The following is a 53,225-nucleotide window of genomic DNA, read 5'->3' as shown; positions in this document are numbered from 1 at the left end:
ATTTACACAAAGGAATCTTCCTCCAGCTCTTTAATGGACTAATGCAGGCTGGATTGTAATGGGGCTAATTTGCTCAACACCTACTTAAGGAGAAGATGCTGGGGTGCCTGATTTTTTCCCCTCTCTTGGGTCTGAAAAAGCAATATATTGCCTACGTGAAAGCATCTGTGACACTTTGATAGATGCAGTGAGCTGCAGCCAATGCATAATTGGATGATGCGAAGAGAAGTGTCTGAAATTGCCTCTCAGAAGCCAGGCTTTAAAAGTCTATCAAATTCAGCAAACAGAATGTGAAAAAAAGGCCAAAATTTGTTTCATCACTCATCTCACTGTCAGCTTTTCAAGCTGAAACTGGAGCTTTGAGTCTGTGGCAACAGGAACACTCAGCTCGACGGTCAAAGGGATTTTCTCCTGCTATGAAACATGTAATGTTCACATCACCTGCCACAAGTGTTTTTGTGTCAAAATAATATAAAAGCAGGAGGAAGCAATGATCTGAAATAACATCAGTGTCTCAGCTGTGTAAGTCATCCTAATATTTCTTGCAAGGTTTGAACTTCATTGCCCTACAGAGGAGAAAGTTCAAGGCTCCTGTTGTCAGTACCTGGTATAACATACTATGGATACATGAGCCTATTTATACCTATAAATGCCAAAACTGGATGTTTTCTTCCCAAATAAATCAAAGGTTGTGTAGTTGTGGGCACACTTTTATGTTATGAATATTTTTATTCTTATATACTTGCATTTTCTGAGTGCCAGACATGAAACACATTCAACAAAAGATTTGTAGAGGTTGGTTTGATTCTCATATCTTGTCCATTGGATTTTCACCATGCAATTTCTTGCAACACATAAAATATAAAGAAATTAAGGTTGGAAAAAGGGAAAAAGATGGAATAAGTTGAGAGGGAAAGGGAAAGGGAAGGAAATGCTTGTATTTATCTACAAGCTTTATACAACATCCCACTCAGTTACTGAGCCTACTCAGTTCTCTAAATTAAGTTTCTTTTTCTCTGGGTGTGAGATTGATTTTTGACATACAGGATCTTTTCCTTTCCAAAAAAATCATCAGTTCACAATACCAGAGCTGGTGCATCAGGGATTACTTTTTAAGTTAGTAAAATCTGGTGATGTTCACACACACACACAGAAAAGGGTCCATAGGAATCCTTACAGCAATGTTAGTACATTGTTAGTACATAAAAACCTTTATTTGTGAGATGTTGGGGCCATCAATAGTCTTTGGTTTAAAATTCAAGCACAAGCTAAAAATATGGTCATAATAGCTGGGTTTGATATCATTCAAAAGATCTCAAAATTATTGGGATTTATGGGACCATGCAAGCATGCTCCCACCTTTCACTTACAGTGCTGGGCAACTTTAGGACTCTATTCATTTTTGGGGGTACATTATATTACATTATATATAATTATGTGATTCCTAAGTGTTTGGGATTATACAAGATTCCTGGGGATTTACTCTTCTGCCTGGAGCCTGAGGTCAGGCAAAGCCTTTCCTCTCTGCTGGGGTAAAAGACTTGAAAATTCAGCTTCAAATTTAGCAGAACTGGCACCAGGAAAAGGCCACCAGCCTTATAAATCCAGTAAATTCCTCTGTGTTCTTCCACACCATAGAAAGATGGAATTAGAAGCCTTGCAAGCAGGATGGAATAACATTTGGTTATGCATAGAAGCACGTTTACTAAATCACCTTCAGAAAACCAGGAAGTGTTTGGTGAGAAAATGGTTTTTACTCCTCACTTACCATTTACAGAGATCCTCTGCTTTAATCCATGAGGGATGGACACTGTGGCCACAAAGCCAGGTTTGAAAATGTGCAGTTTCCAATGAGGAATGGCCCACTGAGCATTGAGATGAGTGGGGCACTGAGGTGGCACCTGGAAATGAAAGCCTCTGCCAACCCAGCCCGTTGTTTTCCCTTTACTACAGCTGAGTGTGGCATTCAAATCCATTAAATCTCATCATCAAACCTGGAAATATGGAGACAGATTTCAATTTACTTCTTATATATAATTCATGGTGTGCTATGAAATATTATGGAGTTAATTTAATTGCACTGCAATTAAAATACCTGTTTCTGTGTACATAGGTAAACATGCAAAATTTAAAACCTTAAATTAAGATGGTTGTTTTTCACTGTTTCTATTAGCATTGAGATGAGGAAATGGGTTCTAAAATAATAATTTTTGCTTTTACCATTGCTCTGTCTTTAACAAATAGAAAAGCTTTTCTCTAAATGTTTGCTCATTTGTACTCCTGACCCTGGATAATTTCAGAAAGAAGAACAGCCATGCCTGGTTCTCAGAGTCCAATCATCCACACAGATTCTTTCAGCTGTTCCAAGCTTGGAGCATGAGATGTTTAATGTCAAATTGATTTATTTCAATATATTTGATTTTACTTGGGATTTTGATTCAGCTGAATGATACATAATATGCTGGAATCTTTTCCCCTCCCACTCCCTCAGGCTGCACTGAGATCTCAGAAATGCTCGTTAGGGCTCAGCCTTGATGAAGAGCTCCTGGAACTCTGTTGGGTTCTCAGGAATTTGAGCTGCCTAATGAGCTCCTGCTTTTTAACCAACAGCCTTGGAAACTTATTTATCCTGCCTGGATAACAGCCCAAGTGGAACAACATGTTTGCTGTTGAACTTTCCAAGAAAGTTACCAACCCAAATTTTGTCCGGGACAGAAAATCATTATGACTGAAGGCAAAACTCTTGCTAGCCTCCAAGCAGTGTGGTATTTTCAGGGTTCCCCGTGGCAGGAAGGAAATTATGAATCTGACTCCATGTTCTTAGAAGGCTAATTTATTATTTTATGTTACTATACTAAAGAATAGAGAAAGGATACAGACAGAAGGCTTAACAAGATACGAATGAAAAACCTGTGACTCTTGCCAGAGTCCTGACACAGCTGGCTGTGATTGTTCATTAAGTTAAAACAATTCACAAATTCAATTGTTGGGTAAACAATCTCTAACCACATTCCAAAGCAGCAAAACACAGGAGAAGCAAATGTGATAATATTGTTTTCCTTTTCCCCTGAGGCTTCCGGCTTCCCAGGAGAGAAATCCTGGCAAAGGAATTTTTAGAAAATATGATGGTGACATAAGCAGCATCCAAAGTGACACCCTTTGAGCTCTCCTGGTCACAGAGGGCTGTGACCAGAATCTCCCCCTAGATCTTGTGGACTCTCAAGGTTGCTGTGCTCAGAGGATGACTGCTGAAAGCTGCTGATGGGATCTGGGCTGACACTCCTACTCCTCAAGGCTCAGCATTTCATCCTCTGAGAAGATGCAAAGGCATCTGCCCTGAGCACTTCACTGAACCACAGTGGGAATTTTCTCCTTGCACAGACTCCTTTAGGTTTGTGTGTGTGTGTGTGGGTCTGATGCAGAAATGTACCAGGAATGGTGCATAACTGAGTTACTGTTGTGCTTAGAGCAAATTCTATAGAATCTTTTGTTAAATTGTTTAAATTAGGTTATCAAATAAGTCCTGCTAAATTCAAATATTGTTGAAACCTTTAGGCCTGAACTGTTGGTCAAGTCCTGGGCTAAATTTGGCAGGATGAGCCACTGTGAACCTTGTGACCCAATAGGAGCATTTCCCTTATTCCTTTTTATCCTTGTGTTTTCCCAGGCTTACTCTTTTCCATCCCCAGCCTTCACACAGGTTCTTTTAGGTTTATTTTAGTTTTAGACTGATTGATTTGGGTTTTAGCCTGATTTTTCTCTGTGTGCTTTAACCACCTAATAAGTACTACAGAGAACCTTGCTAACAACTTCATCACATTTTCATATTGAACCTGATTTTGCCAGTGATTCTTTGAGCAGCCTAAAACACTCATTTATGGCAAAATCACAGCACAAACCTAAGGTTACGCTCAGCAAAATACAGCAACATAAGATTTCAATCACAAAACCTGTGTGAGCTCCATTGCCCTCTTGTTGGTGGATTCCCAGGTGTATTAGAAAGTGCAGCTTGCACTGATTTTACCCAGTCTTGTACATTAATTCTCTCTTTCCTATCTGGATTTTTGGAGTTCTGTATTATTGTCTGTTTGTTAAGGGCTGAGCCCCCCATTTAGGAAAGGAAGGGACATTAACTACTACCCATCATATTTGATGTTCTGGCAGTCATGGGATTTGTCTTGTGCAGAGCTGGCAGACAAAACATTTCATAGGAGGAAGCTGAAGATAAGTGCAATGGACATAATGGACATAAGCACAAGTGTTTTATTGAATGGGGTGTCAGAGCCTGATAAATGAGGGATCGGCACCATGTATGTTCAGGAAGGAAACGTCATTCTCTAAAGATGCTGTGGAGGAATCCCGGTGCCACTGTTTTCATTGAAGCTTACTATTATCTCAATGAAAGGGGGAGAAATTTTCTGTTGTTTCTGTTCAGGATGGGGTGGGGGGGAAAGAACAGCTGGAAATATTTTGGTGAATTTCTGTGCACAAATGTTGGAGAATCTGTCTTCTCATGCAAACACAGATTTCTGGCTGCAGCACTTACAGGCTTCACTGGTAGCAGCAGCAAAAAATATACCAAGTGAAGAACACAAGGATGGCCTTTTATTTGCCTCATCATATCTGTGTTGTTACTTCAGCCACAAGCACAAAAAATAGATAATTGGAGTTAGGGTATGAAATCTTTGCTGATGAATTCTGCAGAGACTGCTGAGACTGGTAGCATTACTAAAATACTACCTCCAGTTCTATCCTCTTCAAGAAAGATATGAATATATAAAAGAAAACTTTAAAAAGAGCTGTTCTTCCTGATGACCACTTTAAATTGTCCCTAAGGACAAATTCTACCAACGTTTGGGCAGCAAAGTAGGGTGGCTGTTGTCTGAAATCTAACCTAAGGCTAACCTAAGGAATGCTCCTGCACAAACCCAACTTCCCTGGAAACTGGAGAGAAAACTTCAAGTGCTGTCAGTCTGCCCAGAACTAGAACAGTTCTGCATTAAGGTAAGGACTGTCATTAATATTAGCTTGGCCTCTCTTACCTTAACTCCATGGAACCACAGAGCAGACAACTGCAACAGATTTGCCCAAACAGCTATTTTTTCCTGAGGAGTTGCCAAAACATCTCTATTGCTCTTTCAAAAGTCTCTGAAGATCAATAAAACCACTTACTAAGTTGATGCCTTCACACATTTTCCCTGGAACTGGCAGAGCAAAGAGTCACAACTTGTGCCACCACATTCAGCTCTGACACTGCTCAGTGCCTTCATCCAAATAGATTTAATGGATGAGGGTGCTGAAGAAACTTGCAGAAAGAAACCTGAAATGATGTTGTAGATGTCACAGAGGACTCGTAATTTCATTTCCAGTGATGGGCAGGTGAGAAATCTCTTGGTAATTTGCCCTAGACTAGAGAATAGAAGTGCATGTCCAAATAGTATCAATTGATAGACCCTGAGGTAGTTGATTAAAGCGTCTATTTAGCTCTTATATTTAAGTTTGAAAAGCATCTGGCTGCTGTCAGGCTTGCTTTTAGCTGGTGGTAGCTAATGAAAGTATTTAAGCACAGTTCCTGCATCTTTGAAACTTTTACCATAAACATTGAATAATTTGTTCTACTTGTTTCCAACACAACAAATCTCTTCTCTACTACTTCTAGCCATGACCCTGACCTCTGCCTAAAGCTGCTCAGGTTGTTTGGTGTGCTCTTCTTATGGGAATATTCACTCTAAACATGAATTATAAGAGCATATTTTGGGATGTCTTCCTGCACCACCAATGTTGTGAGGATTTCTTATGTTGGGAGAGAATGTTCAGCTCACTGATGGCTTTGGACAATGACACTGCAGATGACACACTTGTCAAGCACAACAATCTCTGCTAGGTTCAGGGATAAGATGAAATTATGAGATTCTCTTTCTGGTACCTTTCATAGAATGACAGAATGATTTGTGTTGAAAGGGACTTAAAAGATCATGAAGTTCCCACCTACCTGCCATGGGCAGGGAACCTTCCACTAGAGGATATTTCTTTTCAAATAACTTATTTATTTACATCTGGGGTTTCTTTTGAATCCCGAGGAAATAGTGGATAGTGCAAACATTGCAAGGTGAGCAGTAACTGAGGAACTACAGAAAGTAAAAGGACAATGTCACAGACATCTTTTATGGAAAATCCTTTCCTTAGGATTTTTCCTCCTGAGAAGCTGAGAGGCCTCAGGAACAAAATGTAAACAATGATTATCTGCTGCTGTGGAATGCAACAGGTGCATCTGTGATTGGCCCATGTTGGTTGTTTCTAATTAATGGCCAATCACAGTCAGCTGGCTTGGACTTTCTATAAGAATAATAAATCTATAAAAATAATAAATCTTTATATAAAAATAATAAATCAAGCCTTCTGAAACATGGAGTCAGATCCTCATCTCTTCCCTCCTCCTCAGACCCCTGTGAACACCGTCACAGGACAATTGCCACAAAACATTTGGGGAATCTGCTCCAAGTGGAAAAATGTCCGGTTTTCGGCTGTTTGGAGGGCCTGGAAGGGCCCGGAGTGGCCTTGGGGCAGCCCGCGTATCAAAGGACGAGACAAGGCTTCAGTTCTTCTTTCGGTCTTTATGTTTATTAATTGTTTATCTAAAAGATTTTCTTTCGGCCCGACAGAGGTCTGCTCAGCAGCCAGCCATGAGCACACTGTCCTGCCCTCCGGACAGTCACCTATCTTTATACCCATAGTTACGTGTACAAGATTTATCATTCTTCCCCAATACCTTTTATTCTTATTGTCCGGTGCACTTTCAGTAATGACCAATCCCAAAGTCCCACCATCACCACAGAAGATGGAGGAGAAGAAGAAGAAGAAGAAGGACAGGACACGCCCCAATTCCTCCATCTTACTTCTCTAAACCCCCCTGTACAGCAATCTTAAACCCTGTGTCTCACCCTCTAATTAACTAATCCCTTCACCATTCACCCCAGTGAAATCCTCCTATCCTCATACAGGTGTCGTCTCCCGTGTAGGATCAAAGTCCAGCCACCAGACACTTCTGGCAACATTCCAGGACTCCCGAGCCCCCCAAGGGTGGTCTCGGTGGCTCGGCACCTCAGTCCTGAGGTGCTGAGATCCCACAGAAAAACCTCTTATTTCCCAGGGGTCTGTTACATTCTATTTTGACACAGGATTAGTGACACATGGAAATGTAAAACAGAGAACTGCACCAGCACTAAGGAGGCAATGCTGGTTTGTACTGTACTGCTGACCCTCAGAAATTCCCTGGGAGCTCCACATTCAAAGTATTTCCTCACTGGAGGGATCCAATATTCCTTTGTTTCTGCTGTTCTCTGATTTAAGTATCAAATTACAGAAATCACAAACAGAAAGGAATATTCTTCCTCTGTGTTCCAAGCATTCCTGAATTTCTCACAGAGTTCACATAAATCCAGACAGTTTTACCTGGAGGAATTCACAGTTCCAGATTAACAGAATTGTCAAAAGCTCCCACCTCTTCACTGCTTTAAGTCATCACCATTTACAGACATATTAAAGAAATTGCTTCAGGAGCTGAACTGGCTTTTGGACAAATCCAGTAGGAAGAAGCTGCAGCAGCTGGATATCACCACTCTCCTAAGGCAATTTTAATGCTTAAGCAATGCTAAAGAATTAGTCAGACTTTTAAATTAGCCCCATAATGAATTCAGGTGGTTTTGATGTTGCTGAGGTGACATAATCACTAAGGATGTGTTCAGATGGGATTTTGCCAAAATTTCTGCCCCTGCAACAGAAATGAAGTGTTCATCTTTGAAGTATTTCTAGGTATGGACAGAGAACCCAGTGTTGCATTCAAACAAATATTTTTTAATTGCAAAGATCAGAGTGAATTATGTTTAAAATTCTCTTACATGGTATTTGCAATCTTCCCTTTTTTCCAACATGCAAGAACAAAGCAGTCTTACCTCTAAGAAACATTTCCTTTTACAGTGCTCTAGAGAAATGCTTGAACTACCCCTCTGGAAAGTCCAAGCACAGGAGAACACTTTTATTTTTTTTTCACAACAATTAAGGTCTATCAGATACCAGAACAGTTAGCAAATAAGCACTTAATGAGAGACCTGTGGCTATCCTGAAAGCCCAGGACAGGAAAAAAAGAGACTTGTGACACTTTTCTTCTGAACAATTTAGAATTACTTTAGTACTTCTATGCTGAAGTGTGCGAATTTCACCTGTTTCACTGAAGACTGGCCACAGTAAATGCTAAATCCTAAACCACAGTAAATGCTGCCATCTAATGGAGCCTGATCGCTGAACAAAAGCTGTTGGCTCATTCCAGAGCTTATTCCAGCTCACACTGAATAAAATTTATAGTTTCACCTGAGCAGCATCACTGTGCATGAAACAATCCAGGCTGGACAGGAGACAGACCCACCTGGTATCTCTGCATCTCCTGAGAGCTCTGTAGATCTTTTTTTATCCACAGGAGCTGGTTCTGAAAGCAATCATGGAATCATTAAGATTGGAAAAGACTCCCAAGATCATCAAGTCTATGTGTCAGCATTCAGGAACACATGATCACAGAATAAATATATGCAGGTGCTTTTATTGAAGAGCTCTGGGTGTCAGGGGTACAGACCCAAATCTGACTCCGACATGGGTTTGGGATGAACATGTTTTTATACACTTATCATTATATAACTTACAGATTAATTATTAAACTTATATTGTTCTATGGGATACATTGATTTCATCCAAGCATGGATTTTGTAATTTCCATCAAACCCCCCCAACATAATTTCTCATGATTCTTGTTGGGATTAAACAATAATTATATCCAATTACCAAACAATTATCACATTAACAATCATATCAGTTATCATAGTCATTAAATCCCTATACCATCACACCCTTTGATTGAGAACCTCCATGCCCACCAAGCCACAGCACCAAGTGCCACATCCACTCATTTTTTGAACTCTTCAGGGACAGGGATTCCACCACTTCCCTGGGGAGGCTGTTCCAATGCTTGACCAAAATAAATCTAGTTCAGACTATACTGTATCTGAGCTCCTTAACTCTTAGCTTGCTTGTGCCTTTATTTGTCCTGAAAATAGCTCAGTTTTTACTAAATCTGTCCTATTTTAATAGTCTTTAACAAGGGAAATGACAGTAAAAATTCATTATCTTATTGTTCTTTATATTCTTGGCCTGAAAATGCTAAATCTTTTCTGACTCCCTGTGAATAGCAAAATATTTTCAGTTTTCTTGTGCTGATAGATAGCTACTTTGGGAAAATTATATAATCTCAATAATAGATTGTCTTGTAATAAATGAAATTGAAGATACTTCTTAGAAAATAGACAAAAACATATTAAGCATCTGAAGTCTTTATTGAAGAATTTAAATTTAAACCAGTCATATTCCAGACTGCAAAATAAAAAAAAAATCTGTAAAATATTATTACACATTGTTCATATATTTTTTTTCAGAATCAATGAAATAAATGCTGTGTCTAAATTTAATAAATCCTACCTCACAAGATACACCAGGAACTTCTTTTCAGCTTAGTAAGCAGTGCTTTCTAGGGATAAAGTATAATGATGGCATTTTATGTACAATTATTCCTTTCTGGAAATAATATCTCCTGCACAACATTCTTTGATTCTAATTATGATTACAATAATTTTCATACACTGAAAGATACAAAGAACAAATTATGTACAACTTTCAGACAAAGGCAACTGAGGATGATCTGTTAAATCCCTTTAGGTGTTTGTATAAAGGCACCTCAAAAATTCTCAGACATAGACAAATCTATTCAAAGATATTAGGAGAAGGATTGTCCCAAAAACATTAAAATTAGAAGCTGATTATACTCAAGTGTCGTGAGTGAGCTCTTTTATAGAAGTGCAGTTATTACTTAATTTTGCTACAATAAAGCCTTTTTGAAAAATTGGTTCTCCCTAAAGACATATACCTTATTCTATATCCTTGTGTGTTTATAAATAAGTGCTTACAATTGATCTTTTATAGACTTCTTCTGTAAACACATGAAATAATATGAAAATGACGGCTGAAAAAATTAACTCACCAACTCCAGTAGCTGAGGAAAAAAATTCCATGGCTAGAGATTTTCCTGTAATATTTATGACATAGTTCTTCAATTAAAGGAGCATTTGCAAATCTGAACAATTACAATATTTGAAGGCTGCCAGTATTATTTTAAATGTAGAGTATTTGTGGGATCAAAATATGCTCTCCATCTGAAAATAAGTGACATTGGTTTAACTGGAAATGCTGCAGCCAGGGGTGACCTCATGTGTCAAGCTTATTGCTGTCTGTCTCAGCAAAGCCATCATAAAATAAAGGGAGGGATATGGAAGAAGCAGGACGTAGTTTATCTGCCTTCCTCCCATGGTTTTCATTAAGCAGTGATTCAAGAAGACTTTGCTTGTCCTGTATTTCTCGTCCAAAGACAGCACTGTTATGTTTACAATGGTATAAGGATGTATTTTCAAGAGAACGTTGTCTCAAATATCTCCTGAAGGCCTTTTGAATAACAAGAGCTGACACTTCCTCTTGTTTTCTTTTAAGGGTAGAAGAAATTGGGCTGTAAGAACTTTTAGATGGATTGCCAGCTGTAATCTTTTCTTCCATGTTTAATTCAAGACCCTCTATATCTCCAGCTTCTCCCAAGACCCTTTTGGTGAAAGCCAGCAAGATATCCAAGCAGTGGATCTTATCTCCACTAACTATGGGGATGTCCATGGCTATGAGCTGGATTTTGTTGGGCTTTGGGATGCGCAGGGGGTCTGCCAGAGCATCTGCAAAGTCTGAGAGAGCAGAATAATCTATAAACTGCGTAGCCAAAGGGTCAAACTTTGCCCATGTCTCATAAAACATATCAAAGTCATCCTCACAAAGAGGATCTGTGCTCTCCTCAGTGGCAACATTGAAGTTCTCTAAAATGACTGCTATGTACATATTCACAACAATGAGGAACGATATAATGACATAGCTTACAAAATATAAAATACCAAAGCCCTTATTTATACAATTATTTTTCTTTGTCCCTGTTGCATCTAATTGGAGAGCACATTTATCAGATTCCCTTAGCACAGGGGCCAGAAGATTATCCCAGCCAGCTGATGTGGTAATTTGGAAGAGGCAGAGAATGCTACCACAAAATGTTTTGAAGTTGAAAATGTCATCAATCCCACCATCCTCGGGGAGACAGGCAAAGTTTGCCATGCCCACGATGGCATAAATGAACATGATCAGGAAAAGCAAAAGGCCAATGTTGACCAGGGCAGGAAGGGACATCAGCAGTGCAAAAAGAAGAGTTCGAATCCCTCTGGCTTTGCGAACTATTCTGAGGACTCGGCCGACCCGCGCCAAACGAAGAGTTCTCAAAACCGTCGGGGAGAAGAAAGATTGAAACGCTTCAGAAACTCCAAGACCTTTGAAAGGAAAAGGAAAACAAAATGTTGCCAGGTCAATTTAGTCAAATTCATGTCTGTTTTGTTATATTCTGCGCTTTAGGTGTTGGCAGTAACACTCATCACTTTACACTGGTCTCAATAGAAACATCTTCAATTCTGAAACTGCTCAGATAAAAGCTAGGTAAAAAAAGAAAAATTGTAATAGCTTTCAATATAAAAGAGGCATAAAGATTTCTGCACAGTTTGGAAGCTGTGCTCTTCCCAGTTTCTCTAATTTGGGGAGTGAATTTATGCATTCATTGTTCAAGTACCTAAAAAAATCCTTTAAAATCCATTCAGGTCTTGCACCAGAAGCTCTGGGATTGTCTCTGAGCCACTGTCTGAGTGCTGCTTCTCCTTTAGGCCAAAGCCTAAATGTGAGACTTTGATAATGCTTGGCACTCAAATGAGATCAGAGAAGAGCAAGAAGAAAATAAAGGAAAGTTGTCTCTCAGTGTGTATCCCCCATAACACCTCATTCTATGACCCTGCTATCACAGTAATGACACAGTAGCCATGCAAATGATTACAAACAGAAGAGTTAAGAAGTCATAATTTTTCTGGGTTGTACAGGATGGCAAAAGACTATCATGCTTAGGCAGGAAGCAGAGAAATCAGAGCAGTTTTTCCTTCCCATCCTTTATTATATGATATGACCTGAGCTTGAGTAGGAATAACAAAATAAATTGTACAAGAAACTAGAGCTGTATATGACCCTTTGCAGAGTCAATGATCAGCATCTAGTCTTATTTAAAGAGCCAAAAAAATACAAGCTAGTTTTAATAATTTTTTCAGTCACAAATAGTGGCCCAGGTTTAGCATGGTGTTGAGCAACCAAATTTTCCTGAGCTTTCCAAATCTGCAACGGGACTCTGCCTTCTTAAAGGAAAGTCCTGGAAAATTAAATTAAACCCCTTTTTTGATGCAAATCTATTTTTAACCTGAATTTTTTTTTCCTGTGACAACGTGTAAATTGAAGGCACAAAACCAACAGTTTAGGTACAATAACTTTAAAAAGATGTTACTGAATCAAACTAATATTCTGTTAATGCCTTAATAAAAATCATACTTAAAAAAATTCAAAAACTCCATTTACCTTTTAGTACTCTGCAAAAATATAAGGGAAAACAAAAATGCATCCTTTTAGAAGGAATCACTTAGCAGATAGTTTGAAATAGTACAATGGATCTGGAACTTACTTATCAAACATATGTAGGTGGTTACTTCAAACTAGAATTTGCTTAATATTAGGCAGATACTTTACCTGACCTAGTGGTTGATACTTACTCACTATTGAAAGGATCACAACACTGAAATCAAACACGTTCCAGCCACTTCCAAAGTAGTAGTGCCTTAAGGCCAGTATTTTTAAGACACATTCTGCAGTGAATACAGCCACAAAAAAATAGTTGATTTTATTAAGAACCTCCTTGGTGCGTCTGTCAGTGTTTTCTGCCATCATAACAATCATATTTAGACAGATGAAAATCACAATGGTGACATCAAAAGCTTTGTGATTTACGATGTCAAACAGCAATCCTAGGAATGCATTCTGTGGAGAGAAGGAGAACTACTTAATGCCACTTCTGAGACCCAGCCTGCATTCAAATATTAACCAGTAATTTGTGCTTAGAAAAGGAATTTAAGATGACACAAATTAACAAGAAGCTGCTAGAAGCATTTTTTGGTGATTTCTTTAGACCCTCAAAGAAAACTGACCATACTTTCAGGCATCGTGCAAGCACACTGGTTAAGAAAATAATATATATAGCAGGAAAACATTCAGAGTACATTGTGATTGCTCTTTTAATAGAAATACTTATTGAAGCAGATATTTTAGGATAAGCAATTCTAATTAAAATGTCATAAACAGGAAAAACTCTGAGTAGTTACTGTGCAAACACAGGCCTGGAATTCAATTTAAGAAAATGTAAGAAATAAAGCATAAGATTATTTAAAAGCAAATAACAGCCATGGGGCATGTGCTGCTCTCTATTCATTCTAACCTGCAATAATCCAATCTAGTTGTAGAAGCAACATCATGCAAATTAAATAACCAAGATCATGTTATGAATATCAAATACTTAATATGAACTGGTTTAAAAAGTTTGTACATTTGAGTAGGTGATAAATAGGTTGCAAATTTCCTTAATTAATACCCTCAAGATGACTGTGTTGGATAGAATTTTTAAATAAAAGAGAGTAAAATCTAAATACAATATTGACTGAGGAAGATGAGGGGCAAGGTTTATTTCCCAATTCCTGGCTACTGAGTTTAAATTTCATCCTCTTTATATCCTCCGTCATATTCTTCTTAAGGTGGCCTCACCGCTGGTCTTGGGATGGGTTTTTGGGGTTTCTTGGATCCAAGTTTTTTTAGGGCACTATAGTACTTTTTCTGTTCCTCAGTCAAAAATAGATCTTTCCCACCTAAGTAAAGAGAAAAAACATTGTTGTTCAGATGAAGTCAAATAAATACCAACAAATTTATATTAAAGACAGTAAGTTACACTTGTATTGAGTGGGACCTAAGAGAGCATAGAGACCAAATGTGTCTTCACCATTTCTCCTTTTCCCCTTGATCTTTGATCTGATCTGGGTTGATCATGAAAGTCAAGTCCAGGCAGTGATCACAAGTCAGTTCCCTCAAGTGTGAGAGACTTTTCAAAGTTTTGCAAATCTATTTCCTATTTTTAAAATTACATAAGCTTAATCAAGAAGAAGAATATTTTATATTTTTGGGAAAGGCAGAAGCAGAAGTAGATTGCTGGACTAGCAAGTAAATAGACGATGATGAATAAGAATTTTGGGACCAAGTTCTATGGGAAGTTCCTGGCAGTGAATTTCTTATTAGCATCCACATCACCTGTATTACTGAGCAATCACTTGGACCCCAGTAATCAGAACTCACTCGTCATTAAAGCGTTGCGTGATCAGCACTTTTTACACCAAACACATAACAATGTTCAGCAGGGCACCTGCAATTGGAATCACTCCAGAAAAACCTCTGAAAATTCTGCTTAACTTCACTACATGGATTCTCAGTGAAAAGCCCAAAGAAGCAGAAAATAAATGAAAGAGAAAAATGAAAAATAAAAAATATCTGTTACAGCATGTACTAAGAAAAGAAAAAAAGTGTTACATTCACATAAACTTCTAGCAAATGTTCAAGCTTATCAACTACTTAACCTTTTTATCTATTGAGATTATTGTAACTGGGACTTTATTATAAAAGGAAATTCTTACAGTGAAGTTGGACTGCTGTTACTCAATCCCTACACAACTTTTCTCTGTCCAAATTTAGAGAACAGAAGAATTTCTTGTGGATTTTATTTCTATTTTTCTCTACCAAAGGCAGTAATGCTTTGACACTTGGTGTGTAAGTCAGTCTATGGAAAGAATAGATGATTCCAGTAGAAATTCTGCCTTCTAAATGGGAACCTTGAAGTTGTAAATATCCTGTTGGGGTCTGCTTTTCTGGTATTTTTTTCAATGAGAAAGATGCTTATTTATTGTAAGACTTCCAAGTGGATTAACTGACCCAATTTCTCCCGATATTCTGGACACCTTAAACCTTTAAATGAGTCAGGACTCAATTGATAAACAATCTTGGCACAAGGAAGGTGAAGTATTCCAGGCAGAGATGACTATTGCTTTTCTTTGCTGAATTTTCCATTCTAAGATTTTGCCCCCCTTTTCTTACTGAATAACAAGAACAGGGAATTTAACAACTATGAGGAGAAAAGTGGAAGCAGTCGTTGCTTCATGGGCTTTAAGCAGCATTTAAATTTCTACACAGCCTCCTCCTGGGGTCATGGCTTGGATCCCAATGAAGAATTTTTTTAAAACCTCACTAAATTAATCTGTAGGCTCATTTTGTAGATGAATGACTTTTTAAAGTAGCTAGTTTTAGAAGAAGTTCTATCGACAAGACCTTTTCAAGGTTCTTTACCAGGAAAGAAGAGGTTACTCCTTCCATGACTGCTTCTTCCATGACTGATTACCCTGCTCACATTTGTGAGGTGTTCACTCTCAGCAAAAAGGGGTTTCCTGTTCCCCAAAGCAAATCCTCAAAGCAGAAGAAAATAATTCCACTCTCCTGTAGCAAAGTCTAGGTAACTTTTTTGACTCACTCCTTCCTCGTCCTCTACTTAGAACAAACCCAGGACTTGGAGGGAAAATAGAATTCACAGGTAAAAACCATGAGGAAGAGGGGATTCCTGTTTTCAAAACTTGGTTTGAAACGTTATTATTTTAAATTTATCTAGTCAAACACTTATTTCACAATGTTAGACCTCTAGAAGTCAAGCAAGCATTCACTTAATCAAACTGAGATTACAGGAGACCATGGGTTAGACCATGTAGTACTTATCTTTTTCCTTTGCTGGTTAAAATTGCTGATAACCACTCCAATGAAAAGGTTCAGCATGAAGAAAGATCCAAAAATAATGAAAACCACAAAGAATGCATACATGTGTAAGCGTGCTTCAAACTGTGGCTGTTGACCAATCTGTTAAGGAAAAAAAAATCAAACCAGAAAAATAATATTGGTAAAAATGAGATAGATAATCTCAGCTTTAACATTTCCAATTTATTATAGCAGATTTTTTTTTTATTGTCATGAAGGATACATTATTTCTGCACATTTAAACCTTTATCTAGATGTGCAAGTAGAACTGTCTTGCTCTGTCTTGTTACTGTTTGTAGTGATAATGAAAAACAAAGACAAATCATGCTCGAACAATTTTTTTTAGTAATAAACAAACAGTTTCAATTAGAAGGGATCCTCTGAATGCCCTGATTAGAAAAATGGGATTAAATCTAATGGCAAATTCCCTCCTTTGGGACACCATCCCAGGCAAGAAGCAATTTAAACCAACCATATAAAGAACAATATTGTTATTTAGCAGCTATTTAACTACAGAGTTAAGAGTACTGTGATGGAATGAGCAAGAAAAAAGGCAAAGCCAACTAAATACAGAAAAGTTAAAATTCACTGTGCTAGTATGAGAGTAAGAAACAGGACATAGAAATGGGGAAGAAATAGAGAAGGTGTCAAATGTAGGGAAGAAAACCTCAAATAACTGATAAAGCTGCAGGCTATTTCAGTTCTACTGCACATGTTTAAAAAGGAAGAGAATTTGCTTCAGAGGCACACCCATATTCTGTTTCCAAATCAGATTGGTACAGAATTGTATATTATTTTGCCCTCTTTTTGTGTGGTATCACTCTATTGTGATCAGTTTCAGATACTTGGTACTCCAAGGATTATTGTTTCACTGTGTAGCTGGATAAACTCATCCACTTGTATTTTTGATCTGGTGTTGCAAACAGCTGAAAAATTGACTGCATGGATAGAAAAGGGAAGAAGGAAAGGGAAAAACCTAAAATTTCATTTCACTGACATACCTCACGTGAATCCACTGCTGCGTACATAATATCCATCCAACCTTTAAAAGTTGCCTGAAAGAAAATGCATTGTTTGTTACAACTAAGAAAATAAAGCTATTGCTAATACAAATGTGTTAATAGTTGTGGAAAAAATAAGAAGTGTGCTGCAAAAAATATGCATCAATTCTAAGACATGTTTGGAAGTATGATTCACTGGAGTTTGTTACAGAGAAAAAATTATCCTGAAAAGAAAACAAAAGTCATGATTCATGTCAAATGCTTTAATGCTAACTCCTGTTAAATTGAAATTTTGTAAAAAGTTTCAGCTTAACTAGCAAATATAACTTAAAAGGAAAAAAACAATTTCTAACAAAACAACAGATGGTTCCATCCTGCAATTTTTATCAAGCATAGAACATTTTGGAGGATCCAGAGCAAAGAACTCAATCTAGAAAAGAAACAGGGATAATGGAAACTTTTTAACAATGCCTTTCTCTCCTTGTTGGGTATTAGGGAGCTCAGTGAATTAGCACCCCAACACTTCAGGATTTTTTACAACAAAAGAAGACACAGAATTCTAAATAAATTGGTCCATGAGTTTTCTTTCTTATCCACTCTGAATTAGAGAAAACAAGAATAACTTTAAATACAGTAAGAAGCAGACTATTTCAGGCTTAGTTTGTTAATCAAAACTTAAACAGAAGTGAAATTTACAACAAAATTTAAAAGCTGTGAAAGAGTTATTGGTTTTAACATAAGGCTGCATGTGCCCAAATGTTCTTTAGGAGGAGGTGAGCAGCTCATAAATGAGAAAAATATTAATGGGAGCTAAAAAATCCACAGTTACAGTAAGATAAACAGAACCATAATGGCGTGCCTTGGTTGGCTGCTCAAACCATTCCTTGAGAAAAAATAAAATGAAAATGTTTTTATAGAACTTACCACTTGGAGAAGAGCCAAGTAACCCATGCCAACATTGTCAAAATTTACAACAGCATTTGTCCATGTCCAATTCAAGGCAAGACAATCATTTTTGCCATAAATGTGATCAGTACTTTCTACTTTGTGAGTGCATTTCCAAAATCTGCTTCCAAGCCATTTGACTCCTAGAACGTTAAAGAGGAGCCAAAAGACAACGCAGACAAGCAGAACGTTGAAGATGGAGGGGATGGCTCCAAAGAGTGCATTCACAACAACCTGAATGAAATTAATGAAAATAATTCATTAATTGAATTCAACAGATCAATTTTCCCAGAAAGCCACTGATTTTTTACTTCTTCAATATCTATTGAAAACTGTCATCCATATAAAAACCCAGACCTCCCCCTATATCTTTACCTTAATCCCTTCAAATCTTGACAAAGCTCGTAGAGGCCGCAGTGCTCTGAAAGTCCTGAGAGATTTCAGGCTGGTCCCAGAGGGACAAGGTGAGGAATCTTCAGAAACAGAATTTCGTCCCCAGGAAACAAAGGACAGCTGTGTTCATTGAATTGGAACTGGCATCATTAAATGGCATACAAAATTTTATTTTATCTATATTAGTAGACAGTCCTGAGATGAAAGTTACAGTATATTTCACCACTAAGTTAAATGAAGAAAATACAAAAATACACATTTTAAGTTTATACATATATATACATATACATATACATATATATATATATACTGATATGATATGATATGATATGATATATCATATCATATCATATCATATCATATCATATAATTTTACCTCATTCTTTTCTAACACATGAATAAAATGGAATTAATTCTAATTTGACTTTTTTAAAAACAGTTAGTATAATTTTGTTTAATACTAGTATAACAATCAAATTGGTAACTATGATATTGCCATACACTTCCAGACCAGAAAGGTTTATTCAGATAAAATACTCTCATTTTCTACATAGTTATTCTCAAAAGTGTATACAGGAATTTATTATTATAACAGAGGATGGGGATGTGGAAACAATTTTTTTCTAAAAAATATATCTGGTTCATTTTTGTTATTTCTAAGAGAGAAATTAAGACATTAAAATCATTTCAATAATTAGGTTTTTTCATTTTTCATGATTTGTCTCTTCCTTCTTATCTGAATTTGCTGTCTCAATGTTCACCCATTGGATATTTCCATGCTTATCCTCTGTTTTGGACTGCTATTTACTCTAAAACTGTAACTGCTCAAGTATTCTTTACAAATAGTCATAATATTAGATATTACTGTTGAAATTTCCTAGTACTTCACAACTTTCAATGCTGACTATCAAAAGCTACTCTGATGTCACAAGTTACCAGTTTAGACATTCATATTCTAACATATTTAAATTCAGACCAGTTCTACTGTGATGTTGACAAGAAAAATGTTTCATTTTTATACAGCAAGATTACAATATTTAACATTTTCTACATTCAGAGCAAATGTATTGAACACGGCACTTACCTCACTCTTGGTGATTCCAGCATTTGTCTTTGCAAAGCAAAAGATACTTCCTTATCTTTAATTCCCTGGTAAATTATTTTTCCAACCATGTTTTTCAACTGTCTTTGCCATCTAAATTTCTTCTCCTTCAAGGAAGGAACTCTTTCTTTTCTTCTCTTTCTAAATGCCAACATCCCAGATTTGGTTTGGGTTGGAAGGAACCTTTAAAATCATCTAGTCCTAAACTGTCAATAGCTTCACATTTTCTACTGTCCTCATCAATTTATTTTAATTTTATTTCTGATCCCTAATTGAACTCTCCCTCTACAATTGAAAAGGTTTTTAGAACCATCATGGTCCTCAATGATGGTGATACTGAATAAAATTTCCTTCAGCAACTTCTTGATTATTGCTGACAATTTCCATTTCAAGTCCTAAAACCTCTTTTGGATTGAAGGTTTTTTATGTTTTGGAAACTGTCTTTAAGACTTGTATTAATTAATAATCACAATTTAGAGGTAGTTCTCTAGATAGAAAATATCAAAAATTAAAATGCATGACAAGCTGAGTATAATACTTACACACACAATGATGAAGTCAAGCAAACACCAAGAATTTGTGAAATAACTGTGCAGACCAAAAGCCACCCATTTCAGAAGCATCTCCGTAAAAAAGGTGTAGGTAAATATGATATCAGCATAATCTAGGATTATTTTCACTTTTTTGTTTTTCTGCAGGTGAACATCTTCAAATGCCTGGAATTTCAGAACTCAGTTTTAAAACAGGTCAATAGTTTTATGAATGGAAGATTATTTTTGAATTGCACAAGAATAAATAGTTTGGCTTATTATAATCATTTCATATTAAATTATGGACAACCACCACTTATTTTTATACTTAAAAGTAAAAAGGTAAATTTTTAAATTACTACAATCTCATTTCCACAGTAATTGAAAAATCTCATACTTTCAAGTTTTTATGTTCAACACTTCAAAAAATGTCTAACAAGAGTCAGTTATCGCTAAAAAATTTTGACTTCCCAATGTAGTTGATAATTTTGAAGGGGTTGATCTAAAACTCTTCACAAAAAAGCCTGAATTGATTTCATTAACCAGTGAATAAAGAATTAACCAGTGTCTGTCAGACTCTGACCTTCCAAATGAGTCATCTTGAGTCATCCTGCAGAGTTGTAATACAGAAATGGAAAAATGTGATGAACACCTCATCTGGAACTGCTCATTCCTGAAGTTACAGGTTTTTTCACCTAAATCTTGACCTTGAGGTTTTAGGAAAATGTTTCACTGATTGCTGTCATTCACATCAGTGTTTGCTCAAGTTTAACGTATTTACTGTCTTGCTAATTTATTTTAGATTTTTTTTATGTTGCCAATCTATTCCCAATTGCTTTTAACACCATGCATTATTTCCTCACCAAGCCTTTAGCAATATCTGTACTTTTCCTTTCATCCACATCTCCCCTGCTTTTCTGAGCATTCTCCCATGATCACCGCCTAATTTATTTTCACTACAAGCCATGGACATGTGTGGTGGTCTGGTGCTCATTCATACTCATTCAGAAAATTTAATATCAGTAAACTTTATAAACAAGCAAAAAATTAACATGTCCCTTTCTGAAAGAGATCAAGTGTATCTTAGAAATGGGAAAGTTCTCAAGACTGCAAATCATCTTTGATGACAAGAAATTGTTATTGTTTTGTTATTTTGCACCTGGGTACCAACTAACTTTTTGTTCAACAGGACATTAAAAATAACTCAGTTTGCTTCCTTACTTCAGTTTGGTTTCCCATGAACACAGAGGAGCCCTCACTGGAATCCCAGGTGTCTTAGGTTAGAAGATGTGGCTGGGGATTTGTATTCTATCACCATCTGTCAGAGGTGGGGCAGTTATCTCTGTTCATGGGGCAGTTTTTTCTTTATCTCTCCCACAGCCAATCCTCCCTCCAGGAGATCTCTGCTGTCCATGGCCACTGAGTGTCCCTGCAGGGCTGATCCAATCCCAGCATCCCATGGGGAGATGCTCCGCCCAGGGGAGGAGCCAAGCATTCCTACCTGGATCCAATCTGAGCCTGGCACAGCACAGCAGCCTTTGCCCCCTGCATTGCCAGAGGAGCAGCTTTCTGCTGCCCTGCATGGCCAGAGGGAGCCCAGGCCCATCTGCAGCAGCCCTGAAGCTGCAGAGGAAAACTCCCCCCTTGTGCAGGATCCCTGCTGCAGCAGAGCCACAGCTGGCACTGCAGGAGGGCTGAGCCCCCATGGGCTGGGGCTGGGACACCACCCTGACACACAGGGGGCAGGGACTGTTCTCACTGGCAGTGTTGTTTTGTATCACTGCAGTTTTATTTTAATTTCCCTAATAAAGAACTGTTATTCCTATTCCCATATCTTTGGCTGAAAGCCTCTTAATTTCAAAATTATAATAGTACAGGGGGAGGATATTTACATTTTCTATTTCAGGGGAGGCTCCTTCCTTCCTTACCAAAAACCTGTCTTTTCAAACCAAGAAATCAGGGAGTTCCCCTGGAGGTTTTGTCAGGAGAATTTTAAATCAGACAGTTCAAATCTACAATTCAGGGAACAACCTCAATGTAATGTACACAGAACTGACTTTAATGGAAAATTCTGACATCTGCCACATAGATCACCCTCAGACTATTTGGTTATGTTCCTTCTGCATTATATAATATTTTATTTAACAAGTTACTCTCAGTAGACAGTGAATATACTTTCAAATAAAATAATTCTTCCCTTATTCTTCAGTAGAAATGGATATGATCTGGGTAGCAGTAAAACATTACCTCACCTGCCAATTTACAGTCCCCTTCACTTTTGGCTTCTGATCACAGTGTTTGGATGATTTTCAATCTACATTTTTTCTGAGTAGTTAGTCTGCTTTACAAATTTAGAAGGCCTATTATTTTTTTATAGCTTTCCCAAGTAATATCAGACTCTGGTTTAGCTTTGTAATTAACACAAAAGTGTGAAAAACGATGTTCAATGAAGAACTATGATTCCATATATTTAAATCTGTCTATTTAAATATCTTATCCAAGTGGAGGAAAGCATTATAACTTCTAAAGGTTATATTTATTACACTCTTGTCTCTCCTTGGGAAAAGGAATGTCAGAGTAGGAGAAATCAATTAAATACTATTCCTTTACTGATAACAATTAATTCCAAAATGGAGAAATTAAATGAAATTTACCAGTGCTGCGCTGCTCAACACAATCATAAAAACCATAAAATATTCAAACCCGCTGTGGTTCACGATTTTGTAGCAGGTTTTTCTAAAGTTCCACCAAGTTCTGCCTGGAAACTTGGTGGTGTCCACTACACAACATGGGGAACACTCAACACAACCTGAAAAGAGAGAGAAGAGCATATTGGGTCAATGGAAAATGTTGAGATACAGATTTAAAAAGTATAAAACATCTAAAAAAGGCTTTTTACATATTATAGGAAGAATGTCCTCTTTTATCTATGAGGTGATGCTGTTATTGAAATTATCTGAAGCTAAAGAAAAGGTTTTTATGCCAAAATAATTTCTTTTAATAAAGCAATAGAGACATGGAATAACAGACTTTTATAACTTATAAAAGATAACTATAATTTATAAAAGCTGGATTAACATCTTTTTGTGTCCTTCTTCAGAAAGGTTTGTGGGCACAAAAGAAGCCTTTACTTTTATCTAAAAATGTGTTTATTTTCTGCATTTTTCCCTTTCTTTTTATTTTGAAAAGAGATATTACCATACTAGCAGGTCAGTAAATTATTATTTTTACTAATTATTTCACTTTATTGCACTGCAGAGACATGACATCTGGACTCTGTTCACTGCTCTGTGGCAGAAACACTCTTCATTAATTTGGAAAGGCAGCAGGATTGAACCAACAGAGTCTAAGGAGAATTTCAGGTGATCAAAGGTAGATATCCACCCTGGGATGAGCAGACAAACAGTTCCTGCTATTCTGGACATGTTTTAAATGGATATTTCTGAACACTGGTTCATTTGGCATTAAAGAAAAAGAAAAAAAGGATTCCTACTCTCTACAAAGCAGTCCTTGGGCAGCTGGGAGTCTTTAGTATGGGAAAACATCTCCAGAAGAACAACTGGATCCACAGTGCTGGCTTCAGAAAAGCTGCGAACAGAATGATATTTCTGCAAAGGAGAAGAATTTAAGAATTAAAGAATTTAGGAATTTAAGAAAAGAATTTATTTGCTTTTCATTAATAAGGTTAACAAACCTAAAATAAATTAAAATTATCATCTCCTCTCCCTCCACAAAAGAAATTTGCAGTGTATAAATTATCTTTATGTTCCTGAACTACCAAAATAAATTATAAATAATAGGATAGAAATAGCCAATCCCTACTTTTTGTTTCCATCATTTTATTTTTTCAAGTTTCTTAGTTTCTTTTAGTTATCCGCAGTGGACTTGAAGGAAGGGAAATGTTTAGAAAATATTCTGTTATGCTACAGTTGTAGAGAAAATTCTGATTTCTTCAGGCCAGTCCATCTTTAGAGATACAAATTATGTCTCAAAAGGTTTGAAGAGGAGAGGGCCCAACATATTAATACAAAATGATAAAATTTATAATTACCTCTTTTTGATCTTTCTTTGGGTGTGTTACAGTGGAAGCGTTTGCCATTTCAGAAGTCCCAGAACTCTGATTGAAGCTGTTTGAATTCCTCCACTGTTCTCTTCTTCTTAATTTGTCTCCCTGCATGAAATGATGCAAATCAGTTGGTTTTCCACTTATTTTTTTCCTGACAGTCATTCTTGAAAGGCAAAATTTTTTCACAGAATGTAAAACATCCATGAAGTTTAGACTCATATAATCAAAGAATGATTTGGGTGTTTGGGCTGGAAGGGGCCTTAAAGATCATGTAGGTTCAATGAGAAGAGAATCTTTCATTAGCAAGTTTTTCTTTTTACAAATAATTAAATAGTTTTCCTAAAATGCTTGTAAAAGATTTATGCTTTCAGTTATAGGCAGAAGATCTAAGTGATCAGAATCAGACCTCAGTTCTTCTGACACTACAAATTCCAAGAAATACCAGATTCCACTGCAGCAGGGAATGAATTTCTGACATCAAATGCTTATGGGCAAGACATTTGAAACAGCCACAGATGATTCTAAGGTGATCAGTGATTTTTGCTTCTTTGAGAATTTGTCCAAAGAGACTGCACTGATAATGTTTCCTAATATTACCATACAAATCAATCCAAAAAAAGATCCATCCAACCCTAACAATTCTTTCATTCTGTGAAAGAGTTCCTGTATCTTCTGTTCCATATTTGACATTCCTGTATGGATGTGACAGACACCTGAAATGTCTCCAGTATTGCCTCTGCACAGCTGTCATGGAAGTAAAAATGTCTCACACATGCAGAAAGACTTGAGCTTTATCCTGCCCAACACAACAAAATCAAGAGATATAAAGGGGAGTCAAAAGTTCCATGGAGGTGAGCAGGTGATTAAAAATAACCCAAACAATAGTAAGAATTTATTTTTTAAGGTATAGCTTTTGTTTACATTCCCTTTGTATTCCATGAACATAGAAGGAACATACAATCAACACAAGGGGCCTGCCTTCAAAAAAATCCAGGTGCAAGGAAAAGGAGACAAAAAGAAAGAATGTCTTGATCGAGCTTTGTTTATCAATTGACAGAAATAAATGGAAATGAACCAGTCAGAAGCAGAATTTGGCTGTCATTGAGGAGAATGATAAAAAACTGAACATTCAACATATCAATGAATAACCAAGAATATTTGGTAGACCTTTTACTGTAAGAAGAAAGTAAAATTGCAGAAATGACTGAAAGGAAAATATTTACTGTTGACTATTTGAGATTGTATTTACAGATGGAAGTTGTGGCATTCACATTCTCTGATAAAATCCCTTCGCCCTGGATTTTTCTCCTGGGAAGCTGAGAAGCCTCAGAGAAAAGGAAAACAATTCTCATCTCATTTACTTCTCGTGTGTAGTGCTCATGTGGAATGTGTTTGGAGATTGTTTACCCACAAGTGATTGTTTCATTGGATTCTGGTGTGAGTTGTTTTGACTCTCTGGCCAATTGGGGCCAAGCTGTGTAGGGAGTTTTCATTATTATCTTTTTAGCCTTCCATAAATATCCTTTCTGTATTCTTTAGTATAGTTTTGTATAGTATTCTTTAATATAACATAGTATTATAAAAAAATAAATTAGCCTTCTGAGAACATGGAGTCAGATTCATCATTCCTTCCTTCGTCGGGGCATTCCCTGCAAATACAATAGAAAGTTCACAATAATTTTTCAAATACCAGTATTTCTTACCTGTTTCCTGTATTCTACAGCTGTGTGCAAAATGCGCCCCTCATCCCCTTCCTTGGGGTAAGCCTCTGCTTCTGTAATGGGAACACAGGTACTGGGGCTGATCAAAATTTCTTCATATTTCCTTGCTAGTGAGGAACTCTCTTCCATATGGCCACACTCTATATCAAAGGAGCTGTGGTCTATGTATTTCCTGACATCTGTCATGGGACAATTAGTAACCTCTATGCCCTTCCCAGAAATTTCTGCCAAAGTCTTCTTTTTGTTTGCTCTTCTGAGGCTTCCCCTCATTCTCCTGCAGCAGTGATCCCAGATTCTGTCCTTCACAGCCTTCAGGGTCTTGTGAATCTGTGCAATGGCAATCTGATATTTAGTCCCTTCTCCAGGCTCCTCTTGTGCCTCTGGGCCATCAATGTTGAATGAACTCAGCAGCAAAGCAATGAACAGGTTGAGCACCTTAAAATAAAGTAAGTTGGAGACACAATTGCTAACAGAAGAGACACTTCAGACTTGCTTTCATTAACCCCCAGTAAATAATGAAATTATTTACTATTACTCTAGAATATTGAAAAAGCATGATATGGCTCCTTCTTGAAGGACTGGCAGCAGAAAAAAGGAGGGAAGTGAGAGTTTGGGTATATCAAATATATTTTCACATGCTTTGATGTCCATAGTGTATGAGGAGGCAGTTGTAGAAAAACAGTATGCAAAGATTAATTTTAATTACATCGCCATCAAAAAGGATCTGATATAGACCAACAAACCAAGCAGATGAAAAAGATTTTCTCTGCCAGTAAATTTACAATAAATCTAGTAAAAACCCAAAAATCTGGTTTCTGTAAACTTTTGATAACATAGGGGCAATGTGTTAAGCATTAAAAGAACTCAACCAGCTCAGAACTCATAAAAAGAACTCAGTTTGGTGATTTGGTTCCATCAACACAAAAGATGAAGACATATGACACTGAATTATGATAAGCTCTGCACTTCTATACTGTGGCTAGAAGGAATAATTTTATTTTGCTTCTATGAATTGTGTGAGAAAGAGAAAGAAAGGGGAAAAGGAAAAAAAGAGACAGAACAAAACCATGTCAAGTGACACCCAGAAAAGAGAATAAAGTAAATACTTTTCAAAGAGTTAAGTTTTCCTCCAAAGAAAAAAGTAACTGGATGCATTCAGTAGGGACTGAAAATGGACTTGAAACTCACCACCAGGTTTCCTAGCACCAGGACGAGCAAGAAAATGGTGACACATTTCCTTTTTCCAGCCACTTCCATGCATTCCCACATAGTTTCAATCCATTCTCCACATAATATTCGGAATATAATGAGGATTGAATGACTAAAATCCTTCATATGCCAGCGTAATTTGCAATTGGAGCTTATATTACAGGCATTTTTGCTATAATCACTGCTCAAAATCTGAATTCCTACTATAGCAAAAATAAATATAGTGATTGCCAAAACCAGAGTGAGGTTACTCAGTGCACCAAATGAGTGTAGAATTATTTTCATAAGAGTGTTTAAGGCTGGCCAGGACTTTGCCAATTTGAAGATCCTGAGCTATAAATAAAACAGAGGGGAAAATAAAGTTAAAACAGCCCAGATAGCACAGCACACAAAAAAGCCAGACCCCACATTTACCATGATGTCTTTACTGCAGTAATATCACTATTTTTTCCCCAAAGAAAGCCTTTTAATTGTTTAGATGCAATTAAAATCACTCCACTTAAAAGCTCATGTTGTTTTACCAAAAAAGAAAACAGATTTAACATATTCATCAGTAAAATAATATGAGGGTATTTCACTATACAACACATGTACTTTTAAAAAAATAATTCTTTTAAAATAAATAATTACCAGCCTGAAAGGTGACAGTTTTGTTCCAAAGCTTGCTAGGCCAATCAAAACAACCAAGCTATCAAAAACATTCCACTTTTCCTGGAAATAGTAGTAAGGATCTAGAGCAATGATTTTCAAGATCATTTCTGCAGTAAAAATCAGGGTGAAGATCTGGAAAGACAAAAATGAATTTCAGAAAAAAAGTCACTGAACAAGTCTGTCTCTTCATGGGAGTGTCCCAGTATGAATACAGGGTTATAACTCAATTTTTAATCTAATATAGACTTAACTTACCTTGTCACTCAGAGTAATCAGTTTTTGGTTTTCATCTTTCATGCCAGGGTGCTCCATAGCCAGGAACAAGGTATTCAAGATAATGCAAACCACAATGAAGAGATCAGCAAATGGATTAAAAATTACCAATTTCATCTTCTCTTTGACTGCTCTCCAGAATGGACAACAATTCCAAATTAGATACTTTTGAGGGAAATTTTTCCAAAATGTAGGACAGTTCAGTTTTGACTCTGTCAGACAAAGAGGGAAAGTGACATATGAATAATCCTTTGTAGAATATCACAGAATGAAGAAAAAGACAATAATTCATTAAAAGGATTGAAAAGTCAATCTCACATGAGCAGAATGATATCATAGAAAAAAATTGTTTTGCTCATTCTGCACAAACCAATCACAGACTAATAAAGGTGAGGCAAAATTTACCCTTGGTAATTGCGAGTTACAGGAGATATGAGAACATTTACTGAAATTTGCATTTGGCAGCATAATTTCCCCTAGAGGCTTTGAAAAGAATGGTGTTTGTGACAGTTTGATCTCTCAGGTCAAGTTACACCATCACCACAGGAAAAAGAGGAAAGAATGACTTACTTGAATTATCTGTAAGAATTGTGGCTGCACTCATTAACCTCTGTCTTCGGACAGGATCATTGATAGCATCCATTGAGACCTCATAGTCCAGCAGGATCTGCCTCTTTGGTCAGAAAGACAGCAGAAGATGAAGATGTAATACTTACAATACAAATATTACAGGGGAACATGAAGATGTAATAATTACAATACAAATATTACAATACTTGCAATGCAAAAATTATATCCAGCAGGAGATAAATATGCCTTTTCAAATACGCGTTACAGCAAAGCTTTTACTTGCTGAAAGAACATAAAACAAAAAAAAAAAATCAGATGCTTGAAGACAAAGAACATGTCATCAAAAGCAGTACAATATTTCAAGAATTTTTTCCTTTCTGAAGACATTTAATTAGCAGTTATATTTCCATTATAAAAGAATAACAGGGGGCAAGGGAAGATAATCAATCTGTCTTTTCCAGTGAATAATAAACAGACAAAAAAAACCACTGTCCATCAGTTTGAATAAACTGTTGGCTATTTAACTATGAACTACTGATTTTTAATAAATAATCATGTATTAATATGAAAAATAGTCACTTAGTTAATACAAATTATTGGGATTTTTAGCCCTATTAAACCTATCAAGATCTAAATAATATTGAACTGCCTAAAACCAGGAATGGGACGACTTTTGTTTTCATTAGAACTACCAGATGACAAGGAACCTGATAGCCAGGGAGTGGACAGACTGACCACATCACAATGCACTGTATTTTAGAATTCCCTCTCAGCACAATTGCATTTGCATAATTTTATTCTTTGGGAAGGATAAATGAATGAGAATATATCATAATGTTACCTCAAACTCCTATGATATTATGATTTTTATAAACTTATTCCATAAAGCTGTTATTCAGGGAATGAAACCGATATCCTTGGCCTTAAAAGTTTAATAACAATTATTTCTTTTTTCACTCTGATGAAAAATGATTTTCATCATTTTTTTTAATGAAAAAAAAATTTTAATGAAAATCTAAGCAAACTTAGCTGATAGAGCTATCAGAGAACAAACCTATAAAATGAATTGATAGTACAGTGCTAAAATGCTCATTTTCCCCTCTGTTTTTTCTCTGAATCCAAGAGGCTCCAAAGACTCTTGTAATCATGGCCTGTGCAAGTCACCCTTCATTCTTTTCTCCAAGATTTGGTGTCTCAGAAAACAGAAACCCAGAATAATTTGTGTCTCAGCCTGACTAAAGTTCTCAGTCATCTTGTTGAAATTCACAGCTGTTAAGGAACCTCAGAGTTGTGGTTTTGGAAAGGACAAGGACATTCACCCACACTGAACTGGTTACTGCTGCTCATTGATCTTTAGCTGAAGGAAATAATTGGGCATGAGAAGTCCTCTGACAAATTGGGATTTAAAATAGGGATGTGCACTATAATGTTATAAACTCATTCTGTCCTACCAAAAAGCTTCTACCCAATGTGATTTTTAGCATCTTCAGCCTCTTTTTGTGATGAAAGTAGAGAGGACATTGTTTGGGGAATCCTCAAACAGCAGAGCCTGTACTACCAGTAGTTGTCATAACATGGAATAAACTGCCATGTTTGTTGCAGATTATTATTATTTGAATAAAGGTAAAGATATACATTGGAGAAGCTCACAGTGCTTGGATCATACTTTAGGCTTTCCTAGAGATTTTCAGAACTTTGTCATTCCCTGGACACAGAGAGGGGAAGGGACCTTGGAAAGGTCTGAAGATGTTATTTCTGAGATATAAAAATCCAAATTACATTTGGCATCCATCTGTGCAGACTTTGCAGCCTTGCAGAAGTAAGGTCTAGTAAATAATCCACTTTTATCTCCTGTCTCATACATCTCCTGCAGCATAGTCACAGATTTAAGAGAATAAAGTTAAATAGAAATAAACAGCCATAAAAATTAATTTTATACTTACAGAACATATGACACATATTATGAATTTTATTTTTTTTTTCTGAATAGATACAATAAACCATTACCATGGGCTGTGACACAGCATTTCTTTTACGTGCAGCAGAACCAAACTAGGTCACAAAATTGAATTATATTCTTAACACAGCAGGGGAAACATTATTGACACTACAAGAAGCAAATGCTTTACCAAAGGAGATGACAGGTGGCTGCCAAGTGGGTGATTTGGATTCCTTCAGCTCAAATATAGAATTTATTATAGCTGGGATTATGGAATTTAGAAGAAATTCTGAACATGATGACTGTCAGAATGAGAATTTAATCAATTTTAGCTAGGATTATATGTCTGAGAAAGACTTCCCTCTAAGGATACTTTTCAAACAAACCAAAGTTGGAACATTATTTCTCTTAGCTTTGCTATGAGAAAATTTTCATTTTCAGTGAGATGGGTGGAACAATTCTGATGTTCTCTCAGAAGCCAAAGAGAATCTGTCTCAGGATGAAACCAGCACAAGGGCATGAGAAGCTTTCTTTTTAGATATTGTTGAAAAGAATTAAGTAATATGGATAATTACCTGAGAATTATTTTGAAAGAATCAGCTCAAGATTAAAATATCTAAATATAGGTATCTAAATGAAGATGTTGACAAAGAGCCAGAGAATAAAGTTGGGATGGTCTTCTAGAAGATACAGTATTTTGTCATTGGCAAAGGTACTGTGAAAAAAAAATCTCCAAAATTAAGCAAAGAAAGAATAATGAGTCTTAATAGAAGTTTCTTAATGGACTTAAAAATGAGTGGTCAGCAGAGGAGCCAGGAATCACTGCTGTAAATGAGATGTGAAACAATATGTGTGAGATTTAGCCTAATGTTTTAGATATCCATGCTTAATTTATCCATGTGTGCAATGCATTTAAAATCCCAGTATATGGGACACATGTTTCTGATAAGTTTTATTCACATAAATAAATGTTTCTGAAGCCATTTGAGATGGACTATTGAGACATTTGGTAGTTGAGACATCCACAGCAGCAGACATGGCACATAACATCTGTGCCCTTCCATAGAGGAGGTGAAAGCCAAGTAAGACACTAGAAAAGCCCTAATGTCACTAGGTATCAATTTGTGACCTGGAAAATTAAATCTCCACTTGACTCTGGGAGTTTAGAACATAGAACACATGTAGAAATCTTAAAAACCCCATAAGTCCAAAAATTCAAACCCTGGACAGAATCTAGTTGCCTAAATGTAGATATTTAGCAACATTTGAGATGCTGTAAGGTTTATGAGATACACACAAAGTGCTGGAAGATGTGCCACAGATAATAAGGATATCTAGAACATCCACCATATGCAAGAGCAACTAAACTGGCACCAGATGTTTAAAGTCAGCAAGTGAATCACATCCCAAAGATCAGAAATCTTCATATGAACTAAACCCTATCCTAAATATTTAGGTCAGATAGTGAGTTGTCTGTAGAAAAGAATAATAATTTTAAAAATAAAATTAAAAAAAAATTAGGTCTTTAGGAAAAAATTCTTCAAATTAAGAATTTTATACATTTATTTCTGCAGCACAAACAGAGATATTGACAGAGCACAGGTCTATGATGTGCCACAAGTGACAGCCACTTCCAACTTCCCTCTCAGTTGCAGGTAATGCTGGGGCTCCCTCTGCTCCCAAAATCTCATCCCTGAATTGTCATATCACATGCAAATCTAATGAATGTATTTTATACTTCAAATACTTACAAGCTTCTTGTGGCAGCGATCAGGCTGTGAACGAAATATTTGCTCCTCATTTTCCTGGTCATTTGAAATTAAGTTTTGCCTTGAAGTAGGTGTTTCTTTATTACTCTCTTTTCCTTCTGAATTTTTCAAGTCAGCAACTGGCATTTCAGATGCAGCATGCAAGGCCTTACTGCTTTCTTCCACAGCCAACATCTGTAACAGGAAAAGCAAAATATCTGCCTGTTAATTCAAGGCAAATACCAATGCATGGACTAAGATCATATACATGTAATTATTATGATATCTGAATTATTTGCACTGACAGTTCCTAGGTTTCAAATGTTAAACTATCATCAAAAGACAGGAGTAAAAAATGTTATTCACAATTCTGAAAGACATAGCAGGGTTACCTGTGAGCTACTCTAATTAAAGTCTGCCCTTGTCACTTTAAATATTGTATTTTTTATCTGATTTACGAAGTATGATGGCTTATCCTTTTACTTTCCTTTTCTTGATTTGAAAAGGACCTTGAGTCCATGACAGCAGAAGACTAAGGGCTCAAACTAAATGCTAAAATCTTAAATTTTCCTAAATCCTAATCCTGTTGAAAGAAAAATAGAAATAAGGAAAAAGAAAAACAGAAGGAAGAAAAGCCTAAGCAAAGCCTGTCAAGGTGGAATATCAGACACAGAAATATTACAGAGCTGTCAACAACTGTAGAGGAGGAACTTCTGGAAACTTTTCAAACTATTTCGGTAAAATGGTGATGCCTAACACTTCAATGATGAAATTTGATAGTTGCTAGAGAATATTTGCTTGTCCTTTTACAAGTCTGAGCTTTCTGACTGCTAGCAGTAAACCAGGGAAATCTTTCATTTAAGGTGGGCGATAAAATGTATCCACTCATGCTTCCTTCCTGCAGTAATACCAGGAAAGAAAACCCAGAGAAAGGCACAGTAATAATGGTACTGTACAACAACAGGACAAACTATGGAGTGCAGCATTCGTGGAATATCATAAAAATTACTTCCTTGCCAGAAAGGCATTCCTGTACAATGTCAGGTCTGCAAATCCTAAAACTTAGTATATTTTAACTTGGATTTATGATGGGTTTTTGTATAACATAAATGTACATGCATACATACATTTGTAAAGACATAAAGAGAAATGAAGTGTCAGAAAGTATTGTAAGAAGCCCATGTTTAATTCAAAACATCATTTCCCTAATTCAAAAACAGAAAAAAACAAAAGGAACTAAAGGAACTACAGATCATATATGATCATTTACAAACCTGTTCCTTCTCTATAATTTGTCTGGCATCCTGAAGCATTTTTTCTTTTGCCTCTGTTTCAGCACGGGTTGCTCTGTTTTCCTCTTCATATGCCATGGTTACCACAGCCAAGATCAGGTTGAAGAGATAAAATGAGCAGAAGAAGATGACTGCCATAAAAAAAAAGATGCAGGACACTCCAGAGGTACGGATGGTCTGAGAGGAAAAGGGAAAGGTTGTAATAAATTCCAAACAAACTAATATTTACAAAGCAATTTCAAAATAACTGTAAACAATTTATTTTTCTATGCAATAGAAAAGGTTAATGTATTACAGTGTTTTCAGTGAAAAACATTAGGATCTGCTTCTGGTCTAAGTTATACATAAAAATGTCACATACTGCAGAAAAGAATTCAAAAATTAAAATGAAATCAAATATCTTCCAGCAAATCAGGCAAATGATCAACAGAGTTTAAGCTATGAGAAGACAAATTCATCTGTAAAGACATAAACAGGTGACTGTAGAAGACATTAATGAAACTCAGTAATGAAGATGAAAGCTAAAATTACTATAAAATCATGAAAGATGTTTTAATTGCAGAATCAGAGGCAACATTTAGACTGATTATCTTATATTTTTTTTAATGGTAGCAGAGGAGATGGTTCAAAATTAAGCTCTGAGACATTAAAAACTAAAAGTAACATGATCTTCAAAGCGCAAAAGATGTTGCATCCATTTAAAAAAGTCACAGTTAATAAAGGCTGATGGAAAAAAGATTTAAAATGGTGCAATATGAAAGATACAGAATAAGGCAGAGAGTATTGTTCCTGTGTGACAAAGGCACTGTATAGATATAAGGGATCCAGGAAGTTCTCTACAGGTATTTTTACATCATTTTTTCAAAAAAACACAGAATTGAAAAGTTACATTCAATTCTCAGAATCAAAATATAAAGTCCCCAATTTTTTTAGTACCATGTTGTCAAAAATGAAAGTGTGTACGTTGAGCCAAAAGGTTTGGTGAGGAGTCAGCATTTCAAAGGAAGACGAACAGAGAATGTGACAAATCCTCACATTCCCTGCAGTAGCAGGGAGCTCCCTGGCTGGATCTGCTCCATATCTCAGTCCTTTGGTGGTTACATACAAATATTTAACTCTTATGTAGCTCTTAATCACCTGAGAGTGTTCTCCAACAAAACTCTGAGCATTCACAGCAGGGTTGCTGCCACACAACCTCACTTGCAGAAGGTGCTACAGCTCAGTCACTTGACTCTACTTCCTTAAAACTTACATTGATTTTAGAAGAAAATTGGTGTCAGTAATGTTAAAACCAATACAGACTTTTCTAGTGGACATAAAGCTCTGATTTGCACATCTAAAGTCATTCCAGCAGTACCCACTTGTCTATAGAGACGCTCCCAGTTGTCCTGGGTCATCAGCCGGAACACAGAGAGGAAGGCCCAGCCAAAGTGGTCAAAACTTGTATAACCAAAGTCAGGATTTTTCCCAATCCTCTCACAGGTGTAGTTCTCTGGACACCCACTTCTAACCACAAAAGAAATGTTAAACAATACTTATGTGGAGATTCAGTTGAATCTGAATGCACCTAATACATGGCAACAAACAAAGATTTGTTCAGTTTGTCTGAAAAGAGGTTTCATTATTCCCCAAAATATTCCTGCCAGAAGGGCTGATTCATATCTGACCATCCCAGAAAACCATTTATCTAGGAAAGAAAACTAGACAGAAACCTTAGTTTGGGACTAGACAAAAACTCTCATTGATGTAGGATATGTCCTAACAAATACAGAGAGTCGGGGAAAATGGAAATGCCTTTATTTTTAAATAATTCACTAAGATGAGGAGAGGAGAATTTATTAATATCTAAAAGTCTTTAGTGATCTGTTCCCCTTCTCATTTTTATCATTCTACCTTATCATTATACTCCCAGTAGTTAGCAACAAAGTACATATAAAATTGGCTGCATTCTTGTTCTTCATCCTTTTTCTGGTGTGAAATATGTGGTTTTTAATTTAATAACACACCCATTGATCCATTTCTTTCTCCTGAAAAATCATTGCCATTCTTTTAGACCAAAAATAAAACCATAGTTCATCTGGGGGAAAAAAAATGAAGGAAGTACTAAAACTGCTTTGTTCACTTACTTGTTACCTCCAGTGTACTCACACAGCAATATTTCAGAAGTGTCTTTCAATCTGAAGCATTGCTCTAATATAAAAAAAATTAAAGAATCATAAAATTCGAAGTTTTCAGTTTCTACAGCTTTCTGACAGTAAACCAAATATCACTACACTTTATAAACACTATGATGGATCAAACCTCTGTGAAAGATCCTTTCCCAACAGGACTGATTGTCAGCAGATCTGTCTCTCTGGCAATTTAAAATAAACAGTAACATTTTGCTGCACAACTAACAATGTAAAATTCTATTTGATCTTTGGCAGAAATAAGAATCTCTATGTAAAGTAAACAAAATCCATTAATTACAGAGTGAGTGATGGAAAAAATCATTCTCTGTGCAGTAACCCTAAAATTAACATCCCTGTGCAATGCACAGATAAGGAAGAACATGCTTATAGAAAACTCAGTCCCTCCATCCCACAGATTGCTGATCTTTCTCCAAATCCAAGATTCACTAATCTCATATTCAGTTGTCCTAGAGACTTCATACTACTACTTGTGCAAATGGAAGGACAAACCTTCTTGGCAGAAATACATTCAACTATACATTAACATGTCTGTGAAAAATCAATACATACATAGGAAGATACACAGATTATGTAAAGACAGAAAAGAAAAACATTTACCTGCATCACTTGGTACATATATCTTGGCCTCCTTGCATAATGAGTCATTGTACAGAGTTTTATCGAGGATACATTTGGATTTTAAATTGCCCATAAAGAGCTGAAGGCCTATTAGTGCAAATATACTCAAGCAAAATACAGTCAGGATCAGCACATCCAAGAGCTTCCTAACAGACTCAACAAGTGAATTTACAATGACTTTCAGACCTAGGAAAATAAGATCCAGTAACATAAAATGTCAGAAAAGGAATGTAATGATGCTCCTATATGATAAGTCATGACACATGCAGGTTTGTTAAAGACAAAGTATTGATGTGTGGCTTTTGCACTAAAATTAAACACCTTAAATGCTTCATTAATGCTATAATTTCATAAATAATCAAAATATATTTACAATTACATGGAAATTATAAAGTTAATATATACTATGACCATGAGATATACTGTAATTTATAGATTTTCAAGCCAATTTTTGCAGTTGGACTCTGAAGTCATTCTTTGGTACCCTAATTAAGGACACAAGTTACAAAAAATATTGAATTCTGGATGGCATATATAACACACTGTCCAAAATATTACATACAATCTAGAGAGTGGCTGTGGTCAGTAAGGAAACAAATTAAAGTCTCTCAAATTGTAAAATCAACATTCTGGGAAATAAACCAGACAAGGATTAGCTAAAGAGGAAGAAAATTAAACCAGAAATATGGTGGTTTAGGTATATTATGTTAAGAAAACATATTACATACAGTGGGCTGCTCCAGGAAGACAAATTAAAGAGACATAGGCACTGGGCTAAATATAAATGTACATCAGTAATGGGTTAAAAAAGAATAAAATAATAATAATGCAGAATATAAATTTGCCTTTGTCATTTGAAGGCAAAATGATTTAAAAAATTGTTTGGGTGCTGCTGAGGGTGCAAAACAGTCACACCTTGGGGTCACAAAAAGTGACCAGAGAACTGGAAGACAAGAACAGGAGTGGAATTAGAATTTGCATTCTGGTGAAGCAGAGAGAAAATCAGTGAGGTGTGTTGTTCCTTACCTGGTATTACTGAAATAGCTTTCAAAGTCCTCAGTACTCTGAAAGTTCGAAGAACTGAAACATTGCCAACACTATGAGATGCAGCCAGGTACCTGCAAAATTAACCCACAGTCAACTGAATGACAAAGATGGAGCTTTTCAAAGCATTTTCTTCTGGAGCAGGCAGTAATGAATTCACTGCATAAAATACATCCTAAGATACATGCCTAAAATTAGGAATCTAAGTCCATTTCTAGGCATGGATTAAAGTAATGGGGCTTTGGAGCAGTGCCTCTGAAAAGAAATACAGTAAGTTCCTACTTTGGGTGGATTTGGATGCTTCAGCTTTGGAAGAGTTTATCCATCAAAATGTCAAATAAATATAAAACTGCCAATGTCATAACCGCACTCTTACCCTGAGACTTCTCTCATGAAAGTACATGTTGCTATCTCAAAACAAAATACACACTTCAGGAGAAGGAAGTTGAGCAACAGAGATTTATAATGTGTTTATTCAGTACCACATGGGGCTCTCTAACCTTTAACAGTCACTAAGAAGTTGAGTATTGCAACTTGTTTCAATTTTAACATTTCAACAATTAGAAAATTTCATCAAATCAGTATTTTAAAGCATTGCATAGTCTATACAGCACTTTTACAGGTTACCCCAAATTTTCTAAGACTTCTTTATGTCAGATAGGATATGAATTGTGACTCATCTCATGACGAGCTCATAACTGGTAATGGAATTCCTTAAAAAATAAAGTCTCAATAAAAAAATCTGAGACAAAAATGGTTGAAAAGGCAACCTCCCCCTCAAAGCATGACTTTGTCAGCAGCAGATCAGAGCACATTGGCTTTGCTTAGTCTTGAATAATTAAGACTGAATAATTATCAAGTACCCTAAGCAATATTGACACTTGAGTTAGCAGCTGACCTAATTTCTAAATAGTTTTCTTTGTTGTACTATAAGACATGGAAAAAACCAGGTGGAGGTACTGTATTGTAAAGTTGGACATTAATTAATTAGGGATGCAGGTAGGGGAAAAGGACCATAAATTAAATTTTTCATGCAACTGTTGGACTGTCTTGTGATAGTTGTAACTAACAGTAACTATCTAGTGATAGATGCTGATGATCAACAGTATTCAAGCTCCTTAGCAGTTAATTTTTACCTGTAAGGTTAATTGTTCATATACATATTGATGTGTGTGATGACACCTGGGTACATATCATCTATTAATTACAAATGAGGAAAAACCTACCTGTAGTGCTACAAACTACTCCCTTCTTTTTTATTCTACCACCTGACAACTTCATTTGGTGCCTTTAGCTCTCATTGTAGGAAGAAAAATATTATTTATTCTCTTTTTGTCTCTGTGCTGTACACTTCAACCGTGTTCCTGCTCTGCAATTGTCTTTTCATGTGAGTTTTACTCTATGTAGTTTTTGGTATTTGGAACTACAGATATACATATTCACTGCAGTTTTTTTAATTCTGACATCTTTTGACATGTGAGGAGCAAAACTACACAAAGTCCTGAATTAAAACACAGGCTACACAGAGAAATAATATGTGCTCTTCTTCTTTAGTTCTTACTCCTGATGTCTTCATTTTCTACCTCCTTCTCTGACCATGAGTGGATGCTGGAGTGGGGCTTTTACAAAGCTGTCTGTTTAAACTCCAACATCATCTTCCCAGCAAGTGGAGGCTATTCCAGAGCCCATGAATTTGTATGTAAAGCAAGGTGTGTTCTTCCTTGAGCAGCATTTGACACTGGGATTTCACCAGTTATTTACCACCAAGTCATTCAATGCCTTGTGCCCCATTTTGGACCCTTCTCAAATGAGTTTCATTGGATCCAGAGCACAGCTAAGATAACATAAAGGGGCAGGCTTGGTTTGGGCAGTTTATGCAATTACCTCTTGACAAAATTCAAATAAAGACTAAATTGAGAACAATCACACAGTTCTAAGATGAGCTTTTAATTTAGGTCTTACTTTAAAGTCTGTTTTTCTCATTGCAGGCATGCAAAATGTTATTCAAGCACAGTTTAGCAGGGAGGATGCCAACAACTGTAAGGAATTTCAGCAACACCAAATGTTATTTTCTCTTATTTGTCCCCTGAGTGTAAAAGAAAAACTGAGTTTTACTTACATTACAATAATAATAGAAAAATCCAAGCAGTTCCATGGATCTCGAAGAAAAGTAAATTCATTCCAAACAAATCCTCTTGCTACTACTTTAATCAATATTTCAGTGGTATAGACAGCAGTAAAAACATGTCTGAGGAGGAAAGCGTATACTAAAGTTACAGAAATAAAAATATCAATGAGACTGATACACATTCAGGCACATTTCTATGTTTTCTCTGATTTAGTCCCTGCATGGAGATAAAGGTAGAAAATGTGAAGGAAAATAGGACAGGTTGCATTACTTTCAGAAGCATCATGGGGACAAGATGTCTTCCTGAATTTTAGTAATTTTTCCATATAAATCTAAAACCACAAACATTCACATAAGCATATGATGCTATTTCTGGATGAAAGATAGCTCACATTTCCTTAAGAAACATTTTTAAGACTGTGTTTATGTTCTAAAGCAGGCTGGGAAAGTTCAAAGCCTCACCCTTCTGGCAGAACAATAACAACAAAGATGTATTTCAGCCTGTTAAGTTTGCACATTTTATATATTTATTCTGACAAATACACTACTACTGAAAGAAATCCTACAGAAAATTAAGTTCTCACCATGCTTACCCCAAAATAAAAGGAATTAAAATTACAGAACTTCTGAGGCTCCAGGCACATTTTCCAGATTTAATAATGGAATATGAACTCAAGTTACACTGGATACAGTGCACAAGTACCAAAGGAAGAAAGACATTACAAATAAGTGGCTTCCTAGTGGGAAAAACTGACTTAGGGGAGTCACCAGGAAACAGAGGAAAGCACAGAATGAATATTTATTCCTTTATAGCTTTTGCATGAGGCAACTACAACAGGCATTCAGGTTATTGTTGTAGAATGAAAGATATTAAGTTAAAATCCTGCTGCCCAGTCTCTCAGAAAGATTTAATCCTCAAAAGGAAAAATGGGCCAACCTCCTCTCTTACTCCAGATGGCAAAATTAGGCAAGGCAGAAAAAAGGGCATATGGTGAGAACCTCTAAGAAAAGGCACTGAATCTCCGCAAAAGACTGGGTGATATAATAACAATCCTCAGCCTTCCTCAGGTGTCTATCCAAGAATTTTCAAGCCCCAGAATTAGACCACCACATTATTTAAATTTTTAATCCTGCACATTAGTATCCATGGAAAAATAGTGAGCACATGGCCACTGAGGTACTTACTCAGTCCAGTTGGTTTCTACAAGGTGAGGGATAGTCATAGTCATACAATTGACTAACACAGTAAATGTAATAATGCCAAGAAAAACTGTGAATAGTAAGTCAAGGAAAAAACCTCTATATTATACAAAATGAGGTTCATGCAAGTTGCTGATTTCCACACACAAACACCACACAAGCATTCATAAGATAAGTTTTCATTTGAATATGCTCAGAATTTTTCACGTGTTTTCCAAAGGAACTTATCACAAATTATCCTGAGTTGGAGAGGACCCACAAGGATCACCAAAATCCAGTTCCTATCCTTGCATAGGACCATTTCAAGAACCTCCCACCAAGATCAAATCTTCTCAGCTGGGTAAAATTCATGTTTTAAATATAAAAATGAATTCTCTGCATGTGGAGATGGTTTTAGAAGTTAGGACAGTAGTGGGACATAACACGTTTGACATGTTCAGATACGTTCACCTAAAAAGACTTATTTCCACTAATTAATAATTCCAAATAAAAGCAGAAAAAGCAGAAACAGAGGAACAGAATGACAGAAAATGGCACAGAATATTTTCATATTCAAATCATGGAAACCAATGAAAGGATATGAATGGATCAGAATTTTAATTGCCTTTCTTCTGACTGGATTAAAAGGACCAAATATAAACAAGGCAGGTGTGGCAGAAAATCGGAAAATGGTCCTCCTTTTATTTAACACCATAAAAGTCTATTTAAAAGAAAAAAGATTCATAGTACATGAAACATTTGAATGAATGAAAAATTTGTGCAAAAATTACTTGTTGAGTTTTTCATGTCTGCATCTAGAGCTATATCTAACTGCAGTTAGAGCACAGTTTTCCTTTATTCTAACTTGGAGCTGTGACCTGATTATTCAGATTTTGGAGAAAAGCAGCTCTGTTGAAGTTCATTATTGCCTGAGAGGAAGAAACCATAATGGGAATGAATATGAAGAGCAAGTAATCATATTAATTTGGTCAAAGTAATTAAATTACTACTCTGGGACTGTAACAATGGTCTTAATACCTTACTTGTAGACAGTGTTACAGGCTACAAGAGATTATTTACAAGATGTAGATTGTGTAGCACTGCCAAAATCCTGGACAGTCAAAGCAAAATTTTAATTTTGAAGTATCTCTAGATTGTAACATAACACTGTAAATTCATTCTAAGCTACCTTAAGGTCCATGCAGCTCAGCACATTTGCCATATAGTAAAAATGAAATCTCTTGAATGAAAAACAGTTTCCTAACTTTAATATAAATTTCTTCAACTCAATCAACCTTAGTTCTTCTTCATCAATAGTATCACTTTGATTACTTTAAGAAAAAGGTATCTGGAAGATCAAAGTCTAAAGCATATTCTCTGATAAAATTATTACACTCCCATACCTTGCTGGCATACATTAAAACAGCAACTAGGACTGGATGAAACCTTCTGCTATTCATATCAAGTCTTCTTTGACAGTAGTAACAATTTAATTTAAGTATTTAATTTAGAAGGGATTCCTAGACTATCTATTTTAGATACCGCTATAGTCAGCATCCCCAACCACTTTGGAATAGCATGGAGTATGTGCAATATAAAGATGGAACAACAAACAAAGCCAGTGAGACAAAGTTACAGAAAATTAATTTAAGACAATGAAAGTATATAGGTTTGCTACACAAAGTAATGGAAATATCTTAAATGTGCCTCTCTTAATTTGTATAGTATTTGTAATTCAGTGAAAGCATCTGCAATTCCAGTGTGACCAACTGTTGGGCAGGCACTCTTTACACAGCAGGGAGCTCAGCCCCACAGGCATCAGAGAAACTGCTCTGGAAAACAAAGCACCACTAAGCCCAGAACATATTTACTATTAAAGTGCACCATTCACATATAATGTTTTCATAATTAACTTTGATTCTTGACTGGAATTTAAAATAGCTCTTCATTCCATAATGCAGAGCATATCTTAGAACTCCTCCTCAAAAGCTGTCAGTAATGTTCAAAGCTCTGTCTACAGAGCAACCAAACCCCAGCACCTCCTGAACAGAGCTTTTACTATCCCTTCAGCGCTCAGCAGGCAAAAACAAAAATAAAAAAAAAAATTTGGGAAGTTTTAACCTTGTGATCACTGTAGTATGGATCAAAATCCTCCAGGGGTTCCCCAACCAGCTCTGCAGGAATGTCCCCATACAGAGATGGCAACGTTTTGCAGATTTTCAGGTCAAGTTGAGGAGTAAGTTTATCTTCTTCAACTCCTTGTTCTTTAGTCTCCTTAGTCTTCTCTTTAACTTTGTCTTGCTCCTTTTTTTTGTTGGCAATCCTTTCCTCGATTGCTGCCAAGGACTCAGGGGTGAATCGTCGAAACCTGTTAGCTTCTGATGGCCAAAACAAGGGATCCATTTTTCCTTCTGCCTGTTTGTCTCCAGTACTAGAGGTAACTTAAGAAAGAAAGCTCTTGACAGTTACAGAATACCAGAAATAACACTTGCTTTAATGTCTGTTAGATATATGATTTTTTACTTGTCTGAAACTCTGTGTCAAAATAGAATAAAATAGAGTAGAATATGAACAGACTATTTCAATTGAAAAGATTCTACCATGACCATCCAGCCCAACTTCTTGACTATTGTAAGGCCTTGGGCACTGCCCAAGTGCCTCTTAAACACTGACAAGCCTGGGGCATCAACTATCCACCTAGGAAACCTGTTCCAGTGTCTGAGCACCCTTTTGGCAAAGAAATGTTTCCTCATGTCCCATGTAAACCCCCTGCAGTGTGGCTTTGGACCATTCCCATACATTTCCTATCACTGGATCCCAGGGAGAAGAGCTCAGCACCTCATTCTCCACTTATCCTCCTCAGGAAGCTATAGATGAAGTCACTGACAGCCATGAGGTCACCCCTCAGCCTCCTTTTCCAAAAAGCAGAAAAGCCCAAAGCCCTCAGCAGGTCCTGGTAGGGCATTCCTTCCAGCCCTTCCACCAGCTTTGGTGTTCTCCTCTGGACACACTCAAGGACCTTCTCATCCTTCCTAAGCTGCAGGGCCCAGAACTTCCCACAGTGCTCCAGATGAGGCCACACCAACAATGGACACAGCAGATCAATGACCTCTTCTGACCAGCTGGTCCTTCTGTGAGGCACCCATGATGCAAGGCAAATTAGGATATATATGAGGCACCCAAGATATAAAGCAAAACCAACTAGAAGTACATGGATTTAGAAGAATGAGTAATGAAAACCAGACCCAGTAAAGATCAACTACTTAATCTGGATCCACCCTGTGCAATTCAGGTTACAAAAGAGATATTTTTTTTCCTTTGCCTTTCCAGCTTGGAAGCATCAAGATCACACCTCATCACAACTCTGACAATCATCTAATTTTTTTTCTCACTGTAAATGAAAGTATCAGCAGCCTTGCACCTCTGTTACTCCTCCTCTGTACTTCCTGAAAACAGAATTAAGTTTCACATGTCCCATCTCTAAGGCTCATCAGATCCATCCCTTCCACAGCAAGGCCAACACCAAAATCAGCTCAAGGCTTTGTTCAGTTGCATTTTCAATTACTCTGCTTGAGGTTTAAAGGGGTAAGAGTGGCAATGAGAAGCACTGAGGTGACAAGGCAAATACTGTAAGTATTCAGTTACTAATGCCCAAATTTACCACAGAACTGTAGATGACAGCAATTTACATGACACCAGATCTCATCCACAGAAGATGAAGAAAATGTTGACCCATTACAGAATGATTTGTCCTTTGTGACTCACGTCAAAACCAATTACTTCCATTTAATAAACAATTTTGGTCACTGCCAAGTCCTTAAAACACTCTGCATTTTTGATTGCTGAGGTCCAGCTGTGCTGCTACTCCTTGTGAGCTCGCATCTGGACCATGTTAGAGAATCAATATTCTCTTGCAATTACAGCTCTCATCTTCAGATGCAGATACATTTATTTTAAAAGAATATGCAAGCAAAAATGATTGTGTAATGATTTTGTTGGGGTTTATGGGACTTGGGAGGGGTTTTTTTTCCTCCTCTGGGACTTTCCAAGCATGTTCAGATCTGATCAGGAACCACAACTCAGAGATCAGAATTTACCATGGTAACAAAATGGAAGTATATAACCAAAGAACTGTTACTTTGCCAAACCACACAGACATATTTCCAGTTGAAAGCTCAGAAGATAAATTGAAAATCAAGATGTTCTTTTTTTTTTAAATTTGCAATAACTCTAAGAACAATTTTATCTTCAAAGTGGTTTTAAGGACAATAGAGAAACTCAGCTTTTAGGGAACTATGTCAACTGAAATAAATTAAGCAAAGAAAATGGTTTTAGCAAATGCAAATATCAGTTTTGTATTAAGGATTTCAGAGCTGCATTTAAAATAATAATAACAATAATAATAAAAAGAAGAATGAGACAGAAGTATTGATCAAGAGCAAAAAGATGCAACACATTCCCTTCAGCAACTGTGACGAGAAGTCATAATTGGATAAACTTCCACGGACATTCATGAGAGGATTTCTTCAGCAGACCTGTACCAGAAATGCACTGTGCTCACATGGAACAGACTTCCTGGCCTTTGATCAACTGCCAAGTGTTTATAGATTGTGACTTGGGTTAGGAAAAAGGAAGCTAAGAAGATGTGACTGAAAAATACTTCTAATATAAAGGACTAAAATGATATTAAAAAGACAGAGTGACTACTTGGAATTCCTGAAGCTCAGCTAAACTCAACCACCTCACCACATACTACTGAATTAGTTGGATTTTTAAGAGAAGACACTGAGGTAAAGTGTTACTCTGAGAAATAATTTCAATTTCTGTATGGGACAAAAAAGCTTCCCCAGTAACTGAGAGGGAAGATACAGAACAAGTTTTCTTAGTAGCATAAGCACCAGATTTATTCTAGAAACTAAGAGAAGAAACTTGGGTGTGTGACTACAAGTTAGTGCAAAGAAATTGCAGGTCAGTTTGTACTATGTCAATATGCTGCTGAGGCAGATGCAACACTAGAGTTCAGATCTGTTAATTTCCAGTATAGCAAATGAAAGAAATTTGCATTTAAATTAAATTAAGAGCTGGAAATCCTACAACAGGTTTTGATATCTCTGATCCTGTAGCAGAGACCAGTCCATCAGTAACAGATACAAATGCACTGGTACCTTCAGTTACTAAAGTACCACTTTCTACAGGATCAGGGATGCATTAACACACAGGATCAGGGATGCATTAACACATTTTTATTTTTAATTAAGGTGGAAATGACTTGGTTTTCTTATCTTGAGAGGAATTGCATTCATTGCACAAAGCTAAGCATTGCTTGAGGTAAATCTAGTTGGCTTAAGGATGCTGTGAAAATGACACAGAATATTTTTATGTCAAAACCCAAGGAATTCCAGATATACTGATGAAATTACTGAACAAATTACCTGCAAGCTACTAGAAAGGGATAAAAAAAAGAGTCATTAAGTGAAACAGACACTGGGCACTACTAAAGTACAATTTGCTACTAAAATTTCTTAAGATAAAGAGTTTTTCTAGAATAGCAAAGCAATACCAAAAAATGAGTCTGTTAATACAGTGTTTCAGAGACGTGAATTACAAAATGCTTGCTGGGGTACTGACTAATCAGTAGAGATGATAACTAACAAGTTTAGACTTTTGGATTGGAAAGCAAAATACAAATTCAAGCCTTATATACAACTCCTTGATTTGACTCCATTTGTATGAATTTCAGAATTTTAGCTCCCTAAAAGCACAGAGTTCCTTTTAAATGCAGCCATCAAAGTATTGACCATAAGATATCAACAATCCCCAAATGTAGAATTGAAACTGATAAAACTGCTCAGTAAAATACTATAAAAGTCAGTAAGGGGCATTTATGAGATGTTTCTCAAAATAGGAAAATTAGTAGGAATGTAAATATAAAAATGTCCCTATTTGTGTTTCAATCTAGTTTTAGCATGGATTGTAACCAATTCTGAGTGCCAAATTACTCATATCAACTCTCTTGTCAAGGGCCACCAACTGAATATTTCCTGTGAGCACTTGGATCTGGAAAAAAATAATGAGTAAGCCAACTGTACTTTGGTTTTAGTGTGCATTTAGTATAGTCTTTCATACAGGAATAAAGAATAAAATGTGTTCACCTCTTCACCTGAAATAAGAAAACAAAAAGAGAAAGCCGCTCACAGCAACACCTTATGAAACAGGACAGGAATTCCCTGTTTTCTGTTCTGTACCTTGCCAAAATCTTCTGCTATCACCTACTCAGTTTCAATAAGCAGAAAAAAAATTCTGTTTCTGATCACCATTTTATTCTATTTAATTGACAGTGATGGTGAACAGATCTAACAGATTTTAGTCTCAAGTAAAATCCAACTTGGACAATTTAGAGGACTACTGGTTTTTCTAAAATACAAGGCCATTTCTTCCACCCAGCACTTTGTCCCCCATTCTCCACTTCTCACTCATCACCTCATCTCAAGGAAAAGTTTGTGTTTGGATGGGTTGGATCAATATCTATCAATGCAGTTTTTTTGGAATTTTTTTCCTACCAGTGCAGTTTTTCAGCGGTTTGATTTTTTAACATGTGTAACAGACAAAGATAATATAATATAATATAATATAATATAATATAATATAATATAATATAATATAATATAATATAATATAATATAATATAATATAATATAATATAATATAATATAATATAATATACTTACTCATTACTTCCAAATTCAGAAATCTATGCAATGGGCTAGACTCTGCATTACTTAAATATCCTGAAAAAAAATCACTCACCAGTATTTTTGTGAGAAAAACATTCCAGGCATGCGTTGGTAGAGAAATTTTTGTATGTCAGATTCAGTGTAAATAAGATTAGATAATACTACAGAAAATTTGAGGAATACTCTGCATGATGTGATAAAACAAAGCAGTCAGTAATTAATATGATAATAAGTAATATGACAATAATTAATATGACAATAATTTGTAGTAATTAATATGACAAATATATCAATAAAATGTTTCACTGAGACATGTTAATTATAGGAAGAGCTACATGTTTACAGCAATGTAGTGGTTTTACATTAATGACAGATTTTCTTACATAGATGCTCCCTGTACCTAAAATAAAACCACATCTAATACTTGGAAACATATCTGCATATGTTTTATTTATATACAGACAAACACATGTATAAATATATCCCCAAATATTTTGATTAATTAGACATAGAATTAAATTAAAATAATCAGCAATTGAGTTTTCTCTAGTATACAAATACTTAGCAAAAACAAAATACTTACAATATCCCCTTCAAACGAGACAAGCCTTCACACAGATTTCTGAAGGTAATGCTGGCTGGCTGTTATCTCCAAGGAGACACACAATCTTGGTTTTTCTCACCTTCAACTTTCCATTCCCAACAACATCATTTCTCCCGAGCCAGCTCCCATGCAGAAAGTTTTCTTTGTAGTGGGATGCCTGTGGGAGGGATGGAGGGAGGAGCTTGTTTGCATTTCTGAAAACAGTAAATGAAATTTTATGCTCTTACTGACAACACTGTAAGAAAGGGAAAAGTGTTTGGGTGATACTTTTGAAGAATAATCACCCAAATATTAATTATTATTTTCTTCCTGCTGAAATCATAGTTACATTTATTAAAAGCAAAGATGGATTTTTGTTCAATTGGAAATATATGTGTAAAATGGTAAGAAAACAAAAGGTTTCCTACTTCACATTTCATTCCAAGCTTTTAACCATGCAGACATGCATTAAATATTGGCACAAAATTTGCCTTTCATTAAAAGCTTTTGTTTAGAAATTAGAGTACATATTACTATTTTTCATTCATTCACTTTGACTTTATATTATTCCCAGTCTCTGGCATACGTTCATTATATCTGGAACAGACAAAATCTGAAATTCAAATATACTATCTGTTATACCCAAGACCAGAGCCCAAAATACATTCAATATCATATCATAAGCTCCAATAAAACCTACAAACCTTGTCTGAGCAGAATGAAAATCACAGCATTTATCCTCATATACTAAATTACTTATTTTTTTTTTAAAGTGGTGTATAAAGCCTGCTGGCAACAGGTCCTGGACAGTAACACACATCCACCTTCATGGTAAGCCCTAATGGTAAGTACAGTTATTTCTCTTAATTACATCAACAGAACCCATTACTGTCTGAAATTTCTTTTCTTCTTTATTAAGTAGAATATAAATCTTTCCTATCATCTTTCCTGATGACAAGAGAGCTACTCTGGGTTTTGCTAGAAGAATTCTACTGAAGGAACTACGCTATCCTTAAAAGCCAGGCAGCACTAATGCACACAAAGAAACAAACAGTGATTAAACACTTTTCTGGATAGCTACAACTGCAGATGGTTTTAAAAGAAATAAAACTCTAAGTGTTCTGTGGTGCAAGCAGCAACAGGACATTTAAGTACCAGTGTAAGATATTTTTCTAGAAAGCAAGATTATGTTCTCAAGACAAGTTCAATTAAGAGAGCAGAATTTTCAAGATCACTCAAGCATCCCTCTACAAAGGCACTACATTTACCATGCTGTACCACTAAATGCAATAAAGATCCCTACCTGCATGTATTTATTCTGCTGTATCTTCTCCATCCATCTGGCCCTGTGAAAAATGGGGCACAGGGGATCAGCACAGATCTCAACACAGCAAAAAGGATTGCACTCCTTCTGGACACTGTAATGTTTGAAATCCAAAAAGCAAGAGCTCAGAGAAGATTTTTTTGTCTGCAGTAGCTTAGGACTTGCAGCTAACCACAAAAAAACAGACAAGTTACTTCTCTTGTGCTACAGTGGAAACTTTCCTTTCTCCCATTAGGAAGACAGTTTCTTACAGTGGGAGAGGGCAGAAAACCAGCCTCAGAGTAACAGCACTCTCTTCTTCCCTTTTTCATTCATTATTCCTGTGGAAATAGGAGGAGGAAAATTGAGGAAATAAAAAAGCTGACGTTTAACAGCAAAAAGATAATGTTTGTTATAAAAGTTACTAAAATTAGATTCATTACAGAAATTACTGTTAATTTATTCACCATGCTCTTGACGTGGATCTATTTCCTCCATTAACTGCAAAGTACACCCCTTTTCTTTTTCCTTTTTATTGCCAGAGCACAAGACAAATATTTCTTGTTGGTAGCATTAGCACACCACCATTAGCTTAATGACTAAGAGTGTACAAATGTCAAGAGCTGAATAAACCAGATTTTTGCATAATTAAATGTATCTTGTAACTGTGCCATAACTCTAAACATTAGTTGCTGCTTTAAATTATGGATCAGAAATGCAGTCATGAAAGATTTCAAGGCATCTGACAGCTCATGCACACTGCATGACCCTCTCTTCCTCAGGTTCCATCCAATAACCTCCGTCCTTTTCCTGTGTGACTTCCTGTGAGATTTTCCCTCAATAACTTGCTGACCATGGAACCCCTGCTATGGGACACCTGAAATTCAGATCATCAAAAATCTCCTTATCACTACATTATCCTCCAAGATATATCTGTATTATTAAAATACTCTGTCTCAAATTGGCTAAAATCACAAGCTGGACACAAGATCCCAGATGGAAAAAAGAGGGAATGGAACAAGAATTTCAAATAAACAAATCATTGCCATCAATGTATCTGTAAACCTAATCCTGAAATCTGTGCACTGATCTCTCCAACAGTGTCTTCGTATGATTCATACAAGCACAGAAAGTTTGAGCAAAGAAGTGTTTTACAGAGACAAAATAAACACATTTACCAAAGATTTAATGGAGAAATCAACATTCCTTTACTTGCAAGTTTAAAACATCCAGTAACTTTGACCATAACAGTTGGAAGGAAAACTACTAAAGCCTGGGAAAGATATTTCATATTTTGAAGAAATGGCTTCTGCAAAACAAAATCATACAATCCGTAACTAGATCATGTTCATCCACTGACAAAGAATGCTATTAAATATAAGTATCATTTGGAGTGTTTTAATTTAGGTCAAGATTCTCACAGAGGCAAATCACAACTGTTAATTACAGTTTATGGTTATGAGTTTATGGTTATGGTTCACTGTCCATTAGCCAGCACCAACCACAAGTGAGTCTGAGACAAACACAATGATTTCCATTAGAATCAGCAAATGCAAATCACTCTTCAGACAGAAAACCCCACAAAACACAGAAAATTCAGCTGTGCACATAAAAGCAAAGAGGTGTGAACACAGACACCAAAATAGTCTCCTGAAAGCAAAGTCTCAGACTCTGGAGAACAGGAAATGGAATCATGTCAGAGGGAGCACAGGCAGATTTTGAGTTTTGTTAAAGATAGATGCACCACAGGAATAGAGGTTGTCTTTTTTAGGCATAATGAAAATAAACACAAGTCATAATCATAGTAAAAAGCTTTTATTAAAAATCAGATGTTATTTTTGTCTCCTTAAAATATGCAAAGAAAAAAGTTTTCTAAGTAACTTTAGAAGTAAAAATCTGAAAGTTCCATTAATAAGGAGGAACTGTTTAAATGTTGTAAACCTGAACAAGTGATTTTGTGACAAACAGAATTTCTCAACAGAAAATTATAAAGACTTGCAGATGAATGAGAGCTTTAATACTGGATGGCTCTTCAAGTTGAAGTTAAAACTAGTCAAATGCAGACCATTAAACTGGCACCAGTGTTTAACAGGATGGATCACTTTCTACTGAAACAGCTTGTGAGCACCTGTGGCCTTCTCAAACACCCAAAATCTTTGGTGTCTGATGGTGTCAGTAGACCTTTGTTTTTGCATCTCCACCTTGCCTTATGAAGACAAGAAATTCACAGCTGATTTTCATAGGGCAATAATTAATTATAACACGGATCTTGAGCAGTGTGATACCTTAGGTTTTAGCTTTCATATTTTCCAAATTCTGTACTGCATTGGTATATAACTGAACTTCATATAAAGTGTTAGCAAGTTCTCCTCACAGTTTAATTAGACAAAACAATCTTTTCCCAGCCTGAGGAAGAAGGACACCATTGCAGCTTCAGGCATAAAAAGTCAAAACAAAAGTGAATTGAGGAGAGCAATCTGGGAGGATGGGACTGCATAACCTGAAGCTGGAATTGGACAATTAATCCCAATATGTAAATGGACCAAAACTTATAAAAGTGTGAAAACTCATGACAGAGTCCATCTTGGGTCCATCTTAGGTAGGGCCATGGCCAGGCTCTTGTCCTACCCAAGGTGCATCCTTTAAAGGCCTTTTAATAAATACCTGTTTATTCCTTTATAGCCTCTGTTCTAGGTAGCCTCCTTAGGCATCAAGTGTAACAGTTGCTAACTCTGATGCTAACAGCTCATAAATGATATTTCTTACAAACTTATCTTAAAAAGGTACTTCACTGCTCAGCAATAAAACTTCATACTCCTTGGTAATTCAAGGATTTGCATTGAAGACACTTGCAATGAAAATTATCTGCAGAGATTTCTGATTACTCCAGTTGCACCTTCAGAGAATTTTCAATCCTTCTTCCTGTCTCAAACTGGCACACAGGGAGTGCAGTGCCCACAATTTGGGAAGCACTATAACCTCTGGAATATCACATTAAGAGTGATCTCCAAGGAATGCACACACATTTGTTACAATGCAAACTCAAATGTTTCCTTTGAGGGCTGAACTAATTCAGCTGCTGGCCAGAAGCGTCAGGATTCCCCTAATTTCAAGGGTGACTAATTTCAAGATGTAGAGGAGATTCCTGGAATGTCTTATAAAACATCATAACCCTGGAACAAGAACAAAAGTAATATGGAACATCAGGGGGGAAAAAAGGGGATGGGAAAATACAAAAATACATCTGCTTTGCTACACTTGAACACAGAATAACTAAATATTACATACACAGTAAAACCAAAACAATACACAGAGAAAGTAATATACAAAATCTCCAAAGGCACAAGTCCAGAAAAAAGGAGGAGCTTTGGCAAATTATCTGTGAGATAAACAAAATGTGCAACTCAATCTTTCTTAGAAAAGAATCTAAGAGTGAAATGACATGCTGTATTTATCACGACAATAATTTGAATGATTGCCATTTCCCTTTTCTCATGCTGCGCAATGAAATAAGAAATCGACAGACATGAAATTTGGTATTTGGTAAATAGCTAATTGACTTTACAGAACAACAGGAAATAGCTTTTATGGTAAGTACACATTAAAGGCATTGTTACACAAAATAGCTTTCTGCCTAATGACCTAATGTACACTGAAGAAATCTGAAAATTATCTCAGTGCCTGAAGTTCGAGTTATTCCATCTGTTTCTTCTTAGTGTTCTGAAAAACAGTATTAGTATTTTTGAAGCATTTTACGTTTCTCTAGAGTCAGATGCTAAGAGCAAAATCTTGCTGTTACAACTCTGAAAGGTTTCCAGCATTTCTGATGCAGTCTCGTTAACACAGTTTATGAAGTATCCCCTTCTACTGCATGGCCTTCAAACACAACCATGAAATGAGAAACACCAAGAGGCCAGGAAAGGTTGAGATACTTGGTTTCACTCCTATTTCTTACTGTACTTCCCTGTATGATTAGTCTAAACTTCTACATGTCAAGAATGCAACTCATAAAAAAACTAAAATGGAGATGTTTTTGTTATTGCTGTGCAAGGCATACACAGAGCCTGCTTTTCCTACGGCCACACTGGCCAAAGAGGCTGGGGAGGCATGGGAGGTTGGGAGGAG

The 53,225-nt window shown here is 36.3% G+C and overlaps 1 protein-coding gene across 1 annotated transcript; it reads right to left on the bottom strand.

The window, feature by feature from the left end:
- Positions 1–10,305: 10,305 nt before the first annotated feature.
- Positions 10,306–42,883, bottom strand: LOC135443555 (sodium channel protein type 5 subunit alpha-like). The gene is given in 25 exon segments (XM_064703847.1): positions 10,306–11,450; positions 12,759–13,023; positions 13,801–13,901; positions 15,840–15,981; positions 16,881–16,934; positions 17,805–18,059; positions 18,201–18,270; positions 19,843–20,036; positions 22,505–22,659; positions 23,344–23,458; positions 25,620–26,072; positions 26,826–27,179; positions 27,477–27,629; positions 27,753–27,982; positions 28,341–28,443; positions 32,031–32,222; positions 33,302–33,496; positions 34,681–34,825; positions 35,446–35,509; positions 36,073–36,315; positions 37,156–37,247; positions 39,293–39,421; positions 40,487–40,573; positions 41,083–41,201; positions 42,602–42,883. Coding segments are annotated over 25 exon segments (5,337 nt in total).
- Positions 42,884–53,225: the final 10,342 nt, after the last annotated feature.

This window comes from Zonotrichia leucophrys, chromosome 2 (assembly GCF_028769735.1).
Source record: "Zonotrichia leucophrys gambelii isolate GWCS_2022_RI chromosome 2, RI_Zleu_2.0, whole genome shotgun sequence".
Taxonomy (NCBI): domain Eukaryota; kingdom Metazoa; phylum Chordata; class Aves; order Passeriformes; family Passerellidae; genus Zonotrichia; species Zonotrichia leucophrys.
This window is presented reverse-complemented; position numbering and strand designations above follow the sequence as displayed.